General features: G+C 32.3%; 12 protein-coding genes across 28 annotated transcripts; 4 read left to right on the top strand and 8 right to left on the bottom strand.

Annotated features, from left to right (window-relative positions):
* Positions 1 to 2589: 2589 nt before the first annotated feature.
* On the top strand, positions 2590 to 6627 carry LOC113854766. 3 transcript variants are annotated; one of them, XM_027485971.1, is made up of 9 exons: positions 2590 to 2816; positions 3540 to 3565; positions 3859 to 3943; positions 4029 to 4238; positions 5078 to 5200; positions 5278 to 5335; positions 5422 to 5495; positions 5887 to 5975; positions 6061 to 6627. In XM_027485971.1, the coding sequence occupies exons 1-9, from the start codon at positions 2664 to 2666 to the stop codon at positions 6128 to 6130; spliced, it is 888 nt and encodes a 295-aa protein (XP_027341772.1). In that variant the 5' UTR covers positions 2590 to 2663; the 3' UTR covers positions 6131 to 6627. The 3 variants fall into 3 exon arrangements, with proteins under 3 accessions (XP_027341772.1, XP_027341773.1, XP_027341774.1); XM_027485972.1 differs by having other exon boundaries at positions 2609 to 2789; positions 6061 to 6528; XM_027485973.1 differs by having other exon boundaries at positions 2616 to 2816; positions 3823 to 3943; positions 6061 to 6528.
* Positions 6628 to 6661: 34 nt separating this feature from the next.
* LOC113854767 (small heat shock protein, chloroplastic-like) lies at positions 6662 to 7487 on the bottom strand. The gene is made up of 2 exons (XM_027485974.1): positions 7251 to 7487; positions 6662 to 7152 (listed from the first exon to the last, which is right to left on the bottom strand). The coding sequence occupies exons 1-2, from the start codon at positions 7468 to 7470 to the stop codon at positions 6662 to 6664; spliced, it is 711 nt and encodes a 236-aa protein (XP_027341775.1). The 5' UTR covers positions 7471 to 7487.
* Positions 7488 to 9222: 1735 nt separating this feature from the next.
* On the bottom strand, positions 9223 to 10562 carry LOC113856310. The gene is made up of 4 exons (XM_027488085.1): positions 10419 to 10562; positions 10084 to 10191; positions 9619 to 9683; positions 9223 to 9523 (listed from the first exon to the last, which is right to left on the bottom strand). Exons 1-4 carry the CDS (start codon positions 10500 to 10502, stop codon positions 9376 to 9378), a joined length of 405 nt encoding a protein of 134 aa, XP_027343886.1. The 5' UTR covers positions 10503 to 10562; the 3' UTR covers positions 9223 to 9375.
* A 1010-nt stretch (positions 10563 to 11572) lies between these two features.
* On the top strand, positions 11573 to 14425 carry LOC113854981 (pentatricopeptide repeat-containing protein At3g62890-like). Of its 2 annotated transcripts, none has more exons than XR_003502813.1 (2): positions 11573 to 14146; positions 14288 to 14425. XR_003502813.1 is itself a non-coding variant. In XM_027486366.1 (2 exons), the coding sequence occupies exons 1-2, from the start codon at positions 11644 to 11646 to the stop codon at positions 13972 to 13974; spliced, it is 2229 nt and encodes a 742-aa protein (XP_027342167.1). In that variant the 5' UTR covers positions 11573 to 11643; the 3' UTR covers positions 13975 to 14020. The 2 variants fall into 2 exon arrangements, 1 of the variants encoding a protein (XP_027342167.1); XM_027486366.1 differs by lacking the exon at positions 14288 to 14425 and having other exon boundaries at positions 11573 to 12194; positions 12297 to 14020.
* A 301-nt stretch (positions 14426 to 14726) lies between these two features.
* LOC113854986 (biogenesis of lysosome-related organelles complex 1 subunit 2) lies at positions 14727 to 32145 on the bottom strand. Of its 5 annotated transcripts, none has more exons than XM_027486377.1 (4): positions 32135 to 32145; positions 17624 to 17928; positions 17194 to 17476; positions 14727 to 14850 (listed from the first exon to the last, which is right to left on the bottom strand). In XM_027486377.1, exons 2-3 carry the CDS (start codon positions 17732 to 17734, stop codon positions 17201 to 17203), a joined length of 387 nt encoding a protein of 128 aa, XP_027342178.1. In that variant the 5' UTR covers positions 17735 to 17928; positions 32135 to 32145; the 3' UTR covers positions 14727 to 14850; positions 17194 to 17200. The 5 variants fall into 5 exon arrangements, with proteins under 5 accessions (XP_027342178.1, XP_027342179.1, XP_027342175.1 ...); XM_027486378.1 differs by lacking the exons at positions 14727 to 14850; positions 32135 to 32145 and adding exons at positions 19344 to 19406; positions 19491 to 19602 and having other exon boundaries at positions 16919 to 17476; positions 17624 to 17814; XM_027486374.1 differs by lacking the exon at positions 14727 to 14850 and having other exon boundaries at positions 16919 to 17476.
* LOC113854984 (60S acidic ribosomal protein P0-like) lies at positions 23103 to 24925 on the bottom strand. 2 transcript variants are annotated; one of them, XM_027486371.1, is made up of 6 exons: positions 24745 to 24831; positions 24577 to 24645; positions 24392 to 24460; positions 24147 to 24245; positions 23664 to 24056; positions 23368 to 23570 (listed from the first exon to the last, which is right to left on the bottom strand). In XM_027486371.1, the coding sequence occupies exons 1-6, from the start codon at positions 24829 to 24831 to the stop codon at positions 23424 to 23426; spliced, it is 864 nt and encodes a 287-aa protein (XP_027342172.1). In that variant the 3' UTR covers positions 23368 to 23423. The 2 variants fall into 2 exon arrangements, with proteins under 2 accessions (XP_027342171.1, XP_027342172.1); XM_027486370.1 differs by having other exon boundaries at positions 23103 to 23570; positions 24577 to 24925.
* Positions 25721 to 28043, bottom strand: LOC113854982. Of its 2 annotated transcripts, XM_027486368.1 has the most exons (2): positions 27698 to 28043; positions 25721 to 27535 (listed from the first exon to the last, which is right to left on the bottom strand). In XM_027486368.1, the coding sequence occupies exons 1-2, from the start codon at positions 27990 to 27992 to the stop codon at positions 25761 to 25763; spliced, it is 2070 nt and encodes a 689-aa protein (XP_027342169.1). In that variant the 5' UTR covers positions 27993 to 28043; the 3' UTR covers positions 25721 to 25760. The 2 variants fall into 2 exon arrangements, with proteins under 2 accessions (XP_027342169.1, XP_027342168.1); XM_027486367.1 differs by having other exon boundaries at positions 25721 to 28043.
* LOC113854985 (UDP-N-acetylglucosamine transferase subunit ALG14 homolog) lies at positions 31892 to 35904 on the bottom strand. Of its 2 annotated transcripts, XM_027486372.1 has the most exons (6): positions 35779 to 35904; positions 33578 to 33782; positions 33357 to 33496; positions 32471 to 32617; positions 32327 to 32386; positions 31892 to 32223 (listed from the first exon to the last, which is right to left on the bottom strand). In XM_027486372.1, the coding sequence occupies exons 2-6, from the start codon at positions 33753 to 33755 to the stop codon at positions 32047 to 32049; spliced, it is 702 nt and encodes a 233-aa protein (XP_027342173.1). In that variant the 5' UTR covers positions 33756 to 33782; positions 35779 to 35904; the 3' UTR covers positions 31892 to 32046. The 2 variants fall into 2 exon arrangements, with proteins under 2 accessions (XP_027342173.1, XP_027342174.1); XM_027486373.1 differs by lacking the exon at positions 35779 to 35904 and having other exon boundaries at positions 32038 to 32234; positions 33578 to 33778.
* A 640-nt stretch (positions 35905 to 36544) lies between these two features.
* LOC113854983 (GDSL esterase/lipase At5g55050-like) lies at positions 36545 to 40203 on the bottom strand. Its single transcript, XM_027486369.1, has 5 exons — positions 39818 to 40203; positions 38964 to 39100; positions 37812 to 38045; positions 37343 to 37589; positions 36545 to 37112 (listed from the first exon to the last, which is right to left on the bottom strand). Exons 1-5 carry the CDS (start codon positions 40068 to 40070, stop codon positions 36892 to 36894), a joined length of 1092 nt encoding a protein of 363 aa, XP_027342170.1. The 5' UTR covers positions 40071 to 40203; the 3' UTR covers positions 36545 to 36891.
* A 2870-nt stretch (positions 40204 to 43073) lies between these two features.
* LOC113854872 (AP-1 complex subunit sigma-2-like) lies at positions 43074 to 46820 on the top strand. Of its 2 annotated transcripts, none has more exons than XM_027486156.1 (7): positions 43074 to 43166; positions 44390 to 44476; positions 44964 to 45055; positions 45176 to 45284; positions 45404 to 45439; positions 46317 to 46403; positions 46641 to 46820. In XM_027486156.1, exons 1-7 carry the CDS (start codon positions 43164 to 43166, stop codon positions 46710 to 46712), a joined length of 486 nt encoding a protein of 161 aa, XP_027341957.1. In that variant the 5' UTR covers positions 43074 to 43163; the 3' UTR covers positions 46713 to 46820. The 2 variants fall into 2 exon arrangements, with proteins under 2 accessions (XP_027341957.1, XP_027341958.1); XM_027486157.1 differs by having other exon boundaries at positions 43133 to 43166; positions 44390 to 44471.
* A 1218-nt stretch (positions 46821 to 48038) lies between these two features.
* Positions 48039 to 51172, bottom strand: LOC113856278 (probable tetraacyldisaccharide 4'-kinase, mitochondrial). The gene is made up of 8 exons (XM_027488030.1): positions 50937 to 51172; positions 50696 to 50819; positions 49879 to 50112; positions 49487 to 49636; positions 49170 to 49379; positions 48622 to 48681; positions 48289 to 48369; positions 48039 to 48182 (listed from the first exon to the last, which is right to left on the bottom strand). Exons 1-8 carry the CDS (start codon positions 51113 to 51115, stop codon positions 48039 to 48041), a joined length of 1182 nt encoding a protein of 393 aa, XP_027343831.1. The 5' UTR covers positions 51116 to 51172.
* A 1718-nt stretch (positions 51173 to 52890) lies between these two features.
* Positions 52891 to 59239, top strand: LOC113854366. Of its 6 annotated transcripts, none has more exons than XM_027485323.1 (10): positions 52964 to 53505; positions 53861 to 53918; positions 54132 to 54210; positions 54360 to 54405; positions 54495 to 54593; positions 56172 to 56240; positions 56333 to 56672; positions 56817 to 56962; positions 57066 to 57796; positions 57845 to 59239. In XM_027485323.1, exons 1-10 carry the CDS (start codon positions 53113 to 53115, stop codon positions 58500 to 58502), a joined length of 2619 nt encoding a protein of 872 aa, XP_027341124.1. In that variant the 5' UTR covers positions 52964 to 53112; the 3' UTR covers positions 58503 to 59239. The 6 variants fall into 6 exon arrangements, with proteins under 6 accessions (XP_027341120.1, XP_027341123.1, XP_027341124.1 ...); XM_027485321.1 differs by having other exon boundaries at positions 52968 to 53511; positions 53861 to 53910; positions 54130 to 54210; positions 57066 to 57830; positions 57867 to 59239; XM_027485319.1 differs by having other exon boundaries at positions 52891 to 53511; positions 57066 to 59239.
* The last annotated feature ends 1554 nt before the right edge of the window (positions 59240 to 60793 follow it).

The raw sequence follows: 60793 nt of genomic DNA, 5'->3' as shown, positions 1-60793 counted from the left end.
TAATTTATTAGTATAAGGAACTAATATATATTATCAAAATATCAAACTTTTAATATTATACATTAACTTGGTTTTTTTTTTTTTTTACTTGAGATTTTCAGAAAAAATGAGAAGATTTTAGAAGTAATTTAAATTTTTAATAATTTTTGAAGCTTTAAAATTTTATAATATTTTTATAATATTTTGCTGTTTATCTCTCAATCTTTATACTTATGTTATGACATTTTTTGAGTTTTTATAGTTTTGTAATTTTTGTAAAATCTCATATTTCAATATATGTTATCTGTAAATATCATATACAAATAATAAAAACTATTAACAGTTGCAAATGAATAAATATATGTTTAAAAATGCAAAGATTATGACTAATTGTCACATATTGAAATCAATAAATACAGAATTTACATTAAAGAAATGAACAAATATATAATTTATCGTCATTATTATGATTTTATAAATTATAATATATATTCTATTGATTCCTACATTCTCTTTTTTCTACTTTTGCCAGAAAACAAAAAATTCATGTTATTTTTTCCAACGTTCTCAAATTGGCTATTTTATTTTAATATCATTTAGTATATAAAATATTATTAAAATAATTTTTTATATAAAATTATGAATTAAAATAATTTTTGTATAAACTTGAGTACTAAAATAATTGACCCATATAAGTTTAATATACACATAATTAAATTTTAATATTTGGGTTCATTTTTGTGTTCCTCACTTATGCATTCAAAAGATAATATCATAACTTATATTTGGAAATGCTGAATTTATCTCATCGATTCAATTATCCATTTCTTATTTATGAACAATAAATTTAATTTAATTTAGCAATTGGTGCAATTGAAATCTTCAAGAGGGAATTATAAAATAACATTTTAATCCTTACCAAGTCAAAGTGCATGCAAAGTCAAATTTTACATGTAATAGAGCACTCACTGGTTAGCAGAAAGTTTCATTGGGTGCAAAGTTTAGGTTGTGTGCTTTGGATTGGGTCAAAATATTATATTTGCCATTTGAGTTTAGTCTTTGTTTTTCAATTGTTATACAGTGAAACTTTTTAATTAGTATAATTAAGTGTTGATTGGATTCTTCTTATTGGCTGGTGATTTAGTAATTTCAGAATAAAATATATTATATACAATAACATTAAAATAATATTTATAATAAAAAATGATTGAAATTGGAACAAATGTAGCTTATTTTAAAACTTAAAGTTTATTAATTTGATCATTAAATTTATAGAATTGTCTGGTAAATAAAATAAAATAATTGTAACTTTTAAAAAGTTCGAAAGTTATTTGAAAAATGTTTAATTTTTAAAATTATTAATTATTTTATTACCTTTTAAACAACGTACCTTTCACCTAAATAACATCACATACACATTTTTATTTTTCTTTTTATTTTCAAGATTGTCTCATTTGTTTTATTATATTCTTTTCATACATTCTCTTTTATCTCTTCTATCTAAATATATTTTATGTTAAAATAAATATAACTTAAAATAAATTATGTTATACAAAGAAAATTTTTATTTTTTATATAAGTATTTAATTAATTAATAAAAAAAATAAAACAAGTGATATTTAATTTTAATATCATATTAAATATAATATAATAAATATTACATATATTTAAAGTTATTTTATACAAATGACTCACTTAGTTACATAAATAATTTAACAAACAATTTTAATTTTATAAGTTATATATATAATTACAACTTTCAACTACAAATCTATAACTTTTAACTAATTTTAAACTTATAAGCTCACATATATTATTTATAAAAATTAATTTATTGATTAATAATAAATAAATAAAATAAATAATATCTAAGTTTAATATTAAAAAATTTATATGAAATTTTTATCGATATATATTTACTTATTTTTAAGAAGCTTATTTTATTTTTTTAAAATATTGTATTTCACTCAACTTATTATTATTAAGTAAAAAAAATTCAAATAAAATGAGTTAAATATCATTACAAAAAATGAGATTTTTTAAAACTAAATATTTAATCTAATAAATGCACAATTAACATAAATCTCATGATATATGAATAATATAAAAATTTAATAATTGTGCCGGTAAGATAAAAAAAAGACAGATAATTACTTTTTGTAAAAAGAGGGAAGAGTTTATTTTTGTCAACCAACTAATTTCACATTCAGTATTTATTAATTTAATATTAATTCTAAAATTTATTTTTCATAACTTATTTTTTAATTTTAAAAATATTTAATGGTCATAATTAATATAATTAATATTTATTATTAATTAAAATTTTTATAATTTTAAATTTTATAATGAATTAAATGTAAAAATGAATATATATCATACCTTAAATTTTTTATAATTAAATATTTTACTTTAATAATATTAGTGTCATGCTACACATAAATTGGGAGAATAATAAAGAAAAATGAAATATTGCTGCTAACAAAGTAAATTGAAAGGTCAACGAGGTTAGACACTTAGACCTAAGAAGTCAAAGAAACAGCGTGCCACTCCCATTGTTGGCCACGTGGCAATTGTTTATAGGTTGAAGTGTCGTGGTTGCGCAAGGGGTTTCTGGTACCCAACAGAATCTACTGCAGAAGAGCATTTTCGGCACAAGTTTCAGCTTTTCGTTTCGGAGATGGTTAATGTTTGCTTTGAAAGGAACAAGAATCGACGAGCAGAGAAGAATTGAGAAGATGTGGATTTGGTATCATCGGTTGGTCCTGTTCTGCATTGTCTGTGGCCTCTGTTTTTCTCCGCAGTTCACAAGGGTTTCTTCGACCTTACACACTGACAATGTAATTATTAAAAAAATTATCCTTTTTTTTTAATTTGTTTCAGTTTTTTCAAATTTTCAAAATTTCAAAAATACCCACTTTTCTTTTGGTGAGAATTTTGCTGAATTTAATCATGGGGTGTTTGGATTGAATGATTTTGGATTTGGATTAACATAGAATGGAAGCCTAATAGTGTGAGGATTTTTGGGTCATTGTCTACACAAATCAATAGGTTATTATGTATTTTTCTGCTTGAGAAATGGGAATTGAGATTTGCATGCTGTGTTTTAGTTCTTATTATTGTTATGTAGATGCCATCTTTTTATTTGCTGAAGGATTCCCATGGGCTGTTTGGATTACCTGAATTTGAATTACTATAGAATGGGATTGTGAATTGAATGTGAGAGGACTTGTTTCATTTTCTGAAGCAAACAGTAGCTTTATTTGCTTAATTTGTGAATTTTTCTGCTTGAGAAAAATGAGAAGTTCATACTGTGTTTTAATTCTTATTATCCAGCTATCTCCTTTTTGGATTTTAATATCGATATGCATGTTTTTCAATGGATCACCACACAACTAGTAACCTTTTAAATTAGTTTTGTGGGCCATTTTTTGGACTTATCTCTGGCTTCAAAGTTATGCCCTTGTTTTGTTTTATTTATTTTTTGTTCCAAACTTCTGTGTTTTTTTTTTGTCTAATTTTCATGACAGGATAAAAGTAAACCAATTGTTTCTTTGTTACAGGGTCATATATATTCAAATGCTGGAAGGTGAGTCAGTTTAAGTCTTTGACCGAAAGTATTTTGGACTGGGAGAACATCATTTTTAGTTTGCATTTTAGAGTTAGCTTCTTCACTTCTTGGTTATCCAATTATTAGTAAAGGCGAGGAAATAAATAAATGGTGTGTGATTCGTAGATGATACACACCAATCATTTGTTTCATGTCTGTAATTGATATGCTTTGTTTATTTGTTTGCTTCTTTTACTTTCTTTTGGTCTATGTTTGTGCCTTTCTTACTTTTCCAGGAATTGGTGTGGCTAATATATAATGTCACTGTTCAGAACTCTGAATCAGGATGGTGGTGGTAATCATCAAATACATTGCTCCAGAGAAAGAAGTAGAGCAGCTTGGAAGATCATTCAAGAGGTATTAGAATATATCTAAACAAGTGATTCTCTTAATGATATAACTGATAAGTCTGCATTCTCTTGATTTGTGATTTTTGCTGCAGTATTTGATGCCCTTTGTGGAGAAAGAAAAATATCATATCTCAGGAAGTTGTAAGATTCACCCTGACAATGACATATACAGAGATCAAGAACAACATAAATTTCATATTGATATAAATGAATGGCAGTGTGGGTACTGTAAGAAAAGTTTCTACGAGGAGAAACATCTTGATCAGCATTTTGACAACAGACACTCCAGTTTACTTAATTTGGTATGATTATTCTTGTTCAATATGATTTATTTTTTCTTCCATTGATTGAAAATGGCTTGTTAGAGGAAAAAATCAATCATCATATCATATCTTTAAAATAAGAGGTACAAATTGGATTAGAATGAATAATCAGAATGTCCTTAGTCATTATATGGTTAATATGTGGTATTTGTGACATTTTATGGTCATTTCATGAGGAATGTGAGGTTGTAAATTATAATGCCAAACTGAAGCTCCGGCACTGCTTACCATTGTCTTCTAAAATACTGCCGGTCATGCTGTGCAAAATGCTTGTTTCAGACTTTTCTGAGCTCTGGCTGTAGCCTAGCCTAATATTTAAGAACATAATTCATGCCCCGGACAAGATAAAATACTGAAACAAGTTTGTGTGTTGGTATTTGGTAGTAATGCTGGAAGTAGTTCATTGACTGAGCCAGTCCTTGAGACCTTACTTTCCCAAAAATAGCTAAACCGTCACATCTTTGCTTTATCTTTCACGTTTTAAAGCTCATAGTTTGAAATGAGCTTTTTTTGAGCTCTCTCTCTACATGCTCTCATTTTCAGTTATCCCCTCTTGACCTAGAAGTACCATAGGAAATTTGTGGAAAAACCCTTGTTGGAATGATTTTTGTGGTTGCTATGATTCTTTAACTTGCCTCATATAAAGTAAATGATATTTCACAGCACTTACATAATTCAGTACAGCACAATGTATGAATGGCTGACCATGAAAATTTTTATATAGTAATGCAAAAGATGAAAATTTTGGTAGCTTTCTCTGCTCAATCTGTGATGCAGTAGCATTAATAACTGAAATGAGATTGTTGTTCTTTGTCCAGAGTCAAAGCCAGTGCTTAGCAGACGTATGTGGTGCACTGCACTGTGACCTTGAAATGAATTCTGGATCAAAAAAATCGAAGTGCAATCCTCCTGCTGCTGCAAGAAATAAACATTTGTGTGAGGTATGCTTTTGGTCCATCTATTCATTTTCTTTAACCAAATTTTTTTTTGTGTTTCTAATTTACCTATTTTTTGGTAGAGCTTAGCTGATAGTTGTTTTCCAGTTAACGAGGGCCCAGCGGCTAGCAGACTTCATGGTATTGCAATAAGTTTTTCATTCTTGCAAAATCTTGTGGATTTATGGTAGTTATTGGAAATGTGTCTTACGTTAGCAATTTGACAGAATTCTTCTTGCACCAATTCTGTGATGCACACAGCTGCACTGGAAGTGGGAAACCTTTCTCCAGAGGACGCAGGGTAATTCTGAAATCTAAATTTGGGTTGCCTCCCCCCTCACTTCTTATTTTTGTATGCACTTTAATAAGTGCTTATGGTTAACTTGCAGTAGCCTGTTCAATTTTCAGAAATCTTTATTTATGGTTAAAGATTCAGAAGTCCTGATGAATGTATTTTGAAAAATTGTATAGCTAACGGAAAGCAAATTTTCAAATATCCCATTTAGTTTTTACAAAGGAACGTAGGATATAGATCTGACACTGAAAGCCTTAGTGAAGAGAAGACAAAACATGATATATGCAACTTTGTGATGAAATAGTGGAAATGTATCTGTGAGATGCTTTTTCCTTGAAGTCAAGCTTTAGCAGGATTAAGAGAAATTTTCATTAAACTGGTTTTTTGATGTGTGCAGAAGAAGACAAATGTGTTCTACATCTTTGCTTCCATTTTTCTTGTGATATTGCTGCTACTATACTATCTCTACATTTACTTATACCAGAGGTATTTACTTTGAAACTTCTCACTGATGAGCTTATTTTGGGAAGCTTTATAATGGCCCCAATAAGGTTTGTCTTGTGTATTACAGAGGAATGAAAAGGGAAACTCAAATGCTGAAGCGTATCTCACAAACCAGCAGAAAGAAAAAGCCATCTTAATTGATGGTTCTTTCCCTTTAGAAGTTCTCAACCTACATTTTTACAAAGCAAAGGTGTAACTAACAGAGATATACAGCAAGAACTGCCCTCAAAATCCAGTTTACACCATTCTGCTATTTACAAATTTGAAGGGAGAAAGAGGTCGCCATCTTCAAATGATGTCTGTGTTTTGCTAGTTTGTAAGCCAAATTCTTGAAACCTTTGTGAACACAAAGGGAGTGCATGACAGAATCCACCTCGGTTGGTTGCTTTTGATTGTGCATGACATCACTAACAAGAGCAATAAGATGAACCTTTACGATGTATTATCTTAATCTTTACTAACTTGATCAGGGTTTATTTGTAACCCTTTTAACATCACCTACAGTGATTTGCTTTAAATGGCTTTTTGAGAATTTCCTGCTGAATTTTGAATGTCGTTATGGTTGGGTGGATGGAATAAGGTCTCATTTTATTCCTCATCTCAGTAATAAGATGACAAACACTGGATGTAGCTGTGAACTAACTTCAACTTTTTTTATGAACTTACAATTACTGTACATCTATGTCAATTATTTTTGCAGAGATGTTGCTTTTGGGAATTGTTACATAAAGAATACCATCTTTGACCTGTGCCTTAATTTTATCAAACTCTATATTTTCTGGGAGGGCTATTCTGTGGTTATACCTACCATAGCTATTGGCAGGCCAGTCTTCTTCATGTTTAGTGCTTGATTCTTCATTGCCATTTGCTTGACCTTCATGGTACTCCCTGTTTGCTTTCTCTGCCTTTACAACCAGCATGTTCTCTTCAATGCATACCTTGACATCATTCTTGTTCATACCTGGCATGTTGAATCTCATTTTGTAATCTTTCTGGCCTTCCTTTATTGCCCAAGGAATCTTTCCCTTGCTGTATTCATCATCTCCTACAACTATCCAAGGTGAATTGCTACTGTTAACCAAGGGATCCTCTACCATCCTCTCCATTGTGTCCATCATTTGCTGCACAGTCCTTGCTACTGGAAATTGGTTCAACAACACTGTATAAAAGGACATCATTTGTCAATTGTCAATGCCACTGAATTCAATGCCTGATGAAGAAATAAAAAGAATTGGTTAAGCATTATTGTTCAATTACCTTTAGGTGAAGCTTGTGGAACCTTCATCTTTGGTTGCAGTTGCTGCTGCTGCTTTGCCTTTTGCAAGCTTGCTTCCCCTCCTGTCATAGCCTTAACATTGTTTGAGAAAGTTTTATTGCTTGTGCTTGATAAAGTTAGCAACTTGACATTGGGAAATTTGTTCAATCTAATGGATGAAGTGGGGGCATAGAAGCTCATATTTGGGAGAGTTGAGGCCATTTTTCTGTTAGACAAAGATGTTACAGGGATTTCAATGTTATGGTAAGGCAAAGAACATTGAGAAGATGATGTTTGAATTTATATTTATAGGATGCATTGGACATTTCTGGACCCAAAGAAGCTTTAAAAAATCCCATCTTATGATTGTGAGTTGGGTTCTTGGTGAGATCTAGACTTCTCCACACAATTCTTTAGCGGCCTAGTCTATTTCCATATTTGGATGGGGATTTGGGAACATATTCCGCGTCCAATTTATTTGTCCTTATGTAGGGACCATTCTTTTCAGTCTATTTTTTAATATTCGCACCCTCAAATTTATTTATTTTTTGGGTTACTTCCGAAAATTAAATTTTAAAAATAATTTATAAATTACTTTCAAAATTTTATTTTCGGAAGAGTTTAATATATTCTAAAAATTTAATTTAATTCTAGAAAAGTGATTTATAAATCACTTTCAGAATTAAATTTTTGAAATTAAAATTAAAAAAAAGAAAAAGAAAAGAAGGGGTATAAAAAAAAATTTCGTCATTGAGCTGGAGTAGAATTCCTGTGAATTCCTATATTGGTCCACTTTTGTGATTAGGCCCCCTTAGTTTGTCATTTTGAGACAAGCAGGCAAAACCCTCTTGACCACATTAAAAAAACAGAAAAAGACAGGAAAAATCCTTCCTTATTCTGGCTAAAAAGTGTAATATTACTTGGATTTTCTGAATGTTTAGGTATAAAAAGTTTTTAAGCTAAAGTTAGATGTCGGAAAGTTTGTAAATATACAAAATGAATAATTAGTGTCCTAATTATATATTAATACGTTGTGACCCTTTTCTCTTGTCAATGTTTTCTTATTTATTTTATGGAAAAGCCATAATTTTCTCGTCCCGTAATATTTGTAAGAAATAAAAGACAAAAATAAAGTGAAAGTGAAGTATAAGATGTCAGGATTTTAAGCTTGATCTTCTGTAGAGCTCTAAATTATATTTAGAAATAAATAAAAATCAGGTTATTAAGATATGCATTTTCTAAAAATAATTAAAATTATGAATAAAATTTAAACTTGATCTTCAAAATACATACGAGGTATCATCGTTATAGATTATTTACAACAATTTAATCTTTTACAGTGTGAATTATCATTTTAAGGATCAAAATTTCAAATATACATTAGAAGATTTTTTTTGTTTAAAACATCAGCAGACTACATTGATGTTCGTTTGAAATACTAAGGGATTAATTCATATCCAAAATCTTTTTGACCAGCTTAATATTTCGTGTATCTTTAAAACTAATTATATTTTGGGTGTTTAACTTATTTTGAAGAAATATTTGCCTTTTTTTGGTCCAAGAACTTTTTTATTTTTAAAATTGATGCATTATCCTCTCAGTCATGTTCACTGGGCCTTGAAAAGTGTAGAAAACAAGTTTTAGGAGCAAGCTGAAAGAAGATGATCATTACAAGGGTTTTAGCAGAATGACCAAAAAGAAAGAAAGAAAGAAAAGAGGTTTTGCCATCAGCTAAGTAAAAGGAAGTTAAAAGATTACCAATTCTAATACATGAATATGCAACAGAAAGATACTGTATAATAGTAAAAATACAACCTGATCCAAAATGAAATCAAGAGCTCTACAGAAAATACAGAACTGCCTTTGCAGATAGTTGGACGATCTTTTCCTCATAAGGAAAGAAACAAAAAGGATGCAAAGCATTCCATTAACCTTCCCACCCCCTCCCCCCCTTTCTCTAAATGTAAACTTGTTGCATTGATGACCATAATTCACATTTCATTCAACACAAAACCATCATTACATGTTTCACTTTCAACAAATGTGAAGCTATCAGTGTCATGTTGATAAATGATAACTGCCACCAAATCTCAAAATTGTATTTGAGTGATTAAACTGAAATCTGAATCATTTCCTTCCACGCGGATCCCGACTGAGCCCATATTTCTTCAATGTTTTAATGTAATTTCTCATAAGCGAAAACTTGTTGCTTCCTAGATGATAGAAATAATCCCAAGAATAAATACCGGTCTTATGCAAGTCATCAAAATTGAGTCTGGACCATCCAATTCAACAATCATGCATCACATTCTATTAGCAATTAAATATTGAGACTGAATCTATATCAAATGTAAAAGCTTAAAGTAATACCTCACCCCATAGTTTCCTACTGGTTCTGCAGACATGATTCCCACATGGCGCCTCCCAGATATCACCTGATTCAAGAGAATCATTTAATAAATGAAACAACATTAGAAAAAATTCAATAGAATCCAATTCAAAATTTTAAAAAAGAATGGGATGAGGAAGGACATGAATCTTACTAAAGGCACGTTTGGGTAAATAATGAAGCACTTATTTAATAAGTTTTTATTACACAAGTACTAATGTCATAAATTTGATCAAGAAACTTGTTAAAATAAGCTAAAAAGGCTTATTTGGAAAAGTTACACCAAGAAACTTATTAAAATAAGTTAAAAGAGCTTATGAAAATCATAAATTCCCCATAAACTCCTCCAAACGTCCCAAATTCAACTAAAATCTGGTTGATGAAACTCGTGCAAAAATTTTTCAAACGGTAAAGTTAAAAAGCATTAAAAAAAGTTTTAGGAGTACCTTTTCACCTCCAATTGACCTAATTTTGCCATCAACTGCAGGACTATTAATTCTGAGAAATTCAGCTGATAAGATGAACAGTCTTCCATTGGCAAATTCCACTTCTACCTGAAACAACAAAAAGATTGAAAGAGGAAACAATGACCTATTATCATGTACGAAAATCAACACAGGAAATCACATTTCCATCAATTCTAATTCCCAATGAGAAAAAGCAAAAAATAAATAAAAAATTCAACCTCTCTCAATCCTATGTATTGCAACCTAAACACGTGCAGATTTAAGTAAAATGAATGAAATTAAAGGAAAAGCATTAAAATTGAAGAGAAAGTAACGTGTTTTGGGGCATGGAGAGAGAATCTGGTGAGACGTGCAGTTTGTTGTGGCACTGTGTTGAATCTCCGAATCGCCGCCAGCATTGTTTCTGGAAAGAGAGGTTTTAGCGTTTATTCTCACTCTTCCAATTGCACTCTGTTGCCTTAGTCTTTTTTGTTTTTTAATACTATTTTTACAATAAATTTTTATGATAATAAATAAAAATAAATCCTTTTGAATTTATCAGAAAATAGGCACAATCTCCATTATTAAAATATTATTATTATATAATTAAGAGATCATTTCACATTTTTTTAATCAAAATAAATGATTTTTTCACAACTACTTTTATCAATTTTTTCTGACACATAATATTTCTGTTGATTTAAATTATTGCTTATGCTTATTTTTCTAACCATTCTACTTTACCAAAAGTGGATTGGCCCATCCTATTTCATTTTAGAAAATGGACTTGATGTTCTAATTCCACTCATTCAAGTGTGCATTGGTGAAAAAGTGGATTAAACTATCAAAGATTAAAAAATTTTGAAAATTGAAGAATGGGTTAATAGGGCAATCTATCTAAAATTAATATAAGAAAAGAAAATTAACAATCAATAAAAATTTAAATAATATTTTTATATTAATTATTAACTGATCTGGTAATTAATATAATTAATTATTTTTACATTATAATATTAAAGTGTTTGTAATATTAAAATATTAGTGTTGAGTAAAATGAATTGTCATGAGTATGCATAAAGTCTTTCTAAATTATCCGAATCATATTATAAATAGTTCACTTAGTCTAGATTTTATTATATATATATATATATATATATATATATATATATAATAAAAGAATAATCTTTTATTATTGATATAAGTTTAAAAACTTTTATATTGATTTAAATTTTTTATTTAACTTAAATATAATATATTATAATTTATTATTTTATTAACTAATAAATATAAATTAAATAAAAGAATCAAATTGAATATAAATTTTTTTAGATTTGCACAAATTTATATATATATATATAAGAGTATTTGTAAATTAACATGTGATATAGAGCATGAGCCTGCATAAATATTAAACCATGCATGAAAGATAATGCCACTACCATTTCTTAACCTATGGAGTTCCCTTTTGTATGATTATGAATGGATCAAAGGCGTGTCACTTCAAAAATGCTGTAAAGTGATTCTCTGATTCCTTCTCAACCATAGTCTCTGAGCCCAACAATGAGACCAACCATAAGCATAAACCTACGTATCTTAGAAACACAGTTACAACGATGTCAATGTCTGAGACAATTCAAGCAGATTCTATCTCAGATGATTCTCACAGCCTTTATAACGGACACCTACGCTGCAAGTAGACTCATCAACGTTTCCACTCACTCTAACTTCGTTCCATTCGAATATTCCCTCCGAATATTCCATCACCTTCACAACCCCAACGTCTTCGTATGGAATACCATCATGCGTTCCCACTTGCTCCAAAACGCACCACACCAATCCCTATACTTGTACAAGCTCTTCCTCTTAAACGACGTAGTTCCTGATAACTACACCTACCCTATTCTCCTTCAATGCTGTGCTGCGCGAGGTTTGGAATTCGAAGGAAAGGAACTGCACGGGCATGTTGTTAGGTTCGGCTTTGGTTCGGTTGTTTACGTTCGGAACACGTTGATTAATTTGTATGCTGTTTGTGGGAACATGGCGACTGCGCGAAAGGTGTTTGATGAAAGTCCTGTGTTGGATTTGGTTTCTTGGAATACCCTTTTGGCTGGGTATGTTCAGATGGGTGATGTTGAGGAAGGGGAGCGTGTGTATGGTTGGATGCCGGAGAGGAATACCGTTGCTTCCAACTCGATGATTGTGCTTTTTGGGAGGAAGGGTTGTGTGGCAAAGGCGAGGCGAGTTTTTGATGGGATTGAAAGGAAAGATATGGTTTCGTGGAGTGCGTTGGTTTCTTGTTATGAGCAGAATGAGATGTGTGGGGAAGCGTTGGTTTTGTTTGTGGATATGGTTGCAAGTGGGGTGATGGTGGATGAGGTGGTTGTGGTTAGTGCTGTGTCGGCTTGTTCGCAGCTTTTGAGTGTATGGATGGGGATGTCAGTGCATGGGCTGGCTGCAAAGATTGGAATAGAGGGTTATGTTAGCCTTAAGAATGCATTGATACATTTGTACACGAGTTGCGGGAGGATATTGGATGCTGAAAAACTTTTTGATGATGGTGTCCTCTTGGATCAGATATCTTGGAACTCGATGATTTCTGGGTACTTGAGGTGTGGTTTGGTTGAAAATGCTAAGACATTGTTTTATTCCATGCCAGAAAAGGATGTTGTGTCTTGGAGTGCTATGATATCGGGTTATGCTCAACATGAACGTTTCTCACAGGCTTTGGCATTGTTCCAAGAAATGCAGGTTCATGGAATTAGGCCAGATGAGACTGTTTTAGTGAGTGTCATCTCAGCTTGCACTCGTCTGGCTGCTTTGGACTTGGGAAAATGGATTCATGCCTACATTAGTAAGAATAAGTTGCAAGTTAACGTTATTCTGGGCACAACACTTATAGATATGTATATGAAATGTGGGTGTGTGGAAAATGCGTTGGAGGTTTTCAATGCAATGGAGGAAAAGGGGGTTTCTACCTGGAATGCTCTCATTCTTGGGTTGGCAATGAATGGTTCGGTAAAACAGTCACTTGACATGTTTGCGGATATGAAAAACACCAGGACTGTTCCTAATGAGATAACATTTATGGGAGTTCTTGGAGCCTGTCGGCACATGGGCCTGGTGGATGAGGGGCGCCACTACTTTAGTTCCATGATCCACCAACACAAGATAGAGCCAAATATTAAGCATTATGGGTGCATGGTTGATCTTTTAGGACGTGCAGGTTTGCTTAAAGAAGCTGAAGAACTGATTGAGAGTATGCCAATGGCACCTGATGTTGCCACTTGGGGTGCTTTGCTCGGGGCTTGTAGAAAACACCATGACAATGAAATGGGAGAGAGGGTGGGAAGAAAACTCATTCAGCTTCAGCCTGATCATGATGGTTTCCATGTATTATTGTCAAATATATATGCCTCAAGAGGAAATTGGGGCAATGTTCTTGAAATTAGGGGAATTATGGCACAACATGGGGTGGTAAAGACACCTGGTTGTAGCATGATTGAAGCAAATGGAATAGTTCATGAATTCTTGGCTGGAGATAAGACGCACCCACAAATAAATGATATTGAGAACATGTTAGATGTAGTGGCTGCAAAATTGAAGATTGAGGGCTATGTACCAACCACAAGTGAGGTTTCACTGGACATTGATGAAGAAGAGAAGGAAACTGTCCTTTTCAGGCACAGTGAGAAACTTGCAGTTGCCTTTGGACTTATCACCATTGCTCCACCAACTCCAATCAGAGTTATGAAGAATTTGCGCATATGTAATGATTGCCACACTGTTGTAAAGTTAATCTCCAAAGCATTTAATCGTGAAATTGTGGTAAGGGATCGCCATCGCTTTCATCACTTTAAGCACGGAGCTTGTTCCTGCATGGATTTTTGGTAGCAAAACTGTACTTGCTATTAAAGTGAATGGGTATCCTATGCTTAAGGAAGGAGCTCTCAATTGTTCTGGATATCAAAGTATATAGAACTGAAGATTTTCCAGATTTGGTTTGTTTCCTTGCTGCAGAATCAAATTTGTTCGTTCTTATGCTCTTGTTGACAAAGAGTGACAGGTAGAGTATGTTATACTTCAGGATATATCAATCAAACTTTTCTGAGGTTGATGAACGAACTTTTCTGTGGCTTGAAGCTTCAAGAGTCTGAAGAGAATTGATAAGTAATCAAATGTGTTATAATGGTTCTTGTGGTTGCAGATATATCTGTTGATGTTGATTGAGTTTGCATCGGACAGTTGGCCCTTTTTCTCGGTTAAGTTTGGAAAAATCAAAAAATCTCTTATTCAATCACTATCTCTGAGTCAGTGACCATTCTTGTGAAGCAGCTGGGCGTGTGAAGGGATGTCCTCATTTCTTGTATCTATTAGAAACAAGCCCTCTTCTTAAGACTTGGAGTAAAGTTGATCAGTGATGTTACTGTGTTTTTTGCCATACGCATTTCGGTTGCTTGCTCAGCTTTTTGAGTTAAATGGGCCACCCATCCCACCAATCTACGTGCTGATATTTGACATTTTCTTCTATCACCTAATTTGTGCGAAAGAGCCCCAAACAAATGTTCCTGCCCTTCAGCATATACTCCAGACCTTCTTGAAAAGGTACCAAAGGAGCCAAAGGATGTGCTTGGCATATTTGATGTACTTGTACATCTTCAAGCACATCTGAGCAAGGATTTTATTTGCTTACACTGTCAATGGAAGTCTTTAGTATGATGTTATCAAACATTATATTTCTCACATTTGCACTACCCTTCTACATGACTCCTAAAATTGCACATAGTAAAGCTCATCAAGTCTCTTTCAACATTTATACCATTCTTTCTGATTGAACATGGTTCTTCACATGTTGTTGATACTGAAACATTTCTCAAATGATGTTGATACTTGATACTATGAACCGTGTCCAGCATGATTGATATATTAATTGATGGAATGATCTATGTGGTGCTTTGATTCTTTAAATCGTTTAAAGCATAACTGATGGTTTATGCTTGTTTGGAAGGGAACAAGAAGAATTTAAGAGAAGAATGAAGAGGATGTCAGTTTGGTATCATCAGTTGGTCCTGTTCTGCATTGTTTGTTGCCTCTGTTTTTCTCTGCAGGTCACTATGGTTTCTTCAACCTCAAATGCACCACACACTGACCATGTAATTATAACAAAAAAAAGTTTTTTTTTTTTTCATTTTTTTTCCAAATTATTACAAATATCCATTTTTCTTATGGTGAGAATTTACTGAATTTAATCAAGGGTTGTTTGGATTGTATGAATTTGGAATATCGTAGAATGGAAATCAAACTTGGAGGATTTTATCAGTAGCTTATTGCCTGATTTTTTTACTTGAGCAATAGGAGTTGACGAGTTTTAGTTCTATTATGTGGCCACCTCCTTTTTATTTGCTGAAGGATTCATTTTTTCTCCAAGGGCTATTTGGATTGGTTGAACTTGGACTATATAGTGGAATTGTGAATATGTAAGGAGTTGGTTCATTTTCTGAAGCAATCAATACCTCAATTTGTGAAATTTTCTGCTTGAGCTAAATACTTTAGTTCATGCTGTGTTTTATTTATTTATTTTATCTAACAACGTTCTTTTTAAAAGATAATATTGATCTATTTTTTTTTTCCAATGAATCACCACACAATTAACATTTTAAATTAGTTTTGTGTGCCACTTTTGATTTTTTTTTATGGAGTCATCTTTAGCTACAAAGTTAGGTCCTGAATTTATTTTATTTATTTTTTGTTCCAAACTTTTCATGACTGTATATGAATAAACCTTTAATTTTTTCTTTGTTACAGGGTCATATAGATTCAAATGCTGGAAAGTGAATGAGTTTTTATCTTTGATTTTTGGACTGGGATAGCATCATTTCTACTTTTCATTTCAGAATACTTTCTTAACATTTCGGTGATTCAATCAATATTAAGGGAGGAGATAAATAACTCAAATAGTCCGTGTCTCGTACATGATAAACCCCCATCATTTGCTCCCGTGTCAACAAGCAATTGATATGATGTGTTCAATTGTTTCCTTCTTATACTTTCTTGTGCTTTGCTTGTTTCCGGGAATCGGTGTGGGCGTGCGGCTAGTATATAATGTCACTGTTCAGAACTCTTCAGCAGGAGTAGGGTGTTAATGATCAAAAACATTCATCTGGAGAAAGAAGCAGAGCAGCTAGGAAGATCATTCCAGGGCTGTTAGAATATGTCCAAACAAGTGATTCTCTTGAGGATAGTAAGTGACCTACTTGCATCAAATGTTACCTAATTGATTAATGGTCATTTTCTTGATGCATTATTTTTGTTGCAATGTTTGAACGCCCTTCATGGATAAAGAAGAGTATCATATCTCAAGAGGATGTAGACTTCACCCCAACAATGACATATTCAAATACTATATAAATGTATAACGGTGTGGATACTGTGAAAATCTGTTTGTAAATAAAGAATATCTTATAGGTACATGAGACAGAAATGGATTTTTTTCTTTGGAAACTTCGTATTGACAATGCAATTATGCGAATAATGCATTGCAATATTTCTTTACTTTTTTTTAGAAAGGTTCAAACTCGAAGAAATAATAGATTATATACATACAAGTATATTTCTTCAGAACTTATTTGCTTGTTGATGCAAAACAATCTAATGATTTTAGCCTGCCCACAACGATTGTTATCCCCAAAATCAATGAATCTCAATTTGCTACAAAGTGTCCAAGATAAAATTTCACCAAAGAAACCATGTTTGTTTCTGGGTTTATATACTCAAAACGTGCATAAATTTGAACGCAGCTGAGAGTAGCTTTCGTGTAATGAACATGTGTATGGCTAATGTTAATGATAAACCAAACAGGCTAAATGCATCGACTCAATTTAACGTGAAGTGCCAAATGAGTTGTGCATTCTCTCATACTTAGACCAGTGAGAGAAAAGTGAGCCATAATAAAAAAGTCATTGAGGATAGACCAGTGATTCATGTGAATTTCTAACCCTTTGTTAATACTTTGGTAAATATGCAGATCAATCAAAATTGTAAATCTGGATTCAACAATTCATTCACTAGAAACTCAAATGAGACAAATATTTATCATGAAAGTAAAACATGTACATTATGGTCAATTAGGAGGATGGGTTTTGGTTTGGTAAACAGATTGCACTTTTGATTCCAACAAAGCCACGTATTTATCAAGCATGGAGACTACAGCTTCAAATTCAGTCACTTGCTTCTCTATGGCGTCAATCTGCTCAACATACTCATTAAAGCTACCACTCTTGGATTTCAATTGCTGCACAAAAACCCTTAACCCTGAAGCCAAATCACCAAACCCTTTGTATTCTTCAGCCACCTTCACATTCATCTTCTCCAACAGCTCTAGATGATTGTTAGTCCCCTAACCCAATAACATTGGAAATTACAATAAATAAATAAAAATCACAATTGATCTTCCAAACAATCACATTTCAATTCATCGTGTGTCCTTTGAATTGATAAAGAATTAAGATTTCAAAGAGGGAAGGAGAAGAAGGGGGGCTTTCACCTGAAGCTCCGATTTGATCATGGTGGTAACACTGTTGAAGAGATCATTGAGTGATTCAGCAAGTTCATCATGCTTCTGATCTTGTGCTTCATCTTTCTTTGCAGTATCCATGGTTAGAGCTTATAATTGACCAATTCTCAAGGGGAGGGTAGTATGAACAGTCTAACCAAATGTTGTTTTTCAGGTGCAAACTGCAGTCATTTAAACAAATTTAATATGTAATTTAGCAGCAAGCTCAGAAGTCCAACCCTACTTCAAACTTGTCATAAATTAGATGTGACTGTGAATGTCTGTATCATGCTGTTCTTCCACCAACAAATTTCCAGTTTCTCCAATTCTTTTTCTCACCTAAATTTAAGCATGCATAGAATTGCAATTAACAATAAACAACAACCACCAAGTTTGATCCCACTAGGTGTGGTTGGTGAAAATTGCAATGGACAATATGCAAAATAATTTCTGTTTATGAATCATGAAGTTTAGTGAATATTAAAATGCTACAAAAGTAAGATCGTGTAATGTAAACAAAGATATATCAGACAACGATAAAAAAGACCTCAGCGATGCAAGGAGAGGAAGAGTAGGGCACCATCAACAAATCAATCAGACAACATAATCCCACAAAACTGCCACTCTGTCTTGTATAGCTTTATAGTAACTGATATCAATACGACATGTTCATAAAGATAGTGAACTTCTACTCTTTGGAATTAAGATAATGATAGAAGTTAAATTGACTAAATTAGTCACTGACCTTGTGACAACTTTGGCAGATAGATCACTGGAAATAATCCAAGTACTAAAGGCATAAATATCTAAACAGCACAACTATCAGAAATTAAGCAGCCTAAAAAAATGTAGTTTGCTTAAGAATTGTGGCTAAATTAAAACATCATGAAAACATTCTAATTTCCAAGAGAAAATCCTGAAAGATCTCCCGTCATCAAGTACAAGTAACCCATCCTCTAAGAGGAATACCTTTTTACGCATCTCATTACTTTGCTAGGAAGTACTAACCCAGTTTACCAACCACCTCAAACACAGCCAAACAGAGTGCATGCATTGAATGAGTGACAAACAGAGCAGTTGAATAATCAAATAGAATACTTTCAACGGCGCTTCTTCAGTTCCTTTTCATTTATGGGAGCATTTGAAAGAGCTGTATAGAGTTTATCGAGATAGCTTCTAGGTATAGATTTATATACATGGGTTTGAAAAAAGTGCTTAAGTCCTTATGTCATAAGTTTAACAACAAAGTTAATTGGAATCAGCTAAGAACAATTTATGCTGACAAGCAGTACGAAAAATCTTATTAAAATAAGTTGAAAATAACTTATGAGACTCGTAAGCTATTTTATATAAGCCGTTTATGAGTTCTTCCAAATAGGTCCAGAAAGAATTCATATAAAAAGAACTTATTGAATAATCCCTTAATTAAGCTGTATTCCAAATTGCACCTCTTCAACTTCTTTGTTGAGAGTTGGTGAAATAAAAGTCAGAGGAAAAAAATAACAAATCGTTGAATCATGTCATTTGTATAGGCGACAGTGCAAAACCAGATTCATCCATCACGGTAAGATTCAAACTCATTTGAGATCCATCATATACAAATTAATAACTAATTGAATCGACAATTATAATATCAATTAGCTGTGAAAATCATTAATTAATGAACAAAGCATGAAGAAATAGAGACGATAAACGTCGTTCACGAACTCACCGCGTTTTGGGGTTACCGGCGACTGCACCGTCTTCGAAAGTGGAACAATACTTTCCGTTTTGACTAGACAAAAAATTTTTATTTTTTTCAAAAGAAAAAATAACCGATAAAGAAATTAGATGAGAAATAAGAATGGATTATATTTACCTCTGATTTGGATTTGGAAAAGAAACTGAGTACTCATAACATAGTAATGTTTTCTCGTTTCTCCTCCTCCTGTTTGTGCAGAAATTTCTGCTTTTTCAAGCTTCAGCTTTTCATCAAAAAGGTTGTTCTTAAATTTTAAAATTGATTTTTTTTTTACAGTTTAGTTGTTCTTTTGTATAATTTTCTTGATTTAAATTTTTTTATATTTAATTTGTATGTTTTAAATTATTTAAATTCTCTTACATCATAATTTTATCAAATAATTAATAAAAATATAACATACTTTTATATTGTATAAATTTATAAAAAAATATTTAAAGAAAAAACATGTATACAATGAAATGAAAGTCATAATCTCTCTCTCTATATATATTATGAATTATTTAAATAAATGATAAATCACGTTTTTTTTTATATTTTTAATAATTATTGATTAAAATTTTAAGATAACAAATATATTAAAAGATTATGAGTATTAAATGTAATAAAATTAGAGAGATAAAATTACATATAAATTAGGATATTAGAAATACACATGCAATAATAGCTAAAGTTGGAATTTAAATATTTCATTTTACATTAGTTCAAGTGAAAACATTATAAAATATAAATTGCAAGTTTTCTTCATTAAATTTTAATAAAAAAATTTTAACTTTTGATGTAATGTTGGTATAGAAGATTTTAAAAAATGGTGGAAAAAAGGCACGAACAAAGGAACAACCTAGCCTTGATTTGAAATGTTCTTGAGTTTTACAAAATGGTGAAAAAAAGGCACCATCTAAGGAATAACATAGCCTGGATTTTGTTTATATTATGCCCATTTTCTATCAATTGATAAGCAAAAGAGAACCACATTACAAAAGCTAACTACTGTAATTACAAGCCATTGGTTTGCAGAATTCTTGAGTAGCGTGATGAATTTTAGCAACTTCAAGTCCCAACTCAGCTTGCTTTGCTGAAACCTCTCTAAGCTGCAATAACAAGATATATGCTGCAGTAATGAAATGAAATACTATTTGTTATGAAAAACTATATTTGCTTAGTTCATGATTGAACAACAAAATTCAATTTGAGAATATTATATTGGAAGGTATTGTATATGTTGAAATCATCCCACTATAAAGTGTACCTCTCTTTGTAAGGCCTGTGCTTATGCAATTTTGCATGAACTGAATTGGACCATAGGCTAAGCCACTTGATTTGGAAAAAGAGCCACAAGCAAGCTTCAGGGAACGCCAGGGACATCAATTCTGAGAGATGTAGACAGTAGTAGTTTTTTTGAAAAATGTTACTATATTATCATGTCTCAATTCACTCGCTACAAAACTCTAACTCACATTCAATAATATCAACAAATCTGAAATTTATTCAATTAATTTCAAAGTTCCGATTAAGGCAATAACTTAGAAAGAAATAGATGAAAGAGGAGGAACTAAAGAAGTTCAGAGAAAATAGACGATAAAAAATAAGAAACAACAATTTATCTATTTACCTTTAGTTAACATGATAAAACTAAAAAAAAAAGTCATAAATTTTTACAATTATTAACTATTTCACTAATCGATCTTACCTATTCATTTTATATTTAAAAATATTCTTAGCTTACACATAATTACACTTTACTTATTAAAAATCATTACTTTCTTTAAATTTCACTTCATGCAACCAATGAGACGACGTTAGAATTACGCATTTTTTTTCATGGTTTACCTCGTCTTTCCAGACAGGCTTTGTCAATAGCTTATTTTTGCCACCAAAGATATGACTAAACCTCTTAAACAGATGCTTTGGTTCACAGATACTGATAGTTTATTCTTCTATGTGCTTCATTATCTTTAGTGCCTCCTCCGGATTAAGCAACATTGTCTCCATCATTTCATATATCTACAAGGGACATGACCATTATTTTTTTTTCTTGGACAGAAATTACTACAAAATAGTTGCAGATGAAAATTCTCAAGAGCCCAGTATCATCATAATCAGCTACATTTCAAACTAATTATTTATCATCCTTGTGTGCACACTGGCTGAGTTAGTCAGGACAAAGTTTCATAAATTTTGATCATTCCCAAGTTTCCCTTCATGTGTTTAATGGCTCTCCAGAAAGCTGGATGAAGCAGTATTGGAGTTCACTCCCTTACTTATACTTCGACCATTTCTTTAAGAAGCAAATTTTTGGTATTAGAAGGACTTATAATATTGTCTTCCTTAAGGTGAGAATCGATATCAGAGATGTATAAAAAGGATATTGGGAGCTGCTATATGACTACATAAATTAGTCACCTTGGTGTATTGTTTATCAACTTTCTCGTGGAAACTGTTGTTTTGACAAGTGGCAACAACGTACTCCTTCTCATCGAACCATTTTGAGAAGTCAACGTTACCAGACAGCATAGGTTCAGCAATTACAAATCCTAAATCGAACAGTGTAATTAAGACCAGAGATTATTATTAGAAAGATATGAGAATGATACAATCACTGTCAATACTTGTTTCCAACATATTTAAATACCTTGTGCTAATTTTTTTTTAATCTTTCTTTGTCACATAATCTATTTTATCACTTTTTCCCCCTCATCCTATATTTAGTGTAACAAAAATTATAATAACATTTCACATTACATCTCACTCCGTATTTCACTAGGTTTAACTTTGTACAGATCTAAAAATTGTCTTCACGTCATCTGGGATTATTGCGTATAATTATTAACCAGTATAAGCATTTAAAAGCGAAGCTTTTTAAAAATAAACTAATAATAATCCTGTAATAATAACATTTATAAGAACTATATTAAGTTTAATAATTTTCAACATAAAAATACAAAAGGTATTTATTCAGTTTAAATAATTGTGTAATATGCAATTAATTTCAAAATGCATTATCCGTTCAAGGATATTTTATTAATATTTGAGGAGAAAAAAAAGATTGCATGTTTCGAAATAAGACCTTGTATACTGTATATATGCTTTCACCAGATTCATCAGAAATGTCCAACTCTCCGCTTCAATACCCAGGTATCAAATTCGCACCAACACCACAACCTAAGTTAATTTCACTAAACAAAATCTAAACCATCGATTTTGCAATGTTCAGTACTCAAAAAATGAGCATAGTTGTAAGTGAAAAAATTATTTAAAAATTTGACCTAAAGCATATTGTGACATTAACATGCTAATAAATAGAAAGTAAAATGTTCATGCAAAAAACCTAGGTTTAGGGTATTACCAATCGCTAGAAACCGATTTCAACTAGAATTTAGGAAAAAGAAAAGTTTAGCATGCCGTCTCATTATATGTATTTTGCTTACAATGATAAATACAGAATGACCCCAAAATGTTAGCGAAATATTTAATTAATTTAACATAATATAAAAAAAACAACATAATGTGTAATTAATAACTGAAGTGTTTCCAAGTCGGAGAGGATTATCCTGCCAATATATTATAATAAGAGTTCAATATGTTGCTAAGCTATTTAAAGTTATTTCATCAAAATTATGTAACAAATGCTCGTATAACAAGGGCATATTAGATAAACAAGTTAAATACCCAAACACATTCTCCACGGACAGCAAGTTAAGGTAATATTGAACGCGAAAGAAAAGATTAATAGGAAACAAGTTTTATTAAATATTGTTTTTACAGTCAAAGCAGTTCGAGCATCCTGGAAGAAGTTGTACAACTACGAGACATCACAAATTTTTTTTGGAAAACTAAACAGGCTCAGGACAATAAGAGAATTATAACAAGGAGATGTAAAATTTTAAAAACTAATCACAATCCATTTGAAAGAAAATAACCCCTTTGAAAACTATAAAACTAGTTTCCATGCCAAGTAAAATAACATCTAAACTGAATAAAAACAAACTTCATCAAACCTAAAACTGCAAAATTAAAACATGTCTACAGCAATCTCAAAAAGTATTACTTAAGCTAGTCAAAAAGACTGAAACCCATGTCATCATCAGACTCTTCCGCTGGCTCTTCCTTCTTCTCCTCTTCCTTGGCAGCAGCAGCTGGGCCAGCACCAGAATCGGCAGCAGGAGCAGCAACAGCAGCCACAGCAAATTTGCTTGGATCCTGCATTTAACATAACAATTCATAAACAACCAAGTTGAAAAATACATAAAAACAACTTCGGCAGCAGATCATCAAAATGTCAAAAGGCAATACCTTGAGGTACTCTTTAACCTTGTCTGCCTCAGGGAAAGAGTAATCTGTCTCAACTGCGAGAGCAAGGACATTCTTGTAGGCGTTCACAAACATATGCGGTGCAGCTGCAAGTGTTGGGTACGAGACGGCCAATGAAAGAGAAGTAACCATTGAGACACCAACAGCAAACTTCTCAACGAGGTCATCCTCGGTAAGATCAAGAACCTCTGGGCTAAAAACTGACCCATTATCATACACTGACAGAACAACAAGGCCATATGAGAAGGGCCTTATGCCAAGCTTGGCCAGCAAAGCGGCTTCAGAAGAGCCCACTTTGTCTCCCTTCTTAATGAGTTCGACCGGGGTTATAATTTCTACCGTTCCCTTGTTAATTTTGGTGGGAATATTAAGCACCTGAATCACAGAGAACAAATAAATATAAACACGCATCCACAACCACAACAAGAATATTCAATTTACAAAAGAACAAGATCATCCACTCACCTGGAAGAAAGAGGTCTGAGAGGGATCAAGTCCTGTGTTTCCTGGAGGAACAACAACGTCAATTGGAGCAACCAAACCAACACGAGCTGGTGCTCCCACCTGTTCACATTAAATAATAGGCTGTTTGAGTTTGAGAATAATTAATTAAATTGAAAATTAAGCACACAACATGGTGCAAAACACAGCAGCATTACCATCATTAAAGGCACAATGAAAATTCATTAACAGTGGAAAAATCACTTCACCTTGTACTTAGCAACCTCCTCGCTAACCTCTTTCAAGTCACCCTTAGTGAAAATCAATCCAACATTGCCCTAATTCATAAAAAAAAAAAAAGAGCATAAGCCTCAAATCGCTAGCACGAAACAACAATATCAAAATTTGACAAAGCAATGCCAAAATGAGTAGCATTATAGAGAAAGAAACTCACGACAAGGAGGGGGATAAGACTGAGATAGACATCATTGCCGGTTTTCTCTGCGTGCATGCGAACAGAGCGCTTCATCATAGTGTTCTTCCCCATGAGGACGATTGAATCACCACGGAGACCCTTGCGGATGTTCTGGAGTTGGTTGGATCCGACATTGTCAGCATTGACGACGAGGATCTGAGTGTAGTCATCAAGGAGTTGGCACAGCTTGGAATCGTAAGCGACCTTCTTCTCTGCCTTGGTAAGTTTCCCCATTGTTGATGTTTCTAGGTTAGGGTTTTGAGAAGGCAAAAATGGAGGTTCAAGACGAAGTGCTCGGACAGCAATACGGTGCCGTCTCTTAAACCTTTGCTTTGAATTTATATAAAATTCCCAAACATAACGTGAACCAGGGTTTTGGGGAGAGCAAGATCCAAGGCCCAATGGGCTTCAGTATTAATTTGATAAAATTTTTTGTGAAACTTGCAATGAATTAACTATGATTCTATAAATAACATTTAATTCATTGAAAATGTTGTTTTTAAATTTTAAATTTTAAATTAGAATTTTTTTTAGTTTAATTCATTATTTCAATTTTTATATTTATTTTTCATTATTTTTAATCATGAAAATTAAGTTTCTTGCATCAAAATTTTTTTAACCAACAAATATATGTAAAATTAATCACATTATAACATTAATATAACATCATATAATATATTAACTACACTATAATTTGAAATTCATAATTATAAATAAATTGATAAATAAAGTCATAATTTAATTTAAATTTTTATTTGTTTATTTATATAATATTCATCTGTTATTGTGATTTTAAATGCATATACAATTTTATTTGTTTATTTTTTTTAGAAATTTATTTTGAACCAACAAATAATGTAAAGTAAACTTCAAGTCTACATTATAGCATTAATATAGCATATAAAATGCATAATTATATTATTAGATATAAAATGATAATTTTATTTTAAATTTCTACTTTTATGTGTTGATTTATGTAAAATATTATCAGTTATTGTAATTGAAATATATATTTACAATTTTATTCTTAATCATTTTTATTTAAGATAATATTTTAAACTTACAATGTATTTACAAGCTATGTAGCAAATATATGTAAAAGGAAGGACTTGATTGTGTTGTGAACTTGAAAGCGTATACAAAATAATGGGACTACTTATCTTTCAAACAGATAGGAATTGGATTTGCTGGCCAATGCAAAAATGAGCGGAGAGTAACCAAAGCAGAGAAATGAATTCTCCACCTTTACCAAGTTGTTGAACATGGTTAATGGAACTGCAATTTAATGCTGCATATGATAGCAACTCCAACCACACTTGGGCAATGATTTTCCATTTGTGGGTCCTCTCTAAATCGTTCAAAACATCAACCAAATCCTTAGCGATTCCAATTGAAAACAAAGAAGCATCAAAGAAACTTGTCTCTGGTATTTCATAGTCTTCTTTCTGATGTAATAAATCATCAAGTTTGTTGCTTGCCACCTTTTGCTTGTGGCTCTTTTTCCTTGTATCTTTTGAAAAGAAGGGGAAGAACTTTTCAGTGAAGGGAAGGGTTTTATCGTCTGCCATTTCATTAATGCTCTTGTGATGGTGAAAGAAATAATCCCTGAAAAAATCACAACTTCTTTTCCATTTTTCTTCAAATCCAATACCCATAACAGCAGACATCATCGTAGGTTGCCGGAGTAAAAGATATAGCATGTAATCAGATAGAACCATACTAAAATCACGATGAAGCTTAGCTTGTTGAGCATTTTCATGATCAACATTACCACTCCTTTGCTCAACATCAACATCAACAGCAACAGCAACATCATCAGCATAGAATAGGAGGTTAGTGGCAATGTGCCAATTAAGAATGGTGTCAGTAAAAGAAATTTGATCGCTTAGTACTGTTGTTAACACTTCTAGCTTCTCTGGATCTTTTTGCAATGTTTCATCCTCTAGGATAATCCACATACCTCTAGAGGAGCGAAGTCTAACCATTTCAGGTATTGGATCAAGTTGAAGCTTCTTATATTTTATTTGTAGCTGCCTGAAGATGAATATCCAAAGATCTTGTGGAACTGGATTTTTCTCCTCATGTGTCCAGTGTTCTAGCCCTCTTGCTCCAATGCAAGTAATAGTTTTCTCTATCCAACGATTCCTTTTATGTAGACAGTAAGATATAAAGTTCAATCCTGAAATGGATTCAGACCATCTACGACACCATATTTGCCTGCACAATATTTTCTCGTGCCCTACCCACTTTGGTCTCCTGAGCTTGAGGAAACTTTTGAAAATATAGTCTGCTACTTTTCTAATGAACCCCTTTTTCTGAGAATCAAGACTATTGAAGGATGCAAAGGTGTGATCAGAGAAGATGAGCATAAAAAAAGACACCACATCTAAGGCCACAGCACCATACAACAAGGTATAGGTGACTTTGACATCAAACTCATTGCAACCATGCTTTTGGTCAAAGATAAACAGCACTAAGGCTGCAACAACACAACAAATTGACACAAATCGGAGAATAAATCCTACCTTACTGTGCACCAACAATGCCTTGGTATAGAAAGCTTCATACATGAAGTTGAGTTCAACCTCTATCAATCTCAAAGCATCCATTGCTGTTAGTTCTTCAAAATATTCACTGACGGGAACAATAGTAGGGTAGTTGATGCTTGTGTCAACGGTGAGGCCTTTGAATTTGTTGAACAAGAAAAATGCTCGGCTTACCACATCTACATCATCTAATTGTTCTTTCTTTTGCCAAGTTTGGTTTGATGAGGTGTCAATTTGACCATCATCCTTCTTAAGGGGGAATTTCTTCTCGAGTTCTTTAATAGACTCTTCTATTGTTTTTGTGTCTTGGTAACTAGACATGGATCTTTCTTGGAAGTTGCTAATACTAGCAAGTTGAAGAGAACGAGTCCTCTCACTAAACTTGATGGTCCCTGCAAGGAAAATGAGTGCTGTCGGAAGCCAAAAAGTGTTTGTAGGGAGTGTTAAGAGGAAAACATAACCGGTTAAGCACACTTGAACCATAAGGCCAAGCATGTGCCTAAGCCACAGTTCATTGTCCTCCAAAGAAAAAGCAGTGATGGTGTCAGGGCCACCCAAGTGCATCAATAGAAAGGGTGCCCAAAATGCAATCAACAAGCCATTGGCGTCGGAGTCGTCTTCTTCATCTCCATATTTGTTAGAGATGAGTCCAACGCCAAAGTTAGCAGTGTAATCTGCAAAAAGGTATGTAAACCACACCAACACAAGCACTACGGCATTTCTAGTGCGTTTTCTAAATGGTGTTAAGAAAATGAGAGTAATCTGCAAGAAGAGACTAGTGAGAACAACACCCCGGATATCCCACTTGGACCATATGTTCTTCACGAACTCTGGGATAGGATTCACCATTTTTTTGTTCTCTCTCTCTCTCTCTCTCTCTTTCACACACACACACACACTTTCTTTTTCAATCTTTTAGGTAGATGCATGCATGAAATGAAAGTTCAACTTTCTTCACGTTTGTGTTGAAACACTTGTGTTAGACCATATATATAAATACGAGTGCATGTAGTGACAAAAGATTTTCATGGAATGACCCCAAATTAACGTTCTTCATGGCATTGTTCCTTTCTTTACTTTCTCTAGAGAAAGATTCAGTGGAAAGAAGTGTTAACAATTAAGAACCTGATTCTATGAAAATTATCCAAAGCGTTTGACAACATGCATGCAAAACACGTTCATTGTCAATAATTGATTTCAAGACTACTTTTGTTCAGTTGTTGAAGTAGGTAAAGTAATTAATCATCTCTGCCGATATTTCTAATAAATTAAATTATCTCTCCAGATTCACACAACAAGCTTTGTTAATTAGATACAAAATATGCAGTATTAGCTAGCTAATCGAGTAGTGTAAAGGTATTTTAAATCAAAGTAATTTTAAAAAAAATAAAGATATATTACATGATTATGTGATTAGATTATATATATATATATATATATATATATATATATATATATATATATATATATATATGGTCCAATACTTCTTTCTATTTCATCATTCATCTTATTTCATACTTCTCTTATCTTTTTAATTGAAAAATATGATGATAATTTACAAATGTAATACATAGTTATATTATACGAGAAGCTGAGAGGGCAATGACATATGAGTAAAGCAAACTTTGTCGGAAGCATCATCCCTTTACCCTTGACAAGTTTCAATATCCTTTTGTCCTCTGCAGGTGCGGTATCTAATACTAATAATATCCAAGGAAACAACGAAGGAACTTAAGGAAGGTAGCTAGATAAAAACCGTCAAAGAACTATGACATATATAAATATTCTTTCACTCAAAATAAGTTTCCACCTTATATATTTTCCATTTTTAAAAAACAAAATACAAATATGTAATTGATATTACATGAAAGTATACATTGACCCATTAACATATCCTTTAGAAAAATTATATGACTTTTAATTGGGGCCTTTCACTTTATTTTATTTTATTCCAAGAAACAATTACTTCAATAAGAAGAACAAACCTATAATTAAGACAAAAAAAATAGTAATTTTTCTGTGTACTATGTGGATATCATTAGATTAAATTATTTTAAATAATAATTAAAAATATTATATGAATATTTTAAAATTTATTAATTTTTATAAATTTTTAAAAAGTAAATATAATATCAATAACAACAACAACAATAATAATAATAATTAAAGTGTTAAATTAAATAAATTTTAAAAAAATTATGAAAAAATTAAAATTAAATTTAAAAATAAAGTAAACTATAAAAAAACTAATATCTAAAAACATTCCCATTTAAAATTATTCCTAAAAATACTCTCGTTCTTGTTCAAATATTAGTATTCCTAATTTATATATAAAATTTGATTAAAACCTATATAGTAAACAATAAAAAAAAATGAAAATCAGTAATAACTCAGAACAGAGAAAAAGCAATGTCTCATTCCAATTTAATTCATTTACTGAATACAGACTTTCCTTCAAATCAAAAGTCCAGAGAACCAAGCCAATTACAAGCTTCTTATCAGACTTACGGACATGAATTTCCTATCAAACATTATGTCCAATGCATGTGGATGTAAACCATATTTGATGAATGTAAACAATCATTTTATAAGGGGATAGTGATTAAGTGTACCTCAGCTTTTACGGAAACTTTACTACTACATCTACAATTAAATCGGCTCCCAACAAGCAAAATTGAATAACCACCCAATGCCTTTTTTAATTATACCCTACAGCAAGGAAGAAGCTTAATTATTATCATATGTTTATAGCCGATGCACCACATTTTCATTTTCTATATAGAAAATAGAGAATCTAAAAATTAATAATAGCAATATTTTGTTAATATAATGAATGTGTTTTTTTAATTAAGAAAATTACTATTTTTAAATGTTTAAGCTCAACTCTAAAAACTGATATTAACAAAATCTTAAAAAATAAAATTAATTAAGATTTTACAAGAAAATAAAATGTTATATAATATTTTACAAGATCTATCAAGTTAGAATCTTAGTGCTAGGGTAGTAGAACATCAAGCAAGAAAAATAAGCTCCTCTTTACTCTTATGATAATAATAATAATAATAATAATAATAATATTTGATATAGTGTATCTTCAATGAGCCAAATAACAAACATTGTCACAAAGCTAATATGTGAATTTAGTGGTTGAATTGATTAGTGTATATACAAAGACACTCCAATATTCAAGTAAATATTTATATTAATAGAGTAACAGTAGAAATCACATACTTTATTAGGTAAAATGTTACTAGTTATACAATGCATGTGTGCAAGTGATGTATAGCCATGATATAGTAACAAGCCCACATGTGTCAACATAGCATAACTGTCCAAAATTTTATCGTCATCATGACAATAAGCTTGAACCATGGTTGTGATCTTTTGTAGTGAATGTGTACGGTAGACACAAATATTTATTGAGCTACAAAAAAAAATGAGTTGGTCCAATACGGGAATAAGTTATCATGTACAACCATGACAAGCTAGGCCAAAGTGGATTGCCCATGTCAATATCCATCATATCACCTAAACACGTAAAGGTCAGCTAAGTGAATATCAAGATATTCTAGACAAACACAAGGAGCTCACTCCAAAAGATAAACACAAATAAACTGGGAAAAAAGAACATAAATTCCCCAAATTTCTATGATTTTGAAGTAGTAAGATCGAGCTTGAGTCACCGCTGTCATGAAAGAAACTTGCTGGATTGTCCTCAAATTGCTTGAGCTATCCTAAGAAACCACTCTATATGTGACTACACTCATCAAAATTCACACAAACACACTAATTTGAATAAGATCATCATCAATTAGCCGCAATGAAAAGCAAGAGATGTTGCTTTTGTTCAATCAAATGCTACCAATGGCAAGAGAAGAATGAAAACCCTCACTCAAAAATTCAAAAATTCAATCAAATTTTGAGGAAGAAGGGGTGAAGTAAAAGACCTGCCTCCTGGTCGAAAACTGAAACTTGTCTTCGAATAAAAATTGAACTAAGCTCTTCTTCTTTTTAGCTTGTAACCTTGTGCATTCCAACTCCTTGCTTCAAAGTTCAGCAAATTAGGCAAAAATCGAGCACAACTTTGGATTTGGAGAATTGGAATCAGGGTTTGTATGATTTGGATAAGATTTGAGAGTGTTCAGAGAATTGGGATTAGGGTTCCTATGACTTTGGGTAAGATTTGGGAGTATTTTTAGGGTCAGCACTAATTCATGGATATCTCCACCCTAATCAACATATAATGTGCTAAATAATTTAGGACCTAATTAATTTTTTTTAACTAATATAGGAGTTAATCTGGATGGATTATTTCAAGGTTAGGTAGGGCTGGTTCCACGGCTTTGGCTATTTTTAACAGCTCTAATTACTTACAATGAAACCGAACACAGAATGATGCCTTTTTTAAAAGCCTTACCTTGTCCATGATGCCTTTCGGCTTCATAGGTAAAGATATGTAATATTATCCCATGAAATTTCAAATTATTATGTGTCCAAGTAACAAAAGGTAAAAGAAGAATAACTGGTAAACTTGCTCTTGCAACAATTGGCAACGAAACTTTAATTTCTTAGAATCACAAATATCAGCCACATTAATTCTTCTCACGGACTTATGTGTCTTCTATGATCTAAAGACTAACATGACCAACATTTATAGTTCATAAGGTAAGGTTTTTGCGTTATCATGGACAATATATCGTTCCCAAATTTCCCAGGAATAAATATGAAAATTTACTAAAAAAATACTACAGAAAAATTCACCTGTGTGAGCTTATCCAATTACACAAAGCATGAAGCAGTTTGATAATAACAACATATCTTAATCATCGTAAGCAAAATTATAAGTTACTGATTGAATTCAACATACAAATTTCTCTTAAATGATATTAAAGGAACCAATTGGTTACATGAGTCGACCAACATAGGTAGCTCGAGGATATTGCTGTTGCAGTTGTGGCCACTGAACAAAAAGTTGATTAGCCATCCGCAACTTGTACAGGAGCAGGCCACTCAAGGAGAGCCTTCTCACTCTTGCAATACTCTCAACGTAGAAAATTGAAGACCATCTGATTCCCAGTATCTACAGAGAAGCTTAAACAAATTCAGTAGCATCATAAATTATCAAATAAAGTGGACAAATGAAATTCAGGAAACGATAGCAGAAAAATTAAGGGAATATGAACCTTAAATATGAATGCGATTGCACATAGGGGAATGCAAGTTCCAGGTCCATTGCAAAGTATCTGGTTATTTGAAATGCAGAGAATTACCTTAACTTGTAACTAAGTAAAATTAATGATAGAAGCAAATAATGATAGACATGGTACCACTTCAGGTCTAATTTTAATCATTAGCCATAGTGCATGCCCCATTGCAATTAAGGTAGTCCAAATTGAGGTTATATATGATTGACCAACTTCCCTACTCCGATATATCTTCATGAACTGTGCAGTATTAGTAACGCTTGTTGCATTCTACAGTAAAATCTATTTCTGATCAGAATCTGTAAACCAGTGACACCAAGCAGAAGTAAAATTAAGAACCCATCAAACTCCAACAAAAGTTCACATATTGCACCTATGCCAATAGAAGAAAATAGAAAACAGAAAAGGTCAAGTTTGATAAATAAATATTTATCTATTTCTCTGAAACTGGAAAAAGTTGAAGATTAGCAACCAGGAAGAATGGCAGAAATAAGCGAAGAAACTACTGGCACCAATAATAACATTCAATAAAAAAAAACTGCTTTTGACAAGAATTTATAATTTGAAAATAATTTCCATCAAAGTTGATAGCATCCAATTAAAGACTACAAACTTCTTGTGACAATTAAGTATTAGATGTCTAGATAAACACTCCTGCAAAATACCTACAAGGGATCAAGCATCAACAGATTGAAGAAATGGTGGTAGTCACATTTGTAATCATAAGCCCAGTCCAATTCTTACCACATCCAAAATATACAGCACTTCAGCCAATATACTATATCCCCTAAAAAAGGATTTCCATGGAATCTCCTCTATTAATTTCCCTATAATTATCAAATGTCAAAAAAGACAAATTGTTTAGCACATATTGTTACAGTCATTAACATACATCATTAAAAGTTGATCCATTAACTGCAATAAAGATGCACATGTCAACATCTATCCAACCTTATATTGCAGAACCCCTCCCCTCCACACACACACCCCAAAAAAAAAAATGTAGAACCTCAGCAGCCAGGGAGTTCTCCAACAACTGAGCTTTTTGAAGACTCATATTATCAGTAGCAGCAGCAACGTAGAATCTTGGATGAAATCTATCTTTTTGTAATACTGCCAAAAGATTAAGCATCTCAGCAGTATGGCCACCTACAGCAGAATTAAACCAAAAGTTGATGAATTGCCACGAAATGTTTTGATATGGATGAAAAAGGAAAAGTAAGCTCCAACCTGATCCTAAAATAATAAGTGTACTAACAGGTTTCAAAGCTCTTTTTCTCAAGGGCCTGCTGCTGAAATTAATGACATAAAGGACCCGAACCAAGATCAAGGTGACAACAAAAATGACACTTGAAAAGATAGCAATCGAAGACACACTAGAGAAGCTGCAGCCACTGCCTTTCTCCATCAGAAGTAGCCTACGTTGACAACTTCACTACAGAATTCAGGAGAAAATCGACACAGTAGATGGATTAGTGTCATAAGCATATATGCATACTCACAAGTACATAACTACATATTTTCAGGAGATGCATTGATAGAACAAACAAACTGCATAAAAGACTAGATTTTATATTAGCACATGCAAGACACTAGCCTTGGGCAGAAACAGAAATTATAAAAAAGTGACATTATTTGTTTTTCTTTGTGTTATATATGAAGTTAAAACTTGATGCATGATGTTAACATATCAGATTACCCATCCTAGCACATTACGATCCCCATTAATAATCCCAGCCACTATGCACTCCACCCCCTCCCCCCGACCACTTGACCCACCTGCAATTTATTTATGAGAAAAAAAAACACAAACACACACTGAGAAGATCTTTATCGCAACAATAGTATAATTATGATAATTCATTGGGATATTTCTTTACCACTAACTAATGAACTGTAAACTTAATAGATCTTATTGCATATAATGGGTAAATATTTACTATCTAGTATTGCATCCAGTTTCAAGTTGATACAATCGATGGAAAATAGGGGCGGCAATAAAGACCCCTATGCTATCTGAGAAAAAGACACATGTCAACCCCAAAAACTTAGAAGACCTCAAAATAAAAAATAATAATAGTAATTGATTTGAAAAGCTTGATAAGGAAAGGTGACAGAATAATTAAAGAATGCAAATAATTAACCAGATCCCAGGCATTGATATCTCCTTAAGTATGGTTAACACCATCCCCTTCATATTAGAACCTTTGCATCTGGATTTTCTTTTACAGAAAATTGGCAACCAAATCATTTGAAATCTAGATGGCAAGTTGGTATGCATGTTGTCTAGTACCCATAACTCCAACGGTGGCACTGAAGCCTCATCAAACCAAATTTTTAATCAAAATTCGTTCTCCCATATGTTCACTCATATTCATCAAATAAAAAATTTAGTGTAAACAAACACTTGATTCTAGAGAAAGACATGATATAGCAACTAATTGAATGCTTCAATGTTTTAAATGCACCACTAATTAGTGATTTTTTATTAATGCTAGAAAGAGTTGTTGATATGTAACATTACTGCTTCCATGACCCCATTAATTGCAGTGTCGGTACGCTATAATTGTGATATATTAAGAAGCTTCGGAGGATTCCATGCCAAGGCATACTTAATCATCCTTTAGTCTATTAGCCAAATAGAAATAGAGATTGTTATATTACCTCTTGTCTTTGAAAATGAACACAAACTCAGGATTACTTGAAGTTAACCGCTAATGATCTCAAAATGAAAGGATCATCTCAGAGAATAAAGATTAAAATGACAAATATCATCTGAGTAAGAGATGAAAACACCATGAGCAGACATGTAAGAGAGTGTAAAACAATCCCTTGGAACAAATAAGAATTAGAAATCTGATCAACAAATAAGAAAGGTGAGAGAACCATACTTTAACTACACCTACAAAACATGTGAGAAAGAGAGATAATGGAGAATTTAAACACTACGAATAAGCAAAGCAGAGAGACTGAGGATTAGAGTTCGTCCCAGAAGAAGACAAGTAATATGGAATTAGGGAAGGAGATAGCTAGGCAAACTACGATCAAAGGAGGACGCTCAGATGTTGTTTCTTAATAGTTGGTGATTTGGACCAATCCATCCTTTATTTTAACAAAAAAAAAAAAGAAGGAAAGGGGTAAACAAACGATTGGGCCAGTGTAGTCATCCAACATTAAGAGCGCGTTTGGATTCACATTCAAATAGTCATTGATCCACATTTACTTCAATACCAATAGTTGTAACCTTTGCGTTAGATTTAAAACATCAAAAACCTTCCCAAAGCATGTTCCGAAAATTGAATTTCGGAGTTGCAAAATGAAGCTTTCAGATTATAATTTTCGGAATCGATTTCAAGCTATTGCCAGAATATGAGTTTGGAAACTGCATCTCGAGAAGTAACGAAAATGAATGAACACAGTAACGACCATACCTTGACTGAGAGATTGAATCTCACGCCCGCAGTCGCCGGAGGGAAGAAATCGGCAACGATAGTCGCCGTCGCCGGAATGAGGGAAAGTAACCGGTTAAAATCAACGTTGCTTATTGAGACAAGGGTTCCTTTTCACATGTAAGCGCCTCTTTTACGTTTTCATTTACCTTGATATTATTATTTTATAATTTTACTTTAGATAAATATTTTAAGAATTAATGTCTTATTGAGTTACGAAATTTTTGTTTTTAATTTTTAAACAATATTACTTAATGTTAATTTTATTTAAAGTTTCGATATAATATTTTAATGAAAACTAATTACTTTTAAAATAAATTGAATTTTAAAATTAATATAATTTAATGCTAATTAATAATTATAATATGTCATAATTAAAATAATTTATTTTAATTATTTTATAAAATTTATGTATTTTAATTTATTATAATTAAATATTTATTATTAGTAACAAAAATATCTAATTATAAGTCTTAACAATAAAGTTTTATCAAATTTTTAATAATTATTATGGTTTGGACATTAAGTAATTATATTAGTCTATTTTACTTTTTTTTTTTCATATGCAACTTATACCTTTATTGATGAAATTGTGTTACATGTGTGAAAAAACTTTTTTTATTATTAAGATATTTAATTTACTCATGTAGATATTAGTTATTTTTACGCTAAGTAGTAATACTTTAAGCTTTTAACTGTTTTATTTTATGAATAAATTAATTTTTTTTATTCTTTTATTTATTTTTAGATTTTGTTAACATCAATTTTTATGATCGAGAATAAACAGTTAATAATAATAAAATTTGATTAAAATATATTTTTATAATTTTAATATAATAATTGTGTATTTTTTTTTTTAAATTTTTATTTGTATATACTTAAACTCAATTTTAAAGAGTGGAAGTTAACAAAATTTTTTATTTTTTAGGTTAAAATAACATGTTTAAGCTGATTTTTCCGGCCATGCGACATTCTTTATCACTTTGCATGATTTAGCCAATATTTTTGTTTCTTTTATTCTATTGTTCTTTGACAACAAGTAACCCTACAAAAAGAAAAAGTGATTACAAAGGAGTAACCAACTGATTTGCCAATTCAGATAGCTAGCAGCTGTTCCATATTAATAGGAGCAATGTATTTTGGAGTTCCATTGAAAATTTCATTCACAAAGATGCGAGTAGCTGCCTCTGTAGGATGGTATGGATCCCAGAAAATATGGTCTTCTCTGTTTGAACACATTTTCGAAATTGGTAGACATGGAAATTGGGCATTCAGCTCACCAATTCCACAACATGCAGATTTCACATCCACAAATCCTGAAAAGGGGATACAAAGTCCTTTAAAACTATTGTCCTCCTCAACTCAATCTAAGCAATTTTCTAAACTTAATGTGTGTATATATATATATATGTGTATGTATGTATATGTTCTATAAATTAAAATTTACTAGTAACATGCGATCAATGGTAGTAATTAGTTTTTATTACATGAAATCAATGTTTAGGCTAATTATAATGTAAAGAGATATAAGACAATGTGATAATACCATAAGAAGTTGGATTCTGAATGAGTTCTTGAACAGATGCATAAGTATCAAAGTATGAGTAACTTATATCCTTGTTGTCCAATTGCCATTCCTTTAACATGGATTTAAGGCCTTCATTATATTTTAATGGCAAGTAATTGGCTTCTGAAGCGCATTCTGTTTTGTTCTTGAGCCTGAATGAGGGGCAACATCCAATTGCACCAACACCAGTAATTTCAAATTTCTTTGCACCATTGTTGTATAATCTCTGCCAAAAATTTATCATACCAAAATTAAAATAACAATTCTATTTCTCTGTCATAGTTTTACAACTTTTTTTCACAATGTTTTTCTTCTATATCAGTTATTAAAATGCATGGAAATAATACAAGTTTTTAGGTTTGACCCTTGTAAGCTCATAAGCTTGACCATAGAAGTGTTATGTAACTAGTTAATTTATACAATCCCAATTTACAACTATTATTTTTACCTGTAATTGCACTTTCAATGAGGAAATCATGGAATCTGCATACTGTTGTGGGGTGCTTTTCTTTTGAAGATCCTTTGAGGCCAAGTAACCAAAGATATCATTGCTGCCAATTACAACAAAGAAGATGGATTTTGAGAGATGATTCTGAAGATTAGATGCTCCTATTTGTTGTGTAAGTTGTTGATGCACTTGGGAATAGTAGTCCACTTGCTTTGTCAATGGTATTGTCTGCTTCTGCAAGAAATGTCACCAAAGGAGATAGTTCAGTTGGAGGAAAATTATAATTTTGAGCTTTTGGAACAAACACTATTACTTTGAGTAATTTTTCTTTTAATATTTTGTTCTTGATCTATTACTTTTTTATTTTTATTTTGTCAAACTTGGTCAATTACTTCTGTTTTAGGTTCTTGTCACAATTGTGGAGCCCATTTCATTAAACTAATTCCTTTTCTTTTTGGTGGTCCATCTTAGAACATATTTTTAAAGACTTTTTTGCACTGCAGTCACTTATTCATCCCTATTTTCTATAATTTTTTTTTCTATTTATCTTGTTACGTCAACTATCTCATTTCACACTAATTCTCTTTTTCTTCCTATCTTTATCTTTGATATATGACTTTTTTTTATAAAAATTTTAGACCAAACTTTTTTAGTTAATTAAATTTATCTATTTTTAAAATTATATAAATTTTATCTATTAATATTTTTTATACTTAAAGTTCTCACTTTTTGTTTTCTATCCATTTTTAGGGGGTTATAATGAAATTGAAACTCGAAATAATTTAAAGATTTTAAAAGTAAGAAATTTAGTAAAATTTAATATAACTTAAAGGATTTTATAAGATATGTATTAGGATTTGAAGAGGGAAATTTAGATATTTTTATTTTTGGAGAAATTTAATATTTTGGTCAGTTAGTTTTAAATGAAAGACAATTTAACTGATGGAATTTGTAAACATATTAAATACAAAATTGAGAATTAAGATTTTTAAATAAATAAATGAACGAGGAATAACATGATTAAATTTAAAAAATAAAAATAATTATTAGTTCTAAAAAAATTAAAAGACTAAAATCACACATAATATAAATTTAAAGAGAAAAAGAAAGGACTAATCAATGAAATAATTAGTTTGTAACAACTACACTTACTACATCCAAGCCATTAAATATACCAGCACCTCCTGATGCAAAGTTAACACCACCCAAGAAGGTTACGTTCTTCTTCTTGTTGATCTTAGATACTAAGGAGAGATAAGGTGGTGAAGTGGGTAGGCCCAATTTTTCAGCTGCCACCAAACTATTCATATTAGCAAAACACAATTTCTATTACGATTATCAATATGCATGCCTCAATAAAATTAAGTTAAAATAGCAATAAGTCAATGACATTAACATTGTGGTCCTTTATGTAGAATACAAGTTTGCTTTGCCCACAACCTCTTGTCTAATCATAAAAGAAAAGAAAAACTGAAAAATATTGTCAATCTTTCCCACCTTTCTATAAACAAGATGTCTTCAAGGACCAGGATTCTAAATTATATACACTTCTCTGAAGCCAATGCATGATAACATTTATGACTGATTCCTATGTTGATGTCCCTTTCATGCCTTTTTTGGATCCACCCCATCAACCATGATTCTTAATTGAGAAAACATTGAAGAAAAAATGGACTATATATTGCTTAATGTTTGCTAAAAATCTGTCCATGGCAGATACTTCGGGTATGTTCAAATTTTTGTTACAGTTTCATGTAATCGAATTTTTTCAATAAAATGGATGATTATAGGGTACGAGACCTTAGTTTAAATAAGAAAAGTGACATTCACAGAGTTTAATACATGGAAGAAGAGAAGCTAATGATGAGATTATAGCAAAAGAAGATAAAAAATAGACCAAAATGTTACTTTGAAGATTAACATCTTCAAAGGTGTTTACATAAAACATATGATTGTGTGAATGTTTGAAGAGAAAACATAGTCAAATTTTAATTTGAATCACTTACCTATTAAATCTGCAGCATTCTTGCCATTGCTAAATCTCCCATTCGGTTTCTTAGTTGGAAAATCAATGCCATAGTGAGGAAGAGTCGCCCTTTCGAGGGAAAGACTCAAGTAATTGTTGTTGCCGACATCAACAAGTGAGTCTCCAAACACGTAAACAGCTGGAGCCTTTTGAGCCTCAGTGAGTCCTATGCTCATGAAAATGAAGAAAGAGATAAAGAGAAAGGAATCCCCCATCAAAATTATGTTGCCCATATTGGAATTGATGTGTTTGCTAGGAATTGGCCCTTCTCTTCATATGTGGTGTGGAGGCAGAGAAGTTGGTGAGAGCTTTAAAGATGCAAAAATCAAAAACTTGACAAGTGTAAAAGGTATGTGTGAAAAAAAGAATTTGATTGAAGGCTTTGAGTATTGGCTATATTCTCCATGCATTTAATGTCTCCCCACTCTAGTTCATATTGTATTTTCTTACAATTGGTGATGGGCACAATTATAAATTGTCATTGTCCACAGGAAAAAAAATCTTTGTAATTTGTATGCTGCTGAAGTCAATAAGCAATGTTCTTAATTATCATTAAGTTAATCCAATCTTTTAGTTAACATGTCCTAAACATAATTGTTTGTAAATTTTAATGTTGTGTGATCTTTTTTGTGGATGGTAATCCCTTAAGTACATAGAGCAGTTAAAGCACTCCATGCAATCACGTGATACATTAAATCAATTGACCAAAGTTGGCCAAAAGTTAAGTGAGATTCGCAGATACTTGAAGTATTTTCTACCTTTTCTTAATTTCTTTGTGGTTTAATTGAATTGGGGTGACAACCTGAGACCACAATGTTAAAATATCTAGAAATCCAACCCAAAAGGGAAATGCTAACTTGTGCTCTAAACCACTAGAACCTAAAGTAAAAGTTCAATATTAAAAAAAAAAAATCATCATATTTAATATTTTTTGAGTAATTAAAATATGTTTAAAGTGACAGATTTTATACTGTAATTAAAAATTTGAATACAAAATATTAATTTTAAGAGTTTGGTAAACATTAATGTTTTAAGGACAGATGCTATATGGATATAAAAAACATTGAACTATTTTCAATATTTTTTTAAAACTTTATATTCTAGACCAAACTCTCATTTTCATATGGGGTATAAAAACAAACATGGAGATATGAGAACCCATGATGGGACCAACCAATTAATCACTGGCCAATGGCATTTAGAGTGGAAAACTTTCTAATTAATGTTTGATTTCCCTTGCAAAGTGTCATCTATTGACCCTTTTTGTTGCTGTAATTCAATTAAAGTAGGAACATTTTTAGTCTCACCATGAAGAAAAAGGATTGGTATAGAGCAAAAACTGCCAAAGGTGGATCCATAACGAGTCAGACAAGTCACTCTCAATGTTTGTTTTTACACGGCATAACATCAAACATTTCATACTCTATTCAAAGACGTTGAAAGATATAACATAAATGGCATTTCTACTACAAACTATACTTCTAAAGTATTAAAATATTGTAATTTATTTTTCTTTAAACTTTTATTTTTATTTTTTCATTAGGCATGTGATATGTTGCTTTGAGAAAATAATAATTTTTGTCGACCCTTTTGTTCATAATTCATATTTAATGTTCATTTTAGAGGATAAATTAAGTATTTATTCAAAAACTAATAAAATACTATATTATATCGTAGATAGATAAGGTTTATATATTAAGAAAATAGTTTAAATAAGATAGAAGAAAATTAGAAATTATTTTTAATATTTTTTATAAATTTTTCTGATGACCTTTTAAAAATATTTAAACATTCTATTAAGTTTTATTTGATGTGAAGTGTTTGGTTGACTATAAGAACAAATAATCAATACGATATACGGTTTAAATAGTTCCAAAATTCGGAAGATGTCACTACACTTTCATCACTGTGATTATTATTTTTAAATTTAAGCGCAGATATATTTTAAAAAGCTACCCACTTCTATATTATATTATAGATAAAAATTTACCATTTAAAATTATCACATATACATTTTATAATTAAAAATGATTAATAATTATATATTAATTATGTTATTTTTTGTTATAATAAGTTTATTTTAACTTAATTAAGTATTTGATATCAATAAAAATTATATAATTTTAACTTAATTCTTATAAAAAATTAAAATATGTTTTCTAATTTTTTTTTATACATTATTGATTTTAACATTTTTAGTCTGCCTGATTGTACAAATTGTGTAATTTTTGTTGGGGTTAAATTTACGCTAATTTTATCCTAAATTTTAAAGATTAAAATTATTATTTAACTTTCTTTTATTGTCTTATATATATTTTTTATTTTTTCTAAATATTTATTTTTATATTTATAAAAATTATATATTTTTAAAATTTAGAACTTACTTTTACAATCTTATCTTTATATTTCTATTATTTTAAAATAAATTATATTTTAAAATTATTTAAACATAATTAATTAATAAATTTTAATTATTTTAAAATATTTTATTTTAAAATAATAGTTTTATCATATAATATAAAAAAATTATTTAAACATCAACTATATTGATACATTAATTTTTATCAAGCTAAAATATATTATTGCAAATAATATCATAAATTTGTTTTAATTGAAAGGTAATATAATTATTTAATTGAATGATTAAAAATTAAAACAAACTCCAGCGTTTCACAATTTCATTACATGTGGATCAGTTGGATACAAGTCATTATCGTATTTTAAACTAAGAAAACGATTAATAACTTCTGAGATCTGACCATGTGAATACACTTTCATTATCCTTTAATTTTAAACTTAACCTTTTTATTTTTAATTAAATTAAAAAAATTGTTGTCTATATTATTTAGCCTCTCATCCAAACAAAACAATATTGACATTTAAAATTCAACAAAAAATGGTTTTCTCTTTACTTTGAATCTATATTTTAAATGATTCATAATACCAAATAAAATATTTTAAAATTATTTATTTATTTTTTATACTTTCAGGTTTTCGATTTTACAAGCTGGGTCATGAACTTTATTTTAAAGAATCACATTTTTATTTTTAATTTTCTGACTCATTTTGGAAACGAATATTTTTAAAAAATTAATATTTTTTATCTTTTAATTAGTTATTCAATTTTTTAAATTTTTTTAACTAATATTAGATATGATAAAATAGAAGTAGTTTTCCCTTAATATATTTTAATATTTTATTTATGTTTAAATATAATATAAGAATACGGCGTTAAACAAAGCAATGCTTAAATCTAGCGTGAGTGTTTGCTTCGTTGAATCGTCACCGAGTCGTAGTTGCATTTGCAGGATCGAATCAGATTTCAAATGGTGAGTGCACTGCACTTCTCTTTGCATTTCATTTATATCTATTCACTTCGATTCATGTCATGTCTTCAATTTCTGAGTTTTGAAACCCAATCAGATCTACCCTTAGCTACAATTAGAATCGGTTCCTATGTGCTTTAGTTCTGGATCGTAATTCTCCGTCTTTGAATAACTTTATGTTCGTTCGTTGGACACTTTAGTCAATTTTGGTACACACGAGTTGAAATAGTTCGTGTTGATTTTGGATTCATGCCAAGCTTATGCTAGATTATTCTTACTTAGTAGATTTCCGCCTAGATTTGGGTTGAGTAATTATCAATGTTAGAAACGAATTAGGTTTAATTCAATTTCAAAAGTTAGTTCAGGAGTTGAAGATTGTGTGAGACTTACAAGGAGTATCTTGGATGTATTTCTGGTTAATGTGAGACATCTTAACGATCATGATCACTCATGGCCTGATTTGATTAATATATCAATGGGGAGAGGAAATTTGGAACGAAAAAAAATTGTTTGGAGGAGTCCAATTTTTCCACTTTCCTCTTTGGTATATTTGAATACAAGAAAGAAAGAGGGGGCGAGCGAGCCTTGACATAATGGTAAAGTTGTCACTGGTTCAAATAATAGAAGCGGCTTGTTTGCTACCAAGGATAAAATTGTGTACATTTACCCTCTTCAGATCATGTTAAGTAGGAGCCTTGTGTACTGGTTTCTTTCACAAGGAAGAAACAAACCACGTTTGTCAATGTTGCACCCTGTTTCATTTAGGGCTTTTGAATTTTTTGGTGATTAAATGTGTAAATAAGCTTAAGTCTATAATTTAAACCATATGTCTATACTCATACTCTACAGGCTTTTTGGTTTGGAGTTCTTACTTGCTTGTGTGTGTCCTAAAGTATGCTGCTAAATCCATATTTCTTGCAAAGAATTTACCAAACTGATGATAGATGTGGCCTTGCTGATTGAGTCAAACTATAAATCAACCGTTTTTGTACTAGTCAGATCTGTCAGGCCATACATAGTGGGAGAGTTTGTCATTGTTCTTTCATATTTAATCGAAAAATAGACAACTTTATGATGGTAGGAATAGGATCCTTTTCCCTATTGTAATTAGGATACTCTAAGTAACTGTAATACTTGAATACAAGACTTTTTCATTGCTAGTCATAAAATGCATGATATATATATTTCTAATGTGAGTAAACATGCTTCATTGCTCTGCTATGTAGATTCACTTTGTGCTGCTTGTTAGTCGTCAAGGGAAGGTGCGACTGACAAAATGGTACTCACCTTATTCTCAGAAAGAAAGAAGTAAGGTAACTCCTAGAAGTTTTTATTAATCCTTTTTCCTCATTTGATTTATAACATAGTGGTTGAAAATTTTGTAAGATCCTCAGTCCCTTATTTATATGTGAAATTGTTGGATGTTGAACATGGTATACTTTTTCCTCTGATTTTTGTTTACATTTTTGTATTGCTTTGGCAATGATGGTATTATCATGACTATTGCATGTTGACTATTTCCTTGACCATTTAAACAAAAAGTTACCTTTGTTTTGAACTTTATTCCTTCACACTTTAAAGGACTTTAGTACTATGTTCTTATTTTTCACAGGTGATGGTGATTGTGTGAGTAAACTGTGGCATTATTGATCATGGTTTTCTTTAATTTTGGTTTTTTTAGTATTTATATCTGTAGTATAAATTGTTTAATTTGAATTATAATATTTAAAATAGCACCCATTCCACTTCTTGCTAGCATGCCACTATTTGGGCTTGATAACTATGATTTATTTTTTAAAGGTAATCCGTGAGCTTAGTGGAATGATTCTTTCTCGTGCTCCCAAGCTGTGCAATTTTGTAGAATGGAGAGGATATAAAGTTGTTTATAAAAGGTATTGTACTGGATAGACCGCAGCTTTTTGTCATATATTGTGAACTCCTTTTCTTGGGTTGGAACCCTTCTGTCTGTTGTAGTAATTAGTTAAGTCTATACTAATGGCTGTCTGATGCAGATATGCTAGTCTCTTTTTCTGCATGTGTATAGATCAAGATGACAATGAACTAGAAATCCTCGAAATAATTCATTATTTTGTGGAGATTCTTGATCGACATTTTGGCAGTGTGAGTTCTCTCATAAGCTTTGACTTTTGAAAGGCACTACATGATTAACTGTAAAAATACTCCCATATTTTTTGTTAGGATCTTCATGACTTTTATGATGAATGTTTCATGTTTTTCAGGTCTGTGAACTGGACTTAATATTCAACTTTCACAAGGTATGTTCACAGATTGTGGGCTATGATGTTCAAAATTTGAAAAAGGGACTACTTCTTTTCCTTTTGGTTATTCCCATTATAGATGTTTATGTTAAAACGCTCTACATCGGCTAAGAATAGAATGAGATTGATGGCCCTCAACAAAATGGGCCTCCGTTGAAAACATACCATCGGAGGAAGGGTAAGATAGTAAGGGGGAGGAAGTGTTTATGCAGGATCATAGCAAACTGCATAACATACTGCAAACGTGGCAAGAGGAGAGAGATGCGTAAATCAGGCCAGGGGAGGGAATATTTGAGGGAATGGAAGGTTGGGAGGAAGGATAGGAATCATTTTGGGCATTCTGGGGGTGGCTGTTGCCACAAGGTAGTCACCAATTCTTTGATATCTATCTTACTGTTTTGCATTTTTTTCTTTTTCGGTTGTCTACTTGTAACCAGGGTTAATCCCTGAATTTTGCTTTAGTTCAATAACAAGAGCAGTACCTATCAGAGTACTCCTTATAAGACTTCATCAAACCTCCTCCAATGAGTTAGTTTTTAGTAGTAAGTTAGGTTTACTTTTCTAATATGGTATCAGGGTGTATTTAGTTAAAATATTGGACTGTTTATAGTTGTCAAGTCCTACAAACATCACGCATCAAATGTCTAATTTTGGGTGTGAAGGGGATGTGGCCAAAATATTCTTTATAGGACTTGAGCAAACCTGCTCTAATGAGCCTGCTTTTAGGAGTAAATTAAGCCTAGCTTTTTAATAGTTTCTTCCAATGTAGATCCACTTTGAATTAGCTTTGATAATTGATTGTATTGAGTGCTGATTTGTTTTGGTGAAGATCGCTTCTGATGTGTTATTTGTTTTTTTTTGAACATTGAGGAAGGCCTACTATATACTAGATGAAATTCTGATTGCTGGTGAGCTTCAAGAGTCGAGCAAGAAAACAGTTGCTCGACTGATAGCTGCACAGGTATGAAATAATCTAGAAAACATGGATAACAACACGTTTTCTTTTGTTTGGTTGAAAAGAAAATGAAGAGAAAAAGAAATTTAACTTTTAAAAATAAAATTTCAAATTCTCTCCTCCCATTTTCCCTTCAATTTAATTTTCTTCCTCTCAACCAAACGGGGGACAAATCTTTTGCTGGGCAGTTTCTTTCTTGGATGTTATTGTTGAATGCATTTTTCATTTAATACTGGCTTCCAGGATTCATTGGTGGAGACTGCAAAGGAGGAAGCCAGTTCGATAAGTAATATAATTGCACAAGTCACAAACTAAGGAGAACAAATGTTACAGTTTCCTGAAAATATATTATCTCTATGTCCCATTTTTATGGTTATTAAGTTGAAATTTGGATATCTTTATCTTTTGTTTTTTGGTCAAGGGATGATCTTTATTTAAGTTGCCTCTTGCGAATGACGACCACATATCATGTTCGTATTGTATATGCCTGAACTGTCTACTACTTGTGGGGACCCATTCGCTTCTTTAAAAAGTTTGAAAATTGATAAACATGGAAAAACATATTTAAAAACTACAAAAGAAAAAACTGTAAAAGGAAGATAGGGATTGATTGTCGGTCACGAGAAATCTAAAACACTAGGAAAATCTTCATCAATTGGTTAAGAGTAAATCATACAAGCAAATTAAATATTACATTCAACCTAAAACCTAGAGATATTAAGTGTATGAATCCTCACCATTTATATGTCGTGTAATTTATTGAGTGTAGGACTTCTAACTCGCACTAAATCCTCTCAACATTGACTAGTTCCCTGATGTCTAGCATCTTACTAATTGTTAAGTGCCTCCTTTTCTAATGCCATTATAGTCAACTCTAAAAATGAGAGTATGATAAGATCAATTTTTAGCAAAGATAGATTTCTACTTTTTGAGGCAACGGATCACAAAGATCCAGTCGAGGTCTCAAGCTTTGTTGGTTTCGACTTTTTTCCTCCATACACCTGCAAAAGTTTCATGCTTCCGTTCTAGACAGTCATTAACCGATACATTGAACGAGCGCTTAAAATTATACATATGGTTAATTTAGCTTTAAAATTACATGAAAAGACATTTTAGTCTTTAAATTTATTAAACATTTGGTTTAGTCCCAAATGTAACAAAAAAAAAAATATTATAATCTCTGAAATTATAAAAATATGAACTAAAATAATCAAAATTTGATAATTTTAGAGACTAATATAACATTTGAAAAATTAAAGAATCGAATAAGTTGACCAGTAATCATAAAATTATGGGTTAACTTTGTATATCACTCAGGATGGTACAATTTGAGCGTAGGCGCTGCTAAAGGTGAGGGGCACTCGCAGGGAGTTGGTGCCTTGTTGAATCTTGTACCGGCTTGGCAGTTTGGATATTTCATCAATGGATTAAATTTAGCGCCTATTGTAATACCCTCTAACTTTCAAAAGTGATTTTAAATTTAATAAGTAAATATCTATTAGCCATGGTATTTCTGCTTAATAAATTGTTTACTTTTCTCAATACATACACAGAGTCCTAGAACCGGCGTATGTTCAAACCACACGCTTGTAGAGGAGAGCCAAAAAGCTAAGACCAATTTGTCTAATTTGCTCCTGGCAATCATAATTTCAATTGGTCCTTCAGAAATTTCTTAAAGCTATCTTCTGTGTTTCCTCTGTAGGGCATAACCTTCAATGTAGAACAGAGAACAAAAACTTTGAATGGATATAACAGCTTAAGAATCTCTGGGTCCCTATCAAAATCCTGCCAAGAGGAAATAATTAAAGGGCAGTGAATCTAGATACAAACATATATATATGTGATTCAATACATTCACCAGAACTATAATGTGAGAAGTATGTCAACCAACCTTTTCAGTTATTACAACAGTTGGTTTGGAACCAAACTTCCCCTCTAGTTCTATAAGTTTGGCTATGATCATCTCAATATCCTGGATTAATTGAGAATTTAATAATAGCATCTTAGTCTATATGAAAATAATCCATGTGAAAATTCAAAATAAATAATTTGATAGCAGCATTCAATATGATCCTTATGCAGTTTTCTAGAAAACCATGGTCAGTTTTAACAGAACAGCAGCAAAAAGAACCCACAACGGCTGTAAATGGAGAGTTGAAATAAAATAGTATGTCATCATTCAACAAATCATTTCTTCCAAACACAGGAGGAGAGATAAATTTACCCTGGCATGGAATATGTGATGATCACTGAAATCTATTCGATCAACATAAAGTGCTCCCATCTGCATCAAATTATCTGCAATTTAGAGATCAGATAATAAATGCAGACAGGAGTAAGGTAGAAAGAAAGTGAAATTCCGATAAGTGCTATACAACATTATATATAGATAACATGGCAAACAAAGGGCTTGGTGTGCGTCACTCATCACGTCTGGGACACCCATTTATCCCTTACCATCTTCCTGCTCCACAGACATTGATCCTTTTTCTAGTATATTTGACTATAATATAAATTAGACAGTTGTGACATGCATCTCACCCACTTAGGTAAGTATTTCATTGTCTGTTATTGATTTCTTGTGCTTGCACTAAATCCAATGGAAAGAAATTTTACATTTCTATGTTTTAGATAAAATGGTTGATAAGCCTTGACGTGTTAAAATGAAACAGTGAGTCGATATGTTTGTGTCTAGATTAGTTTCCAATGATGGTCATAAAAAATAAATTTCATTTGGATAAGGAGAGATTAATAAGGATTAAGGAGGAATACCTTTTGAATCTGCTTCACAAAAGGCTCTGCAGAACCAATAGCAGAAATGCATAATATAGTAGCTTCGTGAAGAGCTGTCAATGGTATTTTGACATCAATAATTCCCACCTCAAATAAGTAAGTTGGATCCATTTTTGTTAAGAAAATAGGAACCGACTTTTTAATTCCTAGCACCATTGCTTCAATATCCTTGAGATTATCCTCAGCAATCTGTTCTCCCAAAGTACAATTTCAGTATTATCCATGATTTTATAACTCCACAAACCCACGTCACTTAAATGAGCAAATCCACACTGATGAAAGAAAAACTTGCCTACCAAGTCAGCATGATGGATTACAACTACATCTGCTCGTCTAAGTGCAGTCAAAGGTTCCCTTAAAGGTCCAAGCGGCATTAATTGAAGGTTACCCCATAGAGTTAATCCATTGACCATTACAATATCCAAGTCACGCCACAAACTCCAATGCTACCTTACATATAAAAAATATGGTTTAGAGCAAATGCCCTGTCAAAGTAAAAGAATCCTAATTTTAAGCTTTTATGTCACTAGCAGCAAAGCAGAAATAATGAAATGAGAATGAACATAACTAATGGAGCAGATCTCAGTTGCAGAACAAGGTGGTATTTTCTCTCATTTCAGGATCATCATTAAGAAACAAAATCACGAAATAGAAGAAAAAGGAGGGGTGGGAGTAGGAGTTGCATTACCTGCATTGCATCATCAAGAACTACAACCCCAATTTTCTCTGAATCAAGAAAATCCTGGACCTTCCAATCAAGGTTTTGTTTCCCATACCATGAACTCTTACAAATATCAATGTAACCATATTTTTGGATAAAATGACTCGCAACAACAGCTCGATTAGCACCAACACCTATCTTAGTTGGTGTCCCACGTAAATGCCTCCGGAGCATGTTGACTTCATCCCCACCACCATAACCCTGCCACGAGAAGAAATGCAATAACCAAGCTAGGCAACGTCAACTAAAACATGAAAAAAACAGACAGTAACTTCTTCAGTTTGAATTTGAAATGAAGGGTGCAATATCTTCCATTACTTACGAGCATGAAAAATAAGAAAATCAGTCATCAATCATAACCAAAGGTCATTATTCTCACATGAAGAGCTACACACTTTAGCCAACATAACATTTCACTGATTAACAAAATCATCAAACTAGGTTAATCATTTCCACCTTTAAAACAGCTAATTATTAACTAATAACTATAAAAAAATATAACAATTTATCCATGTGAATGTCCATTTGTTAATAATCACTTGTTTTTCGAAAACACTTCTAGAAATCTATTAAAAATAATAATAAATTTTCATCAAAAATCACTTATCCACATGTGAATTTAGTGTGTTTGAATCCACTTCAAACCACTGTAAATTTACATTTACTTCAACACTATTAGCCACAGATTATGCCTTAAATCCATGTTTCCAGTTTTTCTAGTTCTTTCTCAAGTCACACTTACTTTTAGTAAGAATGATACAAATCCCAAAGAAAAATAGAATACCCTGGAAAGAACAAGGGGTGAAATTCCTGAATTGGAAAAGCAGAGAGCGATGAACTCCACCATCGGCGTCTTCCCATTGCCTCCCCAAGTCAAATTCCCAACGCTGATCACAGGAACTGGCAAACTAAACGCACAACAGCAACTCAACAACGGTAATTTCCCCCTTTTTTTTCCTTTTAATTTTCCAAGCAACCAAACAAACAGAAAGAAAATTGAAACAGTTAATTAATTAGTTAGTTACCGGTGGATTTGAAAGAAATGATGTTGATAAAGAGAGTGGCGAAGAAAGAGAGAGAATCTGTAGAGAGTTGAGGCAATGGAAAGGAAAGGGAAGAGAGAGAGGTGAAGTGAAGGCAGCTTATAGAGATTGGGATTGTGAGTGTAAGCAATCTCATTCACCATTCTTCTCAATTTCTCCATCAAAATTGTAACTTTCTTCTTCTTCTTCTTCTTCTTCTTCTTAAATTCAATGTTAAGAACCCTTTTAGCCTCAAATCTGCCCTAGATGCCTTCCATGCTCAAGATTTAATTAGAATTTCATTGTTTAATATTCAAAATATAGTTTTCTTTTACCTACTTTAAGAAATAAAATAATAATAACTTTTTATTAAAATTATAATTTTTAATATCATTACTACATTGAATTTATTATATATAAATTTGTACAGATAAAATGTAAGACAATAGTTTAGAACTATTTGACATGATAATTTATTTTGTAGAGATTTTGTGTAAAATAAATTATTTTCAATGTGTTTTATTTTTAAAAATTGTTATGTTTCTAATTTTTATACTTTTATTTTGATTTTAATATTTGTTTATAAAGTAAATTTTATATAAAAAAGTACATTTTAATTCTTTTTATTAAGTTACATGTTAATTCTTGTACATATGTTTATTATACTTTTATGTTTAAATTATATGCATATAATTGTACATCTTTTATTAGTTTTGTCATACTTTTTATTCCTTTTATTTAAAATTTTTATTTTTTGTTTAATTAAATTTTTAGATCATTAATTAGTTATAATATGTTTTAATAATACTATATGCGTATGTTTTATTATACTTTTTTTTGGTTATTTTAACTCATTCAAATAACATATATTTTAAATCTTTTTCTTATTTTACTTTGTTTTCTTTAAATTTTTTTCTCTTTATTTTATCTCTCTTTCAACTACTTTATTAATTCCTAAACCATGCAACTATAAGCCCTCAAAGTTGGACATTGAGATATATAATAAATAAAATAAAATAATAATTTTATATTTAGTTATAAGAAATAAATTAAAATAATTTCATTGACTATTGAAGAACCTATTTTATTGGGGGAAAAGTAAATTCAATTGTGTTTGGTTAGAGAACACAACCATAGCTCTTGAAAATGGCCAATGCACTCAACTTGTCTTCCGTTGTAGTAGAGATGGACTCTTCACTCTTGAGTGAGACTTGAAAATTTCTTTGATTTGACTGAAATATCAATAGCTTCACTTCCCTCATCTTAATTTATCTTTCAAATTCAATTCGGAGAGTGGATTTAGGTTTTATTTTAATTTAAATTTGGGTGATGCTTTTCTAACTTTATGTATTAATAAATTATATTTTATATATCCTCATATCATATTTATATTAAAATTATTCGTTTAAAATCATGTCATAAAATAATTATTTATATTTTATTAATTTTAATTAAAAAGTTGAAAAAATAAATTATTATTATTTATATACTTATCATAACATCTCAATTTTATATTTTAATTCTATACATATGATTAAAAACTATAATTAAAATTTATTTTAATATTATATATATATACCAATGTTTTTAATAAATAAATGTATTTTTAATTTTTTTACCATACATCTAAGAACATAAAAAGAAACTTATTTATATATAATTGTAAAAGAAAAATTATATATAATTTAATGTATTAAAAATTAATTAAAATATTAAATGTTATAATCTTAAATTTAATTAATTAATTATTATGGAGTATCTTAAAATAAATATTGTTATTTTTAACTTGGTTTTCTGAATATATTTATTGGGGTATTAAAGGGTACATTATCGAAAAAGTTAAAAAAGAAAGAAAATGACGTAACATCCGGGCAGCAAGCAGAGGTGCACGCAAGCCAATCTGGGCAGCGGGCAGCAGAACGCGCAGTTTTCAGTGTTCAGAGCCTAACGACAAAAGAAAGAGTAATCAATATTTGTTAGGCATTACCCCACTCACCCGAGCCTCAGCTGCCACGTCCGGCGCCCAGCCTCGGAGCCGAGCCTCTCCAAAGAGTCAGAGCTGCGCACCCTCGAAAAACCACGGGAAAGAGAACAGAACAAAGCAAAGCAAGAGAGAGAAAAACGAACCCATTTTAGAGAGAGAAATCGGTGGATTTCTAGAGAGAGAAGTTAGGGCGCGATGGTTCAGATCGCGAAGAGGAAGAAGGGACGGCCGTCGAAGGCGGATCTGGCACGCCGCGCCGGCGAGTCTCCGGCGACTGCATCGCAGCCCGATCTCCGCCGAAGCCTCCGCCGCCGGAGCGTGAGGTACAACATCATCGACTACGACGACGATTACCTCGACGACGAGGAGGATGAGAGGAAACGCGAGAAGAAGAAGCTCAAGTTGATGGCGAAGCTGAACCAGGGCGAAGAAGAAGAGGAGCGAGAAGAAAACGAGTCGGCACCGAGTCGCACTCGCGCCGAGTCGCGTGCGGACCACGCGCCACTAGAAGAAGAAGACGACGACGATGAAAATGAACAAGAGGAAGATAATGAAGACGCCGAAGAAGAGCACGAAGAAGACGAAGACGTTGTGGTAATGGATTCCGCCAAAGCAGTGTGTGTTAGTGTCACTGAGATTCTCGTTTGGTGTGATAACAGATTGGTCCATAAACCTTCTCTCTCTAGATTTCTCTGTCTGTGTCGGGATAGGGAGAGAGAGAGATTAACTAACAAGTCAACTGTCAAAAACTTCCACGCACAGAATCTCTCTCTCTCTCTCTCTCTCTCTATATATATATATATATATATATATATATGTCTCTGTCTCTGTATTGTTTGTGTCTCCATCGCACTCTCTATTATAAATACAAGTGATGAGTGAAGTATTTGGCCTTTGGACGCTATTAATTGTGTGTGTGTTTGTTTGTTTCTAATGATGACAGGTAAAGGGCAGAAAAGTGGATTCGGAAGGGCTCCACTCTGTTTCTGTTTCGGTTTCAGGTTCGTATGATTTTTAATGGGGTACTTGTTGTGGTTGGGGGTGCAAATTTTTTTTAAATTTATATTTATATTTATAATGTAATGTATAATTTGAAAAGGGAAAAGTGATGAGTACTGAAAGGGTACTAGTGTTTTTTCTTCTGTATCGGCCATTGTGTGTTTTTATCAAATTGCTTTTTTATTTTTGATTCTTTTTTACTGTTACTCTGTTAGGAATTCCTGCGATTCCGCAATCTGGGATTCCGTTGCCTGATAAGAGGACTCTGGAATTGATCCTTGACAAGCTTCAGAAGTATGTGTTCTCATTTCCCATTTCTCAGTGTTTTTGGGTTTTGGTTTTTGGTTTTGGGATGATGATGCGAGTGATACCATAGGGTGCATGTTTTTGGGTACAATTTTGTTTTCTGACTTGGGGACGTTGTGGGGTCTGAATGATGGCAGGAAGGACACGTATGGTGTGTTTGCAGAGCCTGTTGATCCGGAAGAGGTGTGTCCAATTTTCTTCCTGTGAGTTGGTAATCTTGCTTTTGGAAGACACCCCTGAGTTGGAAGTTCAAATTCTGTTTTGACATGCAGCTTCCTGATTATCATGATGTGATCGAGCATCCCATGGACTTTGCCACCGTGAGGAGGAAGTTGGCAAATGGATCTTATCCTACCTTAGAACAATTTGAGGTGTGCAAACTTGTCTCAGCTGGCCATGATTGGAGCTTTCCTTTTTGTTTTAAGATTTTAATTGCTTTTGCAATGTGGTGTTGGATTTGGATGTTGATTGTGCTCTTCTACTTAGATATTATTTGTAAGTGTTTGAACTTGAGACACATGCGATGCTTAGACTTGAGAGCTGAGATGGGGGTTGTTAGCAACAGTTGGGCTCTTGTTGTTAGTACTTACCTTGTAAATAAAAAAAAAGAAGGAAATTGGAACGGCTAATTTCCAGATTTATTCAGCTTCTTGTGATGCTTGAAGCCTTGAACAAGTCTTTCTGCAGTATATAGACAATATGTGCTGCATATTTTAATTTCTTATTGGTTGATGCATCACTCCTTGTTTATTGTATTGTTAGAATGAAGTCTGTCAGGTTTTTGCTAATATATGCTGAAAATGGCATGCTACACAGTAGTTGTTTGTGTGTTTTTGAGGTTTTCATGGATAATATCTGTAAGAGTATAATATGGATGGCATTGTATGAGATTCAATGTGTCATATGATTGTGTTTGTTTTTGTTTACCCATGGCTTTCATCCTGGTGATTAATTGACTTTAGGCAAAAGGATGTGTAAGTAACTAGAAAGGATCTACATTAACCTAGAAGGTGGAAGAAAATATTTTGATTACGTGTTTGATTGTAACTTGCTTGATTGGTGTTGAATTGTGATGGTCCAACACTCAACGTAACTTGCTGTTTAACATTGGAGTTTATCTCTTAGGGATGTGGAACCTTCAAACTTTTTATTCTCATCATGTGATATTGCTTAAATTATTTTAATGAGCACGAGTTCCCTAAACATTTTCTTGTAAAAAATGTTGTCTAATATTGTCAACAATACCATCTTCCTCTATTTATGTTTTTCTTTGTTCATTGCCTTCCACTTAGATAAATAATATCATAATTCTAAAAAGCAAACAATATTTCGCATATGGTTTCTGTTTCTGGCCTCTTGTTCTTCATAGGTATTATTACTCAGGTGGTACTAATGTCTGAAAGGATGTGATAGAGTAGATTATTAATCTTGATTTTCTAGGAAAGCTGAGGTAGTTTCTCTTTGGCAATTTACAAGAGAAAAATGTAGTTGAAGATTTCCCTGAGAAAATAGTTCATACTTCACAAAGTACTATAATTTATGCTGGTGTTAATCGGCATTGGGGAAACACTAATATGTCATGGTTTCTATTTACTTGCTGTTTACTACTCAAAAGGGGACCCTTTTTAAGAAGAAAAAAAAAAAGAGGCTAGGGTAGAAGAAATTGATTTCTTTAGTTTGTTTGTCTCTCTGACTACTAGTGTGGCTTTTCTTTGTACTGACAATTTATAAATGCATTTTAATCTATTGCAACTATGATGCATGATATTCAAGAAATGTGAAAATGAAGTGGCTTGTCTGCTAATAGATCCTTCTATTACAAAATTTTCCGGAATGTTGTTTTCTCTATCATCAAAACTGTGCATTAATTATTCTTCATGATTGAGCAAAAATTGAAAGACAGGATTTTACTGAAATTATTGACTCACGCGTGAAATTGTCAAATGCAGAGTGATGTATTTTTAATTTGCTCAAATGCAATGCAGTACAATGCACCAGAGACTATATACCACAAACAGGTATAGCTCAATGCTTCCCTGTGTCCCCCTGCCAACAAATGTGACATCCGTAATTGTTTTGTTGTGCTTATGTTTTGACTCTATTGTTAAAGGCACGATCAATACAAGAACTTGGGCGGAAAAAGTTTGACAAGTTAAGGATTGAATTTGATCCCTCTCAGATTGAGCTGAAATCCGAACAAAAACCACGATCTAATTCTTTGGTTAAGAAGCAAGCAAGGAAGCCACTGGCACTGGCACGTGCCTCACATGAACCTGTTGGCTCCGATTTCTCATCAGGGGCAACTCTTGCTACTATTGGAGATGTACAGCCGACTTCTCATCCAATGCAAGGTGGTAGCTATGAGAGACCTGGAAACATTGATGGTATTTTGGAGGGAAATCCTTTCTGGATTGATGGAAATCAAGAGAAAGCTGAAGATGTTTTGTCAGGTATATCAGTAGCATGATCATGCTGTATCTTTTTCTTCTGTTACAGTTGCCCTCATTATTCACGTTTGAACATACTTTTAAAGTGGGATTCTAATGTCAAAGTATAGTCATTCCATTTTGATTTTATTGCTTATATTGTTTCAGGTAAGGGTCTGCCCTCTAAGTGGGGAAGGAAGTCATTTGTGCTTGATGAAAGTCGTCGTGCTTCTTACAATATGTCTAATCAACCATTTGCTAGATCGGATTCAATATTTATGACTTTTGAGAGTGAAATGAAGCATCTGGTGACTGTATGTATCAGAAAAAGTGAATTCAAACTCTTAAATTTATGGGTTTGTATTACTCATATTGTCAAATCTTAAAAAGTATAATTTGTATGTTTTTTTTATACAGGTTGGACTTCATGCAGAACATTCCTATGCTAGGAGTTTGGCTCGTTTTAGTGCATCTCTAGGACCTATTGCTTGGAAAATTGCTTCCCACAGGATTCAGCACGCACTGCCAGCTGGCTGTAAATATGGTCGTGGTTGGGTTGGAGAGTATGAACCGCTTCCAACCCCAATATTAATGCTTGATAATAGTGTCCTAAAAGAAACCAGTTTGGTTCCAAAATTGCATTCTGGTACTAAATTACAAATTGACAAAAATTGTAATAATGTGGAACCCAGCATTAAACATACTGATAAAGGACAGATGCTTGAGGGCAAACAATCTTCGATTTGTCCTGCCACTGGGCCTGATTCCAAAGGAAAACCTTTGGTTGGTTCTGCTCGAGTAAGCCCTAATGCTCTTGTCAACATCCCAAATCAGAAGCACAATGTCCAGTCCAGGAATTTACGCAAGACTGAGAATGGGGCTTTGAAACAAGTGGAGTTGAATTCCTTACCCTCAAGTAATCAGAATAACACTCTGATTTCAAACTTTACAAATAATGCTCCTACAACGAATTCTCCTTCAGCAGAGTCTAGGCCCAGAGAGATGGTGCCAAGGAACATGAATACTTTGCCATCTACACCTTTCAAGCAGCCAGATACTAATGTAGTTGGCAGTGGAGAGTTTCCTAATGGAAAGGTCCCAAATACAAATTTGAATAGACAGGTGAATGGTCCATCATCTGAAAGTACATCAACCCAAATAAGCAGAGCAGCTCCTTTTGTTGCTCATGGAAGTACATCAACCCAAATAAGCAGAGCAGCTCCTTTTGTTGCTCATGGGCAGGGGCAGGGTCTTAGTGACCCAGTTCAGTCAATGAGAATGTTTGCTGAAAAGGCTCAAAAGCAACAGTCTTCTTCTGATCATTCCCTAGTTGATAGTCTGCCAGTGACACCATCAGGTCCATCTGAACAGAGAGATGACTCCGGCAATGCTTCAGCAGCAGCTGCCCGTGCATGGATGTCTGTAGGTGCTGGAGGGTTGAAACAAGGATCTGACAGTTCTAGTTCACCCAAAAATCAGATTTCTGCAGATTCTTTGTACAACCCAACAAGAGATTTCCATCCACACATTACACGAATTCGGGGGGAGTTTCCTTCTGCTGCAATGTCTTTCCAGCCATTTCCAGCACTTGTCCCTCAACCTATTCACACAGGCCCTCTTTCACAGTTTCCCAACCGGCATATGGTTTGCCCTCAATTAGCATCTGCTGACCAATCTAGAATTCAAATGCAGTCCCCTTGGCGAGGTCTTAGTCCTCGTGGTCAATCAAGGCAGAAACAGGAAACCCTTCCGCCTGACTTGAATATTGGTTTTCAATCTCCAGGGTCACCTGCGAAACAATCATCTGGTGTCCTTGTTGACTCACAACAACCAGACCTAGCTTTGCAACTATGATGAGGTTTTGCTGCCCTTGGTGTGGATATTTCCACATGAATTGGACTGGTCCCTGAAGTTGCGGCTCCTGTTATTGTTGAGTTTTGATCCTAAAAGTCTTGCGTAAATTTGAAAGGGACAGAAGTTTGCGTGTTGATTGGGATTTAGCACAAGGTTGTCCCCAACAAAATGAGTTTGATAGTGCAGGAGACGATGGTGAATTTGACAGAGAATAACTTAACGACTTGACATTATTTCCAGACGAGTATTACTGATTCAATGCAGCATGTCTCTGATTTTCTCCTAGAATTGAATCCGTAGAAAGTCTGCATATCTATTGATTATATCTGGAGCTGGCAAAAAATATTACTGATGCCTTGTACAATATTTACAAATTGATGAGATTCAGTTGCCTAGATATTTCGTTCATTTGGTGTCTAATGTATCTGAAAACCAGTAGGGCATCTCTTCTTAATTATGCTATTATTTTGTACATGAGATTACATGTTACTAATGGTAATGGAAAACGTTGCTTACTTCCTTTTTCCTTATTTAACTCTATTAGGTTGCTCCAACAAACAAATTTTGGTTAGTGCCTGTTCACCCTTTATGATATTTTGAAGTCATGCCTACATGTCTCCAGTGCTTCTTTTCTAAATTGACACTGACTACCTTGATATATATGTAAGTCGTGATTATGATTTTCAAGAGGATGAGGGCCAATGGAAGTTGGTTCACCTATTTGATCTTCCATTCCAAGTCAATATGTTTGATTCTAGAATATCCTGTTGGGTAGTAAATACCTGATAAGGTATTCTTTGAAATGAACGAAGTTTAGCAAAATATATTATTGAGCCACATTAATTTTCCACATGCACCCATAAAGCAGTCTTTTCTTCTCCTTGAAACACCTGTACACAAACATGGGGATGTAGGAATAGAAAGCGAAAAATGCCTATTTCTCTGTTCCCCCTTCCACATGGGCTAAGATTAGTAAGACGCTGAAGCAATTGTAAATTACATGAAACCAAACAAGCTGCTTCACGGTGGTTCCAAGCGAAAAATGCCTATTTCTCTTCTTCCCCTTCCGCATACCTATTTCCTTATGGCAGCCACAACCAACAAACTTGGATACTCTTCTGCACATACAAAATTGGTTCAGATTTGCAGCTTCCTCTTCGATTTAGATGCTTTTGGTTGTGTTTCCTCCGATTCATCAGAGTACAAACATCACCATCACATATAACCATGCATATTGGATCCTGAAGATTCAAAGAAGCAACAGAAGATGTTTGAGAACGACAAAACCATGATAGTTTCTATCTCCAAGGTGAAGAAAGAATTGGCTTTCTGGTTTCCTTTATTTATTGCTAGTTTGTGGGTGCGTGGGTGTTGGGGGGTGGGGGGCAGGTGACACAGCATATGCAAAGTAATGGTCAACAATGGAGCAGTGAGGCACAAAAATAGTTGCCAATCAGACTGGAGTGGTTACATGAAGCCTAGAATTGAGGCAACACTTCAGAAACTTTGTGATCAAAATTCACATGTTGAGAACCACATAAGATCTCACAAATTTTCGGATGCTTCTTATATGTTCCAACCGATAGGATCAATGCCATGTAAAACTAGTTCTGATAACGCGATGTCTTTCGATGGGATTCATTCATACTCGGGGCACCAGCAGCATGCTTTGCTGTTTCTTATATATATATATATATATATATATATATATATATATATATATTTCTAAGCCTTACCCTACGTGATTATTAGAAGACAAAAAGATAATAGTCAAGGAATTAAAAGTGAATTTTTTTTCAAAAAATATTATTAATGGATCTTCTTTGATGATTTTTAATGTATTGTAACATATTTTATAATTAAAAAATTGTACTTTTAATTCATTAACATGACTCTTGCTAGAAATGAAGACCGTATAAAATAACTAAACACTCTTATGATTCAATTTTTTATTTATATTTTCAAATTGTTTAAAGTTCACGTGCTATATTTTGCCGCAAGTTATATGATGATATTTAAAGTAACATTAATTTTAAAACTCGAACCATAATAGAAAGAAGTTGAAATAGTCCAAAATTTAAGGGTAAACCAAAATGATTTTTCAATTAAAGTTTTAATATCTTTGCATGAGGGAATTTAATTCCTTAACCTCCTTTTGTTCTCTACTCTTTACTAATTTTTCATGAAATGAAAGAAAAATGACTTGCTAAAACCCTCAAATTTCCTCTTTCACTTAAAATCACGTTACTTAAAAGGTTATTTGAGAAGGAGGTTTTCAGAAGAAAAAGAAG

Source organism: Abrus precatorius, unplaced genomic scaffold, assembly GCF_003935025.1.
Source record: "Abrus precatorius isolate BTA unplaced genomic scaffold, Abrus_2018 Scaffold11, whole genome shotgun sequence".
Classification (NCBI taxonomy): domain Eukaryota; kingdom Viridiplantae; phylum Streptophyta; class Magnoliopsida; order Fabales; family Fabaceae; genus Abrus; species Abrus precatorius.
The sequence above is the reverse complement of the archived record's forward strand: the minus strand, read 5'-3'. Positions and strand labels throughout refer to the sequence as shown.

Bases quoted from the DNA above. Each gene is read 5' to 3' on its own strand.
- LOC113854766 (XM_027485971.1), top strand. From the start codon at position 2,664: ATGTTTGCTTTGAAAGGAACAAGAATCGACGAGCAGAGAAGAATTGAG. The intron at 5,201-5,277 runs GTATGCTTTTGG...ATTTTTTGGTAG, and splicing joins GAAATAAACATTTGTGTGAG to AGCTTAGCTGATAGTTGTTT. The intron at 5,976-6,060 runs GTATTTACTTTG...TGTGTATTACAG, and splicing joins TACATTTACTTATACCAGAG to AGGAATGAAAAGGGAAACTC.
- LOC113854767 (XM_027485974.1), bottom strand. From the start codon at position 7,470: ATGGCCTCAACTCTCCCAAATATGAGCTTCTATGCCCCCACTTCATCC. The intron at 7,153-7,250 runs GTAATTGAACAA...CCTTTTATACAG, and splicing joins TCCACAAGCTTCACCTAAAG to TGTTGTTGAACCAATTTCCA.
- LOC113856310 (XM_027488085.1), bottom strand. From the start codon at position 10,502: ATGCTGGCGGCGATTCGGAGATTCAACACAGTGCCACAACAAACTGCA. The intron at 10,192-10,418 runs GTTACTTTCTCT...TTGTTGTTTCAG, and splicing joins CTCTCCATGCCCCAAAACAC to GTAGAAGTGGAATTTGCCAA. The intron at 9,684-10,083 runs GTACTCCTAAAA...CTCTTGAATCAG, and splicing joins GGTCAATTGGAGGTGAAAAG to GTGATATCTGGGAGGCGCCA.
- LOC113854981 (XM_027486366.1), top strand. From the start codon at position 11,644: ATGAGACCAACCATAAGCATAAACCTACGTATCTTAGAAACACAGTTA. The intron at 12,195-12,296 runs GTATGTTCAGAT...GCTTTTTGGGAG, and splicing joins TGGAATACCCTTTTGGCTGG to GAAGGGTTGTGTGGCAAAGG.
- LOC113854986 (XM_027486377.1), bottom strand. From the start codon at position 17,734: ATGGATACTGCAAAGAAAGATGAAGCACAAGATCAGAAGCATGATGAA. The intron at 17,477-17,623 runs GTGAAAGCCCCC...TTATTGGGTTAG, and splicing joins TGATCAAATCGGAGCTTCAG to GGGACTAACAATCATCTAGA.
- LOC113854984 (XM_027486370.1), bottom strand. From the start codon at position 24,831: ATGGGGAAACTTACCAAGGCAGAGAAGAAGGTCGCTTACGATTCCAAG. The intron at 24,057-24,146 runs GTGAGTGGATGA...TCTGTGATTCAG, and splicing joins CTCAGACCTCTTTCTTCCAG to GTGCTTAATATTCCCACCAA. The intron at 23,571-23,663 runs GTATTGCCTTTT...TGTTAAATGCAG, and splicing joins AGGTTAAAGAGTACCTCAAG to GATCCAAGCAAATTTGCTGT.
- LOC113854982 (XM_027486367.1), bottom strand. From the start codon at position 27,992: ATGGTGAATCCTATCCCAGAGTTCGTGAAGAACATATGGTCCAAGTGG.
- LOC113854985 (XM_027486372.1), bottom strand. From the start codon at position 33,755: ATGGAGAAAGGCAGTGGCTGCAGCTTCTCTAGTGTGTCTTCGATTGCT. The intron at 32,618-33,356 runs GTTCTACATTTT...ATTTTACTGTAG, and splicing joins AGAACTCCCTGGCTGCTGAG to AATGCAACAAGCGTTACTAA. The intron at 32,387-32,470 runs GTACCATGTCTA...TCAAATAACCAG, and splicing joins TTAAAATTAGACCTGAAGTG to ATACTTTGCAATGGACCTGG.
- LOC113854983 (XM_027486369.1), bottom strand. From the start codon at position 40,070: ATGGGCAACATAATTTTGATGGGGGATTCCTTTCTCTTTATCTCTTTC. The intron at 37,590-37,811 runs GTAAAAATAATA...AATTTTTGGCAG, and splicing joins CATTGAAAGTGCAATTACAG to AGATTATACAACAATGGTGC. The intron at 37,113-37,342 runs GTATTATCACAT...TCCCCTTTTCAG, and splicing joins TCAGAATCCAACTTCTTATG to GATTTGTGGATGTGAAATCT.
- LOC113854872 (XM_027486156.1), top strand. The intron at 45,056-45,175 runs GTATTGTACTGG...TGTCTGATGCAG, and splicing joins TATAAAGTTGTTTATAAAAG to ATATGCTAGTCTCTTTTTCT. The intron at 45,440-46,316 runs GTATGTTCACAG...ACATTGAGGAAG, and splicing joins TAATATTCAACTTTCACAAG to GCCTACTATATACTAGATGA.
- LOC113856278 (XM_027488030.1), bottom strand. From the start codon at position 51,115: ATGGAGAAATTGAGAAGAATGGTGAATGAGATTGCTTACACTCACAAT. The intron at 50,113-50,695 runs GTATTCTATTTT...TTCTCGTGGCAG, and splicing joins CACCCCTTGTTCTTTCCAGG to GGTTATGGTGGTGGGGATGA. The intron at 49,637-49,878 runs GTAATGCAACTC...TATGTAAGGTAG, and splicing joins TTCTTGATGATGCAATGCAG to CATTGGAGTTTGTGGCGTGA.
- LOC113854366 (XM_027485319.1), top strand. From the start codon at position 53,113: ATGGTTCAGATCGCGAAGAGGAAGAAGGGACGGCCGTCGAAGGCGGAT. The intron at 53,512-53,860 runs GTAATGGATTCC...TAATGATGACAG, and splicing joins AAGAAGACGAAGACGTTGTG to GTAAAGGGCAGAAAAGTGGA. The intron at 56,963-57,065 runs GTATGTATCAGA...TTTTTTATACAG, and splicing joins AAATGAAGCATCTGGTGACT to GTTGGACTTCATGCAGAACA.